The sequence below is a fragment of the Macrotis lagotis genome, chromosome 1 (assembly GCF_037893015.1).
Source record: "Macrotis lagotis isolate mMagLag1 chromosome 1, bilby.v1.9.chrom.fasta, whole genome shotgun sequence".
In the NCBI taxonomy this organism is placed as follows: domain Eukaryota; kingdom Metazoa; phylum Chordata; class Mammalia; order Peramelemorphia; family Peramelidae; genus Macrotis; species Macrotis lagotis.
In genome coordinates, this window is record NC_133658.1 from 453,690,902 (window position 1) to 453,762,990 (window position 72,089).

General features: G+C 34.7%; 1 pseudogene; it reads left to right on the forward strand.

Moving 5' to 3' along the window:
- The first annotated feature begins 26,289 nt into the window (after nt 1–26,289).
- Nucleotides 26,290–27,196, forward strand: LOC141519252 (ADP-ribosylation factor-like protein 10 pseudogene; annotated as a pseudogene).
- Nucleotides 27,197–72,089: the final 44,893 nt, after the last annotated feature.

The following is a 72,089-nucleotide window of genomic DNA, read 5'->3' on the forward strand; positions in this document are numbered from 1 at the left end:
ATCCACATATTCTTCTCTTAAAACTCTTTCTACCTTTTCTATCCATTTCTTAATATGCTATAACTTCCTTTAATAAATATCTGTTTTCTTTCCAAAACCTGCATTCCTGAGTATGAGTCGTGATTCTTTGTGGGGCAGAACTGAACCCAAGAAATAAATCAGTGGCTACATATCTGGTACTGTGCTAAAATTATTTTGGGTAATTATTTTTCCTTTTTGCAGCCAGTCTGTTATTTCATTACTTTAAAGACTTAGTGAGTAAACCCACTCTACAAATGCCTATCAGAATGTGTGCTGAAATTTATAGTCTCAGAAGCTAACTCTGAGTTCTGAATCATGTCAACTGCAGGATAATTCCAAGGACTATTTGTTGCATGTTATACCACTGTTAACTGGCATATATTTTTTGATATGAAATAAATTAAATTGTACAAATCTTTCAATTCCTATGAGAATATAAAGTAATTGAAGAGATCTGATTTTTGTGTTGTTGGTTTTAATTTTTCCAACAACTTTATTGCAGACAGAAAGCACTTTTAAGTGTTTGTTGAAATGAATAGGTGCGTACTGTCTTCCATTGAGTTTTGAAATTCTAAAGCAAAGTGTGTAGGTACTTGATAAATGTAAATATTCCTGTGAGTATGGATATATATATATATATATATATATGTATATATATATATATAATATGCATATAAAAAGCATATAAAAGACAATGAAAATAATTGGAGAGGCTGAGAGCAATAACAGTTTGGGGATCAGAAAGAAAAAAATGAACTCCATTAGTCTTAGTAACTGGAGCTAAAAGAGTAAAGACTGGTCTGGCTAAAAAGAATCTTAGAGGTTATGGCAGAGAAAAGTAAAGTTTTCTTTTATGGATACCCTTACCCTGTCTGATATCTGTCTGCTTTAGCATTTTGTTTATTAACTTTGTAAACTTTTCACAGGGGGCTGAGCTCTATCATACAAGATCTACAAAGCAGGAATCAAAACCATTGCTTGAGGAGTCAGTTTCCAGTGAGATGTCTCCTGAACAATTTCTGTTTAAGCTGGTCTCTAAAGTTGTTAACTCTGATTATTTGGACCCAGCTTATGGGAGAATGGAGTACCAAGATGTGAAATTTCCCAATCAGGTCACTAGATCTAACTTTCTAATTGTATGTAGAGATCAATGGGTTTATCCAAGGTCATACAGTTTACAAGTACTAAAACTCAGATGTGAAACTCGATCCTCTTTCAATCTGGGGCTTTTTTTCCTTATTCTTAAATGTTCCCCTTAGAGAATAGCTAGTCCAACTGCCTCATCTTACAGATGGAAACAATCCAGTTCAGAAAGGAAAGTTCAGGATCAAGCAAAAAAAAAATGATGACAGAAGCTGAATTTGAACACAGTTGTGTTTAAATACGTCACTATACAGTGGTTGTGTAGGACCCACCGAGGATAAAAAGAGGATGTCAAGCCTTTCACTGGACCTGAAAGAAGATACTTCTTAGGATCTGTTCCAAATGACATTTTCAGTGTTGAGTCCAGGCTGAAATTTCTCATCAACTTTGATATTTCTCTATGTAAAGCTCTGAGCTTGTTCTGGAAAAAGAAAATGTTTCATAAACCTGTCACTGGGGATCTTATGGATACTTGTGAAATTTCCTAGTCTAATCAATTTTTTTGCCAATTTTCTTTGCAATAGGATCATTAGTACTTAAATTTTTATAGTACACTCCCTCTCTCATCTTGTAGATTTTAAAAGATCTTTATAAAAAAAACCTTAGATTGTGTTTTAGATTAATAATATTTCCTCACTCATTTATACTCTGACCATGAAATTATAGTTTCTGGGACTCATAGACAAGTAAAAGATAAAAAATAATTAATAGCTGACATTGAAATGAAAGGTTTGGTCTTGATGACCTTGAAGGTTGCTGTACTATTACTATTATTATTATGGTTGTTGTTGTTTATTTTATTTTGGCTTTATTTCTAGCTCTAATATTGCATTCAGGTATGAGAATGTAGCCTTTCTGTAGACTGATTGGTATAGTGCCACATCTCTAAGTTTTCTAGAATCATATTTTCCCCATTAAAACTTTAACAAACACTTATTAATGTCTACTATATATAGAACTTGAGCTGAAGATATAAATATGAAAAATATAAATTTTGCATTCAAGGAGTTCAAAATCTAATAGGAGGTGATAAATATGAATGTAAAAGAATATAATGTGATAAGGGCAAATGAATACAACACAGATTCAAAGTAGCAAAGCATTTTGAAATTTCTCCCACTAATTTATAATTCATAAACTTTATTCATTTTACAGATTTTAGAATTTGGGGAAGTCTTATTGATTAGTGACCTTTAAAAAGGTATTATCATGATATATTAAATCAATACAGCTAGCTAATTTTAGTAGTAGTGGGCATGGTAATTTCCCATGAGGGGGCTTTAATAATTCATTATTATTTACTCATAGATTTACAGAATCTCTCAATTAAAATGATCTTTGCAGCATTATTGTCTAAAGTGTACTTTAGACTTCTGGCCAAGATGGTGGAGAGAAGCCAGGCCCAGTGCCAAGGTCTCCTGATCTTCCCTCATATATAATATGAAACAAACCTCTTAATAGAAATCTGGTGGACAAAACCCAGAAAGAGAAGGGAAAACAACACCTACCACAAGGTTTGTCTTCAGGGATTGTGGGTGTGCCAAGCACAGAGAGCAGGCAGCCAGTGGGGGCAGGGTGAGAGCCAGACTAGCCCCAGAGGCTTTCGCTGTAGGAACTGCTCTGCTCCCAGAAACAACTAGAGAGTGGAGGTGACTTATGAGACTTACTGGGGACTAGAGGGGATGTTCCAACCTCTGGAACTCCCCTGCTGGCCGGGAGGAGATATTACACTCAATGAGCAAAGCCTCTAGCACTTCCTACTGGCCATCCGGGGATATTACATTCAGTGAGCAAAGCCTCTAGCACCCCCTGACAGCATCAACATTAAGGATTTGAAGGGCCTGGAATGCAATATTCTGAAAAGCAAGGGAGCTTGGAATGCAGCCAAGAATCCATTATCCAGCAAAACTGAGCCTTCTCATACAGGACAAAAGATGGAACATTTAATGAAATAAGAGACTTCCAAATTTTCCTGATGAAAAGACCAGAGCTTAACAGAAAATTTAGACTTCAAACAGGAGACTCAAGAGACACATAAAAAGGTAAAAAAAAAATGGGGGATGGAAGGAAAAAACCCGTTATCAAATAAGATGAAACTGTCTATATCCCTGCCTGGGAGAAAGAGTTTAATAGCTCGAAAGAATTGTAACTCTATTAGAGAGAATTTATTTAGCCAAAAGTGATGGACACTCATGATTTAATAAAGAAACTACTATCCAATAAGATGAAACTGGCTATATCCTTGCCTGAGAGAAGGACTCTAATAACTCTCAATAGCTGTAATTCTAGTATAGAGAATAAATATACTCAGACAGAAGTGATGGACACTCATGACCTTTCTGTGACTCAGATAGAATGATTTAAAAACAATAGATTCGGACTTCCCGCCAAGATGGCGGAGAGAAGACAGGCACAGTTCTAACTTCTCCTGATCTCTTCCCCATCTATCACATGAAACAAACCTCTTAAAAGAAATCTGAAACAAGAAACCCAGAAAGAAAAGCCAGGAGAGGAAAATCTACCTCAGGATTTGTCTCCCGCAGCAGTCTTGGCTGAGTACTGGCAGGTGAGTCTGAGCTCTGAGGGAAGATCAGCCCAGGATCAGTCAGATCAACAGCTGAATTGGAACCGGGAGTCTGAGGGCCCGAGAGCAGGACCTGCTAGATCAGCAGTGGGGCTGGACCAAGGGGGCTTGGGTCCGCAGGGAAGCAGAGGCACTGGTGTTGGTGCTGTCCCCCTGGAGCTTGGGGAAGGGGCTGCAGGGAGAGGTCTGGTGCAGGAGAGCTGTGGATGCCATCCCTGGGCTCCTCAGGTCTGAGAAACTCTGAGCCCACGCCTCCATTGCACTGAAGCCTCCTCCCAAACAAATGCACATTACTTCTGCCTCAGGCCCAGGTATGTGAGCAAAAGAACCAGCCCAGCTGAGGAATGACCTCAGCCCAGGTAAAGCCCACCATTGATTGAAGGCAAAAGAATTCAATAGCTCCAATTCCCTCCCTCAAGCAAAGGGAGAAGGCCTCACAACTAAGGTCACAGACACTCCAGAGAGGGCAACAGCACCTCCTACTGGCCAGACCGAGAAACTGCACTCAGTAAAGTCTTTAGAGATCCCAAGCCCAGGTGAACCAGCCCCACCCAACTCAAGGTCTTAGCATAATGAAGAAGGGTGAGTGGAAAGGTGGATCCATAGAAAAATTCCTGGAAGGGAAAGACCCCAACCCAGAAAGACCTGGAAAATCTGAGGAGAATATAATCTGGTCTACAGCACTTAAAGTCTTCCTTGAAGAAATAAGGAAGGAGTTTAAAAATCAACTGGAAAATTTGGGGGAGACAATTAATACCTTGCAACAAGAAAACAAAACCTTAGAAAGGAGAATTGGACAATTACAAAATGAGAACAATTCTCTCAGATCCCACAAATGAGCAAATGCCAAAAGAAATTAATTCTCTCAAAACCTCAATTGTCAAATGGAAAGCTCTTTCAAGAGTAGAATTGACCAATTGGAAAAGGTTAATGAAGAAAACTCCTCCCCCCCAAAAAATGGAGTCTACAGAAACTAATGACTCCATGAGACAGCAAGAGTCAGTTAAACAAAATCAAAAAATAGAAAAAATAGAAGCAAATGTGAAATACCTCATCAACAAAACCACTGACCTCGAGAATAGATCAAGGAGGTGCAACCTGAAAATTATAGGACTTCCTGAAAACATCGAAGAGAAAAAAAAACCTGGACTTAATATTACAGGATCTAGTGATGGAAAACTGCCCTGACATCATCAAATCAGAGGGCAAAGTAGTTATTGAAAGAGTACATCGATCCCCACCAGAAAAAGATTTTAAAATGATAATACAGAGGAATGTTGTGGCCAAACTCCAGAACTATCAGATAAAAGAGAAAATCCTGCAAGCAGCCAGAAAGAAACAATTTAAATATCAGGGAGCCACAGTAAGTATCACGCAGCATCTGGCTGCATCAACTTTAAGGGACTGAAGGGCCTGGAATGAGATATTTCGAAGAGCATGGGAGCTTGGAATACAGCCAAGAATCTACTTTCCTGCAAAGCTGAGCCTTCTCTTCCAGGGAAAAAGATGGACATTTAATGAAATGGAAGAATTCCAAAATTTTCTGATGAAAAGACCAGAGCTAAACAGAAAATTTGGATATCAAACAGGAGGTTCAAGAGACAAATGAAAATGTAAAAAAAGGGAGGGGGGGGTGGGCGGTAAAAGGAAAAAAATGCAATCCAGCAAGTTGAAACTGGCTATATCCCAGCATGGCGGGGGGAGGGGGTAGAGACTCTCATAAGTCCTGAGAAATGTAACTCTAACAGAGAGAATATACCTAGCCAGAAATTATGGACATCCATGACCTATCCATGAGACTGATATCTAAGGGGATGTAACTGGCTTTAACTCCACTGGGGAGAAAGACTCTAATAACTCTCAGAAATTTTGACTCTATTCAACAGAATATACTGAACTAGAAGGGACAGACATTCAGAATTTTCTATGATTTAGATAGAATGATCTAAAAAAAATACACTACGTCCCTAAAAAGGGGGACAGGAAAGAGACAAGAGGAGGGAGGGGATTGAATGGGGCAAATCTCATTACACTAAGACTTACAAAAAACCTATGGTAATAGAGGGGAAGAAGGGAGTAGAGGAGAAACACCTGAATCTTCTTCTCATCAGACTTGGCTTAAAGTCAACCTACACATACTCAGTTAACTTATAAAACATCTAACCTTTCAAGAATTAAAAGGGGAAAAGGGGAGGGGGACAGAGAAAGGGAAGGGGAGTGGAGGAAATAAGGGGAAATAACAAAAGGAAGGGAAGGTAACAGGGAAAGGGGAAAGAAAGGGGAGGGTGTGATATAGGAAGGCAAACACACTGAAGGGGGTGGTATTCAAAAACAAAATACTGGGGAATATGGATAAAAGGGGGGGGAAGGGGGAAAAATACAATCAGAGGGAAGATAGCACAGCGGGCAATAAAGAATTAGTAATCATAACCTTGAATGTGAATGGGATGAACTCTCCCTTAAAACATAAGCAAATTGAAGAGTGGATTAAAAACCAGAATCCTAAAATATGCTGCTTACAAGAAACTCTTTTGAAGCAGAGAGATACATATAGAATAAAGGTAAAAGGTTGGAGCAAAATATATTTTGCTTCAGCTGAAGTAAAAAAAGCAGGGGTAGCAATCCTTATCTCAGACAAAGCAGCAGCAAAAATAGATAGCCTTAAAAGAGATAAGGAAGGAAACCTTATCCTCCTAAAAGGTACCATAGACAATAAAGTTATTTCAATATTGAATATATATGCACCCAGTGGGACAGCACCCAAATTCTTAGAGGAGAAGCTGAAAGAATTACAGGAAGACATAGACAGCAAAACTCTCCTAGTAGGAGACCTCAACCTCCTGCTATCAGATCTAGATAAATCAAATCATAAAAGAAACAAGAAAGAAATTAGGGAGGTAAATAGATTGTTAGAAAAATTAGATATGGTAGACTTATGGAGGAAACTGAATGGGAATAGGAAGGAATATACCTTTTTATCTGCAGTACATGGAACTTATACAAAAATTGACCATGCACTAGGACATAAAAACCTAATGATCAACTGCAGAAAGGCAGAAATAGTGAATAAATCTTTCTCAGATCAAAATGCAATAAAAGTCAGGCAATACTGGGCCAAGGAGATATAGACTCAGAGCAAAATGGAAACTGAATAACCTCATCTTAAAAATGAGTGGAACAAAAAACAAATTATAGAAAGAATTAACCATTTTATACTAGATAATGATAATAATGAAACAACATACCAAAACCTATGGGATTCATTCAAAGCAAGTCTCAGGAGAAGTATTATAGCTCTAAATGCTTACATGAATAAATTGGAGAATGAGGAAATCAATGAACTAAACATGCAACTAAAAAAAATTAGAGAAACAACAAATCAAAAATCCCCCATTAAGTACCAAATTAGAAATTCTAAAAATTAAAGGAGAAATTAATAAAATTGAAAAAAAAACTATTGAATTAATAAATGAAACCAAAAGTTGGTATTGTGAAAAAAACAATAAAATTGATAAAACTCTGGTCAATTTGATTAAAAAAAGAAAGAAGAAAACCAAATTGCTAGTATCATAAATGAAAAAGGTGAACTCACCACCAATGAGGAGGAAATTAAAGTAATAATTTGAAATTATTTTGCCCAACTCTATGCCAATAAATTTGATAATCTAAGTGAAATGGATGAATATTTACAAAAATATAAGTTGCCCAGGTTAAATGAAGAAGAGATTAAATACCTAAACAACCCTATCTCAGAAAAAGAAATTCAACAAGCCATTACTGAACTCCCTAAAAGAATATCTCCAGGGCCTGATGGATTCACAAGTGAATTCTACCAAACATTTAAGGAACAATTGGTTCCAATCCTATATAAAATCTTTGGAAAAATAGCGAAAGATGGAACTCTGCCTAACTCTTTCTATGAAACCAATATGGAACTGTTACCTAAACCAGGAAGAGTTAAAACAGACAAAGAAAATTATAGACCTATCTCCCTGATGACTATATATGGAAAAATCCTAAATAAAATCTTAGCAAAATGATTACAACAAGTCATCATTAGGATAATACATTATGATCAAGTAGGATTTATTCCAGGAATGCAGGGTTGGTTCAATATTAGGAAAACTGTTAAATACTCAATTATATAAACAACAAACCTATCAGAAATCAATCATATGATCATATCAATAGATGCTGAAGAAGCTTTTGACAAAATACAGCATCCATTCCTATTACAAACACTAGAGAGTGTAGGAATAAATGGACTGTTCCTTAAAATAATTAGCAGTATCTATTGGAAACCATCAACAAGCATTATACTCAATGGGGAGAGGCTAGAGTCATTCCCAATAAGATCAGGGTTTAAACAAGGGTGCCCATTATCACCACTACTATTCAATATTGTATTAGAAATGTTAGCATCAGGAATTGGAGAAGAAAAAGAAATTGAAGGAATTAGAACTGGGAAGGAAGAGACAAAACTCTCACTATTCGCAGATGATATGATGGTCTACCTAGAGAATCCCAAGAAATCATCTAAAAAACTACTGGAAACAATTAGCAATTTTAGCAAAGTTGCAGATTATAAAATAAACCCCCATAAATCCTCAACTTTCCTATATATGACTAGCAAGAAACAGCAGGAAGAGCTAGAAAGAGAAATCCCATTCAAAGTAACCTCAGACAGTGTAAGATACTTGGGAGTGTATTTGCCAAGACAGACGCAGAATCTTTTCGAAAACAATTATAAAACACTTCTCACATAAATTAAATCAGATTTAAATAACTGGGCAAATATCAACAGCTCATGGATAGGGAGAGCTAATATAATAAAAAATGACAATTTTACCAAAACTAAACTATCTGTTTAGTACCCTACCAACCAAAATTCCAAAAAATTAATTTATGAGTTAGAAAAATTGTAAGTAAATTCATATGGAGAAATAAAAAGTCAAGAATTGCCAGGAGCTTAATGAAAAAAATGCAAATGAAGGTGGCTTAGCACTACCTGATCTAAACTTATATTTTAAAGCATCAGCCCTCAGAACTGTTTGGTATTGGCTAAGAAATAAAGTGGTGGACCAGTGGAATAGACTAGGTGTAAAAGCAGGAGAGGATTATAGTAATTTGCTGTTTGATAAACCCAAAGAGTCCAGCCCCTGGGATAAAAACTCCCACTTTGATAAAAACTGCTGGGATAATTGGTAGTTAGTATGGAAGAAACTGAGATTAGACCAACATCTCACACCCTTTACCAAGATAAGATCCAAATGGTTACAGGACATAGACATAAAAAACAATACTATAAGCAAATTAGAAGATCAAGGACTAGTCTACCTGTCTGATCTATGGAAAGGGGAACAGTTTATCACTAAGGAAGAGTTGGAGAACATCACTAAAAACCAATTAGATGATTTTGATTACATTAATTTAAAAAGCTTTTGCACAGATAAAACCAATGTAATCAAGATTAAAAGAAATTAGTAAATTGGGAAACAAACTTTACAACTAATGATTCTGACAAAGGACTCATTTCTAAAATATACAGAGAACTGAGTCATATTTTTAAAACAAAAAGCCATTCCCCAATTGACAAATGGTCAAAGGATATGCAAAGGCAATTTACAGATGAGGAGATCAAAGCAATCCATAGCCATTTGAAAAAATGCTCTAAATCATTAATTATTAGAGAAATGCAAATTAAAGCTTCTCTGAGGTACCACCTCATACCTCTCAGATTGGCCAGTAAGACCAGAAAGAGCAATGATCATTGTTGGAAGAGTTGTGGGAAATCTGGGACACTATTACACTGTTGGTGGAGCTGTCAACTCATCCAACCCTTCTGGAGAACTCTTTGGAACTATGCCCAAAGGGCAACAAAAATGTGCATACCCTTTTACCCAGCAATACCACTACTGGGTCTATACCCTGAAGAGATGAGGAAAAAGGGTAAAAACATTACTTGTACAAAAATACTTATAGCAGCCCTGTTTGTGGTGGCAAAAAATTGAAAATCCAGTAAATGTCCTTCAATTGGGGAATGTTTTAGTAAACTGTGGTATATGTATGTCATGGAATACTATTGTTCTATTAGAAACCAGGAGGGACGGGATTTCAGGGAAACCTGGAGGGATTTACATGAACTGATGCTGAGTGACATGAGCCGAACCAGAAAAACACTGTACACCCTAACAGCAACATGGGACTGATGTTCAACCTTGAAGGACTTGCTCATTCCACCAGCGCAACAATTGGGAACAATTTTTGGCTGTCTGCAAAGGAGAGTACCATCTGTATCCAGATAAGGAGCTGTGGAGTTTCAACAAAGTACAAGGACTATTCCCTTTAATTCGGAAAAAAAAACCCAGATGTCTTATTGTTTGATCTGGTTACCTCTGAGAATTCTGTTCTCTTTAAGGATATGATTTCTCTCTCATCACACCCAATTTGGGTCAAGGTACAACAGGGAAGCAAAGACTGACGGAGTGCTATCTGTGGGGTGGGGGTGGGGGAGGGAAGCAAAATTGGGGGAAAATTGTAAAGCTCAAATAATATCTTTAAGAAAAATAAAAAAAATAAAAAAATAAAAAATGAAAACAATAGATCCTTTAAAAGGAACATACTGAAGAGATGGGAGGATGAAGGAGACTGATTGGTGTAAATCTAAGTTACATTAAGAGACACAAAGGACTTATTACAATAGAGGGGAAGAAGTGGGGAGGAGATTGGCTTAAAATAGACATACATACACTCAGTGTTAAGTTGAGAAACTTATCTTACCTTTAAAGTGTTAAAAGGGGAAAAGAGGAGGGGGAGGAAAGGAGAATCCAACAGAAGGAAGGGAAAGAAGGGGCAAAGGGAAAAGATAAAATAAAGAGAGGGGGGGTTGGATATAGGAAGGAAAACATACTGAAGGTGGTGGTATTAAGAAACAAAATGCCAGGAAATATGGATAGAGGGAAGATAACATAGAGGGCAATAAATAGTAATTCTAACTTTGAATTGGAATGGGATGAACTCTGCATTATAATGTAAATGAATATATGAGTGGATTAAAAACCAGAAGCATACAATATGTTACTTACAAGAAACTCATCTGAAACAGAGAGATAAATACAGTACAGAGTAAAGATAAAATGTTGGAGCAAAATATACTTTGTTTCAACTGAAGTGGAAAAAAAAGCAGGGGTAGCAATCCTTATCTCAGAGAAAGCAGCTGCAAAAATAGATTTCATTAAAAGAGATAAGGAAGGCAACTATAGTCTCCTAAAAGGTATCATAAGCAGTAAAGTAATGGCAAATGAAATATGTAGGCACCAAGTGGTATAACATCCAAACTCTTAAAGGAGAAGTTGAAGGAGTTAGAGAAAGTCACAGACAGCAAAACTCCACTAGTGGGAAACCTCAAACTCCTGGTCTCAGATTTGGATAAATCTAACCATAAAATAAACAAGAAGGAAGTTAAGGAGGTAAATACATTGTTAGAAAACCTAGCCATGATAGACCTATGGAGGAAAGTGAGTGGGGATAGAAAGGAATACAACTTTTTCTCTACAGTATGTGGCACTTACACAAAAGCTGACCATGCTAGGGCACAAAAACCTAATAATCAATTGCAGAAAGGCAGAAATAGTGAATACAACTTCCTACTTCGTCAGATCATAATTCAATAACAATTATATGCAATATTGGCCCAAGGAAATATAGACTCAGAACTAATTGGAAACTAAATAAACTCATTTTAAAGAATGAGTGGATCAAACAAAAAATTATGGAAAAAAAATAATTATTTTAACCTAGATAATGACAATAATGAAACAACATATCAAAACCTATGGGATACACCAAAGGCATCTGTTAGGGGGATATATTATATCTTTAAATGATTAATATGAATAAATTAGAGAAAGAGAAAATCAATGAACTAAATATGCATCAAAAAAATTAGAGAAAGAACAAATAAGAAAGCCACAATTAAATAGCAAATTAGAAATTCTAAAAATTAAAAGAGAAATCAATCAAATTGAATGTAAGAAAACTACTGAACTGAAGAGTTGGTTTTATGAAAAACCAATAAAACTTATAAACTTCTGGTCAATTTGATTTAAAAAAAGAAAGAAGAAAAACAAAGTATTAGTATCATAAATGAAAAAGGTGAACTCATCACCATTGAGGAAGAAATTAAAGTAACAATTCAGAATTATTTTGCCCACTTCTGCCAATAAATTTGACAATCTAAGTGAAATGGATGATTATTTACAAAAATAAAAGTTGCCCAGATTAAATGAAGAGGAAATTACAAACCTAAATAACCCTATCTCAGAAAAAGAAGTTCAACAAATCATTTTTGAACTCCCCAAGAAAAAATCTCCTGGGTTAGATGGATTCATAAGTAAATTCTATCAAACTTTTAAGGAACAATTGGTTCCAATTATGTATAAACTCTTTGGAAAAACATAGGAAGATGGAACTGTCTAACTCTTTCTCTCTTTTTTTAAATTTAAAAAAATATTTTTATTATAAAGATTTTTTTTATTTTGAGTTTTACAATTTTCCCCCTAATCTTACTTCCCTCCACCTATCCTCCACAGAAGACAATTTACTAGTCTTTATATTTTTTCCATGGCATACATTGATCCAAATTGAATGTGATGAGAGAGAAATTATACCCTTAAGGAAGAAAACAGTTTTTTTAAAGCTAAATTATAGGTAATAGTCGTTGGTCTTTGTTCAAACTCCACAGTTCTTATTCTGGGTACAGATGATATTCTCCACTGCAGGTAACCCAAACTGTCCCAGATTGTTGCACTGATGGAATGAGCAAATCCATCAAGGTTGATCACCATCCCCATATTGCTGTTAGGGTGTACAGTGTTATTCTTGTTCTGCTCATCTCACTCAGCATCAGTTCATGCAAATCCCTCCAAGCTTCCCTGAACTCCCATCCCTCCTGGTTTCTAATAGAACAATAGTGTTCCATGATAGACATATACCACAGTTTTCTAAGACACTCCTCAGTTGAAGGACATTTACTTGATTTCTAATTATTTGCCACCACAAACAGGGCTGCTGTGAATATTTTTGTACAAGTGATGCTTTTACCCTTTTTCATCATGTCTTCAGGGTATAGACCCAGTAGTGGTATTGCTGGATCAAAGGGTATGCACATTTTTGTTGCCTTTTTTGGGCATAGTTCCAAATTTCATTCCAGAAGGGTTGGATGAGTTCACAGCTCTACCAGCAATGAAATAGTGTCCCAAATTTCCCACAACTCTTCCAACAATGATCATTGTCCTTTCTGGTCTTATTGGCCAATCTTAGAGGTATGAAGTGATATCTCAGAGAGTCTTTAATGTGTATTTCTCTAATAAGTAATGATTTTAGAGTAATTTCTCATATGGCAGAATTTCTTTGATCTCCTCATCTGTAAGTTACCTTTGAATATCGTTTGACTTTTGTCATTTGGGGAATGACTTTTTTTAAAAAATTGAGTCAGTTCTCGGTATATTTTAGAAATGAGTCCTTTGTCAGAAATAGTAGTTGCAAAGAATGTTTCCCAGTTTACTACATTTCTTTTGATCTTGGTTACATTGATTTTGTCTGTGCAAAAACATTTTTATTTAATGTAATCAAAATCATCTGGTTTATTTTTAAGTGATGTTCTCCATCTCTTCCTTAGTTATAAATTGATTCCATTTCCATAGATCTGACAGGGAAACTACACCTTGATCTTCTAATTTGCTTATAGTATTGTGTTTTATTTCTAAATCCTGCATTCATTTTGATCTTATCTTGGTATAGGGTGTGAGCTGTTAGTCTAATCTAAGTTTCTGCCATTCTTTCTATGACACCAGTATGGTGCTGATACCTAAACCAGGAAGAGTTAAAACAGAGAAAAAAAAATATAGACTTATCTCCCTGATGAATTTAGATGCAAAAATCTTAAATAAAATCTTAGCAAAACAATTACAACAAGTTATCACTAGGATAATACATTGTGACCAGTAGGATTTATCTCAGGAATGCAAGGTTGTTTCAATATTAGGAGAACTGTCATTATAATTAATTATACGAATAACAAACCTATAAGAAATCATATAATTATAGATACAGATGCTGAAAAAGCTTTTGACAAAACAGCACAAATTGCTACTAAAAACACTAGAGAGCATAGGAATAAATTGATTGTTCCTTAGAATAAGCAGTATCTATCTGAAACCATCAACAAGCATTATATATGCAATGAGGATAGGCTAGAGACATTCCTAATAAGATCAAGGGTAAAACAAGGATGCCCATTATTACCACTATTATCCTATACTGTATTTGAAATGTTAGCTTCAGCAATAACAGAAGAAAAAGAAATCAAATGAATTAGAACTGGGAAGGAAGATACAAAATTCTCAGTCTTTGTAGATGACATGATGGTACACCTAGAGAATCCCAAAAAAATGTAAAAAAACTACTAGAAATAATTAGCAACTTTAGCAAGGTCACAAGATATAAAATAAAGTCTCATAAATCCTCAACATTTATATATATACATATATACATATATACATATATACATATATACATATACATATACATATACATATACATATATATATGTGTATATATATATATATATATATATATACATATATATAGCAAGATGCAGCAGAAAGAGGTATAAAGAAAATTCTCATACAAATTAACTTCAGGCAATAGAAAATATCTGGGTGTGTACCTGTCAAGTCAGAATTAGAAACTTTTTAAAAACAATTACAAAACACTTCTCACATAAATAAAATCATATTTAAATAACTGGGCAAATATCAACTGTTCATGGATAGGCCAAGCAAATATAATAAAAATGACAATTCGACCAAAACTAAACTACTTATTTAGTGTCCTACCAATCAAAAATCCAAAAACATTACTAAAATGAGTTAGAAAAAATTGTAAGTAGATTCATAACAGAAATAAAAAGTTGAGAATCTCTAGGAAGTTAATGAAAAAAGGTGCAAAAGAAGGTGGCTTAGCCCTACCAGATCTAAAATAATTTTATAAAACATCAGTCATTAAAACTGCCTGATACTGGCTAAGAAATAGAGTGGTGGATCAGTGGAATAGACTAGGTGCAATAGCATGATATGATTATAGTAATCTGCTGTTTGTTAAAGCCAGAAAGTCCAGTTATTGGGATAAAAACTCTCTCTTCAGCAAGAACTGTTGGGAAAATTGGAAGTTAGTATGACAGAGGCTTGGATTAGACCAACACCTCACACCCTATACCAAGGTAAGATCAAAATGAATACAGGATGTAGATATAAAAGTGTTATAAGTAAGCTAGGACATCAAGGAATAGTTTACTTGTCAGATTTATGGAAAGGGAAGCAGTTTATAACCAAGAAAGAGATGGATAACAGAATTAAAAATAACTAAGACAATTTGGATTACATTAAATTAAAAATCTTTTGCACAGACAAAAGCACCGTGACCAAGATCAAAAGAAATGTAGTAAATTGGGAAACAATTTTTATGATTAATAATTCCAACAAAGGACTCATTTCTAAAATATACAGCAAACTGAGTCAAATTAAAAAAAATAGAAGACAAGCCATTACCCAACTGACAAATGGGCAAAGGATATGCAAAGGCAATTTACAGCTGAGGAAATCAAAGCAATCCATAGTCATATGAAAAATTGCTCTAAACCACTATTCAGAGAAATGCAAATTAAAGCATATCTGAGGTACCACCTCTCCCCTCTCAGACTGGTCAACATGACCAGAAATGGCAATGATCAAACATTGGAAGGGATGTGGGAAATCTGGGACACTAATACATTGTTGGTGGAACTGTGAACTCATCCAAAATTTCTTGAGAGCAATTTGGAATTATTCCCAAAAGGCAACAAAAATGTACATACCCTTTGATCCAGCAATACCACTACTGGGTATATACCCTGAAGAAATTATGAAAAAGTCTAAAGACATCATCTGTACAAAACTATTCATAGCAGCTCTGTTTATGGTGGCAAAGAACTGGAAATTGAGTGAATATCCATCAATTGGGGAATGGCTTAATAAACTATGGTAAATGTATGTGATGGAATACTATTGTTCTATTGGAACCCAGGAGGGATGGGAATTTAGGGAAGCCTAGAAGGATTTACATGAACTGATGCTGAGCAAGATGAGCAAGACCAGAAGAACATTGTATACCATAACAGCAACATTGGATTGATGATCAACCTTAATGGACTTGCCCATACCAACAGGGCAATATTCAGGCACAATTTTGGGATATCTGTGATGGAGAATGCCTTCTGTATCCTGAGGAAGGAATTGTGGAGTTTGAATAAGTACCAAAGACTATTTCATTTCTTTTTAAAAAATGTTATCTTACTCTGTGATTCTGCTATATCTTATAATTTGTTTCTTCCCTAAGGATATGTTTTCTCTCTCATCACAGCCTACTTAAATCAATGCATAACATGGAAACAGTATAAAGACTAGCAACTACTGTGAGGGGGTGGGAGGAGGTAAGCAATATTGGGGAAAATTGTAAAATTCAAAATAAATTAAATCTTTAAAAATAGTGTACTTTGCTTTTCAATAGAAAGATGTATATACACTTAATTTGGTATAGAAATCTATCTAATATAGGAAAATTGGACAAGAGAGGGAGGAAAGAGAATATAATAAACGTGGGGAGAATTAGGATGAAAGGAAATACAGTTAGCGTATTAACAATAAAAAAAATTTGAAGCAAAGTTTTAAAGATCTCATTGTGTAATCATGGAGAAATTAGTCAAATTTGTGTAAAACAAAACAAAAAGAGACCACAAAAAATGAGCCATTCTTCAACTAAAAAACTATCAAAAGATATGAGCAATTCACAGATGAAGTAATCAAAACTATCCATAGCCATATTTTTAACAAATTCTAGGGAATTCTAGGGTAGAACCTAGATGGGGACTCATAGCTAAGAAACTCCTAGTGCTTTTTCTGAAAAACTTTGAATAAAGCCTTTAAAGAGATTCTTAATACACAAAACCCACCAAAAAACTGAACCATCTTTTCAGAGATATATCTTGGAAGAAAGTAAAGTTCTAAACCATGGGCAAAAGGAGAAAATAGCCTAGTGTAATCAGGAGAGTTGGGAAGTCCCTTTAACCACAATGCATCTCAGGTCCTGATTCAGCTCTCCTAGCAGTGAGAATCCCAACCTCTGCTCAGAGAGCAAGGTTTCATGACCTGGGAAGCTGATGCAGTGTTGGGCTACACTAGCACAGGGAGAAAACACAACCTCAGCCTTCAGCAAACAAGCAGAACAAAACTTAGTACTATATACCCTATACCACAGGAACAAAGTTCAACTGACAAAATGACCAGACAAGCAAAAAAGTGCTAATAGTAGACAGTTACTATTCTGATAAAAGTGATAAAACACCAGCTCAGAAGAGGAAAGAGTGACAAAATGTCTACGTGAAACCTCAAAGGGTTTCATTTCCAAAAACTGGAAGATCTGAAAGATGATTTTAAAAACCAAGGACGGGAGGAAGGAGAAAAAAGGAGAAAAGAAATGAGGATCATGCAGAAGAATAATGAAAAATAATGGAAGAAAACAATAATTTAAAAAAATTAAAATGACCAACTGGAAAATAAAATTAATGAAGTGCAAAGGGAAACAAAAATGATAACTGAAGAAAATAAAAACCTAAATATTAGAATTGGACAAATAGAAATAGCAAAATTCCATCAAACAAAACCAAAAGGCTGAAAAAATTGAAAATGGAAAAAACATTTAACATACCTCAGAAAAAACTAGTCCAAAAAAGAATCTGGACAATATCATGTAGGAAATTTTCATGAACAATTGCCCCAATGTCCTAGAAAAATAAGCTAAAATAGTTCTTGAATGAATCAAATTTCATAGCATAGTCAAATTTCAAATTTTCAGTTAAAGTAGAAAATACTGCAAGCAAACAAAAAGAAGCAATTTACATAGCAGGGAACCACAGAATTTTGGGAATGTGGGAAACTACATACGATTATGCAGGACTTCTTAACTTCAACATTAAATTATCGATGGGCCTCGAATATAATTTTCTGCAGGGCAAGGGAGTGTGGATTACAAAAATTAATCAACTACCTTGCAAAATTTTACATATTCTTTCAAAGGAAAAGATGAGTTTTCAATGAAGTAGAGAAGTTTCAAACTTACCGGAAGAATAGAGTAGAACTGAACATAAAAGTTGATCTTCGAATGTAAGATTCAAGAGATGCATAAAAATGTAAATAGAAGGGAGGGAAAATATTAACTCTTGAGAACTGTATTTGTCTTAGGCAAGAGTATAGGTATAAATTTGTTGTGGATCAAAATTTAGCTCTTCAGATATTTTACTTTACATGATACTTTAGCTCATGAGAATTATATTTTTCTAGAGGATATTTGGAGAGTGAGGTTTATATTAAATTACAATTTGATGCTATTTATGGCTCTTGAGAATTGTATTGCTAAAGGGAGAGTTGGGGAGAGTGTACTTGGACATAGATTGTGGGAATGAAGTTGCTTATAAATCAATCATCAATAATCAATAAACCTTTGAAAATTGTGCCTTTATCAGAACAGATAAAAAGAGTATATCTTGTTGGAGGTTGTGGTTACAAGACAGGTTTAAAGCAATCAAGTCAAGAAAAGAAGGATTATATTAGGAGAAAGTAACACATTAGAGGATAAATAATGCCATATGAGGAGACACAAAGATCTATTAAAGTAGAGGGACAGAAGGAAGAGTGAGCACTGAAAAATCTTGCTCTCAGCCTTGACCCAAAAAGAAAATAGCATACATTCCCAATTGAGTTTAAAATTTTATTCTACCCTACAGGGAAATGGGATGGAGGGAGAAGGGGAAAGCAAAGGGAAGAAGAGATTGCACAAAGGGAGGACTAAAGTGAAAATAAAGGGAAAGTAAAGTAAAAGGTAAAAAAAGGGGGGAAAGAGCAGTAAAGGCAAAAGAACCTATAGAAGGGTTGATCAAGAGGCAGAAAACAGATGCAAAACAATAGTAAGCAGAGGTAAGGAGAAAGGAAAGAGAAAAAGTATAAATGAAGATAGATAGCAGGGATGGAAATACAGAGTTAGTAATCATAACTGTAAATGTGAATGGGATATTTTTCTTTTCTTTCTCATGATTTTCCTCTTAGTTTTAATTCCTGTTTTACAATAAGACTAAGACAGCAATATATTAAAAATGAGTACACATGGACAATTTTTACCAGATTGTTCCTTGCTGTGGTGAGGGGGGAGGGACAGGAACGTGGTAGAAAAATTTGGAACTCATAAACTTGCAAATGCATGAATGCTGAAAGCTACCTTTTCATGTAATTGGAAAAATAAAATCAAATTTAAAAAAATCATGAGGGATGGGACTTCAGAAATGCCTAGAAAGACTTGCATGAACTGAGGCTGAGTGAAATGAGCAGAAGCAGAATACTGTACACAGTAAAAGAAGCATTGTGTGATTATCTACTTTTATGAACTTGCTCCAAGTAATACAATAATCAAAGACAATTGTAAAGGAATTACAAAAAGGAAAATACCATTCACATCCACAGAAGGAACTCTGGAGTCTGAATGCTGACCAAAGCTTACTATTTTGAATATTTAAAATTTGTTTTCCCCCCTCTCTTCCCCCCACCCTTTTGGCTTTGATTCTACATTCACAATATGATTTATATGGATATATGTGTAACATAGTTATACATGTGTAATCTATATTAGTTTATTTTCTATCAGGGGGAGGGGGGATGAAAGGGAGGGAGGGAGAAAACCAGTGCACCACAAAAACTTACCAAAAATGATTGTTGAAAACCATCTTTACATGTAGTTGAAAAATAAATAAATAAAATATTTTAAAAACACGCTCACTATTGAGTGGTGAAATGCAAATTAAAACAATACTGAGGTATTATTTACAACTCTTAGATTTGCTAATTGAAGCAAAAAGAAAATGGCAAATATTGGAGGAGATATGGGAAAAATGATCTGAATTGTTGTTGTAACTGTAAATTACTTCAAGCATTCTGTAAAGCAATGTGGAATTATGCCCAAAGTTGAACTTGCAATATCTCTATTAGGGCTGTATCACAAAGAGATATTTTTAAAGGGAAATAATTTATATGCACAAAAATATTTATAGGTTCTCTTTTCTAGTGGCCAAGAATTGGAAATGGGGGGGATCCCCATCAATTAGGGAATGCATGTGATTATAATACAATACTATTGTACTATAAGAAATGGTGATCAGAGAAAAATATAAATGGAGAAAGACAGCATGAAGGGCAATACAGAATTAGGAATCTTAACTGAAAATGTGAATGGGATGAGCTGTCCCATAAAACATAAGCAGATAGTGAGATGAATTTAAAATCAGAATCCTACAACATGTTGTTTACAAGAAACACATTTGAAGCAGAGAGATAGACAGAGTGCAAAGGTAAAAAGATGGGGCAAAATATATTATGCCTCAGCTGAAGTAGCAATCCTGATCTCAGATAAAGTAAAAGTAGAAATTGATCTCATTAAAAAGGATAAGTAAGGAAACTACATCTTCTTAAAAAGATTCTATTGATAATGAAGCTATATAATTACTAAACAAGTAGGCACCTAATGGAATAGCATCCAGATTCCAAGAGGAAATGTTGAGTGAATTACTAGGAGACATTGACAGTAAAACTTTAATAAAATGAGGGATCTCAGTCTCTCTCAGAACTAGATAAATCTAATCACACACAAAATAAAGAAGGAAGTTAAGATGGTGAATAAAATCATAAAAATATGATAGACCACTGGATAAAACTCAATAGGGATAGGAAAAAATATACCTTTTTTTCTCAGAAGAATATGGTACCTATAGCAAAACTGGCAATGTGCTAAGGCACAAAAGTCTTATAATCAAATATAGAGAAGCAGAAATAATAAATACACACTTATCAGACCAGGATGCAACAAAAATTACATGTAATAAAGGGTCATGGAAAGATAAACCAAAAACTAATTGGTAACTAAATAGCATTCTAAAATAATGGGTGGATCAAATAGTAAATAATAGAAATGAACAGTACTTATCTCAAAGACAATGATACTGATGTGATATCATACCAAAATTTATGGGATGTAGTCAAGGAAGTTTTGAGGGTAAAATTTATATCTTTAAGTGCATATATGACTAAAACAGAGAAAGAGGAGCTCAATGAATTGGGTATGAAGCTAAAAAAGCTAGAAAAAGAACAAATTAAAGCTCACCAATTAAATTCCAAATTAGAAACTCTGAAAATCAAGAGAGGAATTAATAAAATTGTATACAAGAGAACCACTGACCTCATAAATAAAAATAAGAGTTGGCTTTATGAAAAAGCATATAAAATAGACAAACCTTTTATTAATTTGATTACAAAGAAAGATAACCAAATTACCAGTACCAGAAACAAAAAGGGTGAACTAATGCCAATGATGAGGAATTTAAAGAGATAATTTGGAGCTACTTTGCCATTCTGTATGCCAACAAATTTGATAACCCAAGTGAAATGGAATAATATTTACAGAAATACAAACTGCCCAAATTAAGAGAAGAGGAAATAAATTACTTAAATAACCTCATTTCAGAAAAAGAAATTGAATAAACAATCAATAAACTACCTAAAAAAAAGTCTTCAGGTCCAGATGGATTTACAAGTGAATTCTGTCAAACACAAAAGAAACAATTAATTCATATTCTATTTAAACTACATTAAAAAAATAGAAGAAAGAGTTCTGTCAAATTCCTTTTATGACATCAACATGGTGCTAATAACTCAAACTTGGAAGAACCAAAACAGACAAAGAAAATTATAGACCAACTCCTTAATGAATATTGATGCAAAAATCTTAAATAAAATTTTAACAATGAGACTACAGCAAGTTATTACTAGCTGATCAGGTAGGATTTATACCAGGTGGGCAGGTATGGTTCAATATTAGGAAAACACTGAAAATAATTGAAATTGTCACTAGCCAAACCAACAAAAATAAAATCATCTAAATAGATGCTGAAAAAGCCTTTGATAAAATACATCAGCCATTCATATTAAAACACTAGAAAGTTTAGAAGTAAATAGGGTTGTCCTTAAAATACTAAATAGTATCTCTCTAAAACCATCAACAAATATTATATTTATTGGCAATAAAATAGGATCATTTCTAATAAAATCAGGGTGAAATAAGGATTTCCAGTATCACCATAACTACTGAATAGTATTAGAAATGTTAACTATTGCAATTAAAGAAGAAAAAGAAATAGAAGGAATCAGAATTGTCAATGAGGAAGCAAAGCTTTCACTCTGCAGACTTATGAGCCATCAAGAATTAGAGTACATTTTAAACTGTAAAATGTATGATTTTTACTATATTAAATTTGGCAAAAACTAGGCAAAGACCCCTATGCCAAAATAAGGTAAAAATGGTACAGGATTTAGAAATAAAGGGTGAAACCATAGATAAATTAATTAGCCAAGAAATCCTCTATCTATTGGATATACAGAAAGGGGATAAATATATGACCAAACCAGAATTAAAGTACATTATAAACTGCAAAATGAATGATTTTGACTATATTAATTTTAAAAGGGTTTGCACCAATAAAATCAATGCTAACAAAATGAGAAGGAAAACAGAAAACTGGGAAACAATCTTCACAATTAGGACTTCTGATAAAGGTCTCATTTCTAAAATATATAAGAGAATTGCTTCAAATTTTTAAGGTTACAAGTCATCCCCCAGTTGATAAAGCATGAAAGGATATGAATAGACAGTTTTCAAATGAAGAAATTAAAGCTATATATAATCATGTGAGAAAATGTTCCAGATCATTTTTGACTAGAGAGAAGCCAATTAAAAGAACTATGAGGGACCACCTCACACCTATTAGATTGACTAAGATGAGAAAAAGAGGAAATGATGAACGTTGCAGTGGTTGTAGGAGGATTTGTTCATTGATGCATTACTGGTGGAGTTGTGAATGAATCCAGTCATTCTAGAAAGCAATATGGAACTATGCCCAAAGAGCAATAAAAATGTTAATAAGCTTTGAACCAGCAATTCCAGTTCTAAGCCTGTATCCAAGAAGAAATCACAAAAATGGGGAAAAGTCTCACATGTTCCAAAATAATCATAGCAGCTCTTTTTGTAGTGACAAAGAATTGGAAATTGAGGAAATACTCGTCAATTGGGAAATGGCCAAACCACATGAATACTATGGAATATTATGATTCTATAAGAAACCATAAATATTAAGACTCTAGAGAAGCATGAAATGAATTACAGCATCTGATGCTAAGCAAAGGGAGCAGAACCAGGAGAACAAGGGGGGAAATTTTTACCTGATGCCCAAAGGATTCATAGGAGAATTCTATAAAATGTTTAAAGAACAATTACCCATACATCAAAAATTATTCTCAAATATTGAAAAAAGCACTGCCAAATCCTATTACAAAACAAATATAATACTAATATTTGTATCAGAGAAAGAAAAAAATCTCAGAAGGGAAACTATGTGTGAATGTAAAAAATGAGCATGCATTTAAAAGTTTTAAACAAAATCCTGTCAAACAACATTAATTCATCTAAAAAAATCCATATCATGACCAAGGGGTTTTATATACTTGGTGTACAAGGGTAGAGCAGCAGCAATCAATCATATTAAAATACAAAACTGCATGCTTGTCATGGTCAACATTCTTTTATGCTAAAACCCTAAAAAGATAGTCACAAAGTAATCTTTTTCAAAAAAATCATCACAAGAAGTCATCTATTTAAACCAAAAGCAAGCATTACATGCAATTGAAATGCTCAAGAACTTTGTTCAAAAAGTACTGAAGTTAAGCAAGGATGCTTCTTGTCTTACCCAATATTTTTGACATATTTTTGAAATTCCTAAAAACAGCAATATTATGATAAGAAAATCTCAATATCCCTATTTTCTTATGATTTGATAATATATTTGGAAAATTTTAAAGAATCTGAAAATAATGAGATAACTTTAACATATTTGAAAGATAGAAAATAAACCTTTAGAAACAATAGCATTTCTTTTTATTGTTTACAAAATAGAAAAAAGTAATACTATAAAGAAAAATCTTATTCCAAATAATTATAAAATGCATAAAATATCTAGAGATTTACCTGCCAAATCACACAAAAATGGAGTCATTTATGAAGTATACCCTTTTTTCTTTAGTTTTTGCAAGACAATGTGGTTAAGCGGCTTGACCAAGGTCACACCACTAAGTAATTATTAAGTGTCTGAGGTCAGATTTGAACTCAGGTTCTCCTGACTCCAGGGCCAGTGCTCTATCCACTGCACCACCTAGCTGCCCCTATGAAGTATTCCTTAAGGAAATAAAGAAAAACTTAAATAGCTAAAAGATATTCAGTGCTTTTTGGTTAGGTCATGCCAAAATAATAAAAATCTTACTTCTACCAAATTAATTTGTATTTTTAATATTAAACCAAGGAGATACTATACAGAACTTGATAAAATAATAACACAATATATTTGGAAAATGTATAAGATCTATAATATCAAGGGAAATAATAAAAAAGTAGGAACAGAGGAGAAGAAGACTTCTATTTTCAAATTGTACTTAAAGGAACATCATATCTGTCTAGTATTGGTTATAAAAAGAGAGATAGATTAATGGAACAGACTAGAAAAGGAAGAATTGGGAAAAACAACTCAAAAATCCTATTTTTGATAAAATGGGAAATATAAATTACTTGGAAAAGACTTTAATTGATAAAAATTACCGCTAAGAGAACTGCAAAGCAGACAAGCAGAAATAAGTCTTACACTATACTACATAATACATTCTAAATAGATGCATGATATTAAATATTAAATATTATACTAAGGGCAGTTAGGAAACACAGTGGATAGAGTATTAGCCCTGGAGTGAGGAAGACCTCAGATCAAATATAACTTCAGATATTTGACATTTACTGGTTCTTGACTCTGAACAAATAACTTACTTATCTCTGATTCTTAAAAAAGGAAAAAAAAATTAAGAACAACAGATCTTAGAATCTCACAACAATTATGAGTAGGAGATATACTCTTCAATAAATAATAAAGAAGAAAATATACAAAGTAAAATAGTTAACTTTATTTATATGTATGTGTAAACTTCCATACAGACGAATTAATGTACTGAGGAGAAGTAAGGAAGTGATCAAATGGGGGAAAATATACCAAATTTGTCTCAGATATATTGATGGAATATATAGTTCTCAATAAATGCTTTTGCATGAGAGGTATTGAAAGTTATTGAGAACCATTGTTCCCAGGCATACTTATAAATCAGTGTTGGGGGAGTTTTTGTTGAGGGTTGCTCTATTGGAAGAAGCATCACTCAGTCTGTAGTTTTTATATTGCCATTTATAAATCATGTTGCAAAGCTTGTTAGCCCTCACATACCGGTAATTGTGGAGATGCTATGCTCAGATCAATGACCCATCTCCTTCTACTGATCTGAACTTTAGGAGTGGGTTATCAAGTTTCAAGGATAATTGGTGTCATTTGGTAATTATCACTGTAACATTTTGGTCTTTTGTTTCATAGCATTTATACTTTCTGAGTTTTCTTAAGTGACTATGCTGAAATATAAAGCTTCCCTCTAAAATTAGTATATGGTACATTAGTACAAACCTTTAAAAAGGTTTGATCTTTAACTAGTATTGCTTCACACATGGAGTCTATTTAAATAAGGCTTGTCATCTTGAGGTATACATGAAATTATTACTCTGTATACCTATTTGCCTTTATGACATTGTTATAAATATGGGACTAATATTTGTGATACTCATGGCCAAAATACATATATTTCTTGTTGTGATTTTAAATTCCTTACCTGATAATCACTAATTTGGCATAGGCAATAGAAATGAAGATAAATAAAATCAATTATGATGCTGAACGACATATAATTTATTTCTTTGTTCAGCCATTTTCATATATATGGTTAACATCAAATGGGACAATTATAGAAAATTATACTAACTTGGTGACTCATTCCCAGGGCTACATGTAAATCAGGTTGGGGGAAGGCTCTGTTGATGAAGGTTCTGTTGGAGGAGACATCACTCAGTCAACAACTTTTTTATTACCTGCTATACATCATGTATCAGTACCTCTTAACCTTCACATACAGCATTAGGGAGGTACACAGGGGCAATTGCCCATCCTCTCTTGCTCACCTGAATCTGTCTGAGTTGTCTTTATTTGATTACAAAAGTTCTCAATAAAAGTTGCCTCCATTTTGAATTCCTTACTGATCTCCAGTATTGGAGATCCTGTACTACCCTGATATATTTTTAATAAATTCCTTTCAATTCCCTTTGCTCTGAGTTTTATTTCATTAATTAGGGCAAAAGATATAATGACTAATTTTATTTTTATTAGAAATTAGTTAAAGGGAGCTGCGGCACGGCCGGGGCGGCGGCCCGGGGGGCTCCTCATGGCCCCGCGGCCGCCGGGCCGCGTTCTGCAGCTGCTGGGCGCCGTGGCCGCGCTGGGCTCCGTCCACTTCTTTGTATGGAAGGCCTACTTCAGCGACCTGGGCGGCCGGCGGCGGCGGCCCTGGTGGGAAGCGGAGCTGAGCCCCTACGCGGGCGAGCTGGATCCGGACGAGCCGCAGGTTCTGGTGCTGGGTCTGGATGGGGCTGGAAAAAGCTCCATCCTCCACTGCCTCTCCGGCCACAAAGCCAAAGAGCGAATGGCTCCCACCTAGGGTTTCAATTCTGTACGGCTCCCCACTGAGAGCTTCCAGATGCATTTGCTAGAGGTTGGTGGTAGCCAGAATCTTCGGTTTTACTGGAAGGAATTCTTAAGCCAGGAAGATGTATTGGTGTTTGTGGTAGACTCTGCTGACCGGCTACGTTTACCCTGTGCTCGTCAGGAGCTGCCTATGTTACTGGCAGAAGATCCAGACTTGCCTGTGGTTGTAGTAGCTAATAAACAGGACAAAAGTGATGCTTTGAGTGTGGCTCAGTTGCAGCAGGAACTGGACCTGCAAGCCTTTGACCAACGTGAATTCTTCTTGCTGCCAGCCAGCATTCCTCCAGCTGGGCCAGGCTCTTCACCTCCAAGCATTCACCATATCTGGACACTGCTGTTGGACCTCCTCTCCCAAGCTTGACTGGAAATATGTCTCCTGGGGTTGGGCTCCCCAATCACCTTCCTACTCAGTCCAGTCCTCCAACCGAAGTTAACTGGTAATCTTCAGATTGGAGAGGTGCTTTTCTGAGGATCACTGAAAGCCCTGGATTTGGAGTCAAGACCTTGCTAGTTAATACAAGTTACTTTAGGGAAGTCTCTTCACTGTGGGCCTGTGTCCTCATCTGTAAGATAAAGAGGTTGATCAAAAGTGGTTCTTTTCAGGTCTAAAATCCTGAACCCTAAAATTATAATCCTGGTGCTCAGTGGAAAAAAATTTTACAAGCCCTGGATTAGTTTAATAGATACTGTTGCCTTCCTTCTTTTTCTTAAGACTCCTGGGTTAATCTGGGTTACCAGGAATGAAATCCATGGAGAGAACCTTTCCTTCTCTGCCTACCATATCTGCAGTGTTCCTCTTCCAGGGAACCCCATAGTGAGCAGTCTTTTTACCCTCTGCCTCTCAAGTCACAAAGTGGCCCTTTGGATAACCTGCCTACAGTGCCAAATCATCTCTTACAGGAAGTAGCTTATTAATGATACTATAGTATAATGGAAAAGAACACTGGAATCAAATTTAACTATTACTTATGATCCAAGCAAACAAATTGCTTTCCTTCCTTGAGCCTGTTTCTTCAACTCTTCCTAACACAGGGGCAAAAGTATACCCCTATCTCTCAGGGCCATCCATGGTAAGGCTCAGAGAACTTGGCACTATTGATCTCACAGGGCTGTGAGCACAGTATTTTGTGAACCATAAAACAACACAAATATAAGCTATTATTTTGATTACAACTGAGGAAGCATGGTATTCAGGTAGTCCCAAAGACAAGAACTCGTGGGTTCAAGTGTCACTTTTAACTGATCCTGGCTATGTGATCTCAGTTATGTTACTTTGCATTTCTTGGACTATAAATTACAGAACAGTTGCTTGTTTTGGTAGAACAAGTTAACTGACTGGCAGTTTCTTACACTACTGAAATCACAGGTCAGGGTTAATACCCCAATTATTTTTAAAAAAAGAAATTAGTTAAAGGGAAGAATCAACTAAAACCAGGGTTGTGAATATGGAAGACCAAGGAAAAGTTGTTACGTTAGACAGAAATAATGAAGTCAGGTAGGATCCTTAAAGTATTAAGTTTTGTTTTCAAATTATTAAATAATTAAGAGGAAAATACACACACACACACACACATGAAGTCACTCCAAACAAAGAGATCAGCAAGATAGAACAATAAACTTTTTCATAATTAAAAAAGTGAAAAGAGAAAGGACAATGTTCATTTGATCCTATGAGCTCTAATCCTTTCATTTTTGAAAGGGGTTAAATAATATTTGTGCTATCTTCCAGGACATAGGTATATAACTAGGAGTCATCTCCTCAAAGGGTATAAGCAAAAGTCAAAATTAGAGAGAGATGAAGAGGTGTGTGTGTCTGTGTCTGTGTGTCTGTGTGTGTGAGTGTGTGTGTGTGTGTGTGTGTGTGTGTGTGTGTGAGAGAGAGAGAGAGAGAGAGAGAGAGAGAGAGAGAATCATTAGTGTTGAAAAATAACAAAGAGATCATCAGGTTCAATTCCCTCACTTTCCAGGTGTTCAGAGAAGTAAAAGTAATTTATTTGCAGAGGTCCAGGTTGTAAATAACTGATAGGGTCAGGATTTGGTTCTAGATTCTCTCTCTCTCTAGAACCACTGAAATCTATATTTACACACACACACACACACACACACACACACACACACAGGCACACACATATATACACATTTATATTAACTTCTTTGTAAACTTTTTTGGAATAACCTTGGATTTGCAAGAAATTACCTAAGAAAAATTTGGAAAGAAGAGAGGAAAATTATAACATAAAAAGATGTCTTAAGAATTTAGAATTTTGAAGGAGAGAAGAAATAAATCAATATTTTCTAATGTCACATTTGAGACTGATCTATGCTTATTTTGCTTTTTTTGCTCCTCTAGATTGCAAGGGTAGGGGGTAGATAGGAGAAATCAAACCTTTTAAGGAAGAGGAGCAAGGAAGTTTTGATGTCTTTCATATTTCTTTTTGCAAAAGTCTTTGTTGATAAATAGCAAACAGTTATCAAGTGCTCTATTTTTAATCAGCTAAAATCCTTTTATATTTCCCAGTTTTTTCAGTGTGGGGTCTGCAGACCTGCTGATTCACATCAGGACTTGCTGATATCTTGAATTCAAATGGGAAAAATTACTCCTGCTCATTTTTCAACAATGAATGGCTCAGTAGGAAGAAGCCTCAGCCTCGGGGAAGGGAATTTAGGTATGTTTATACTCTTATGGGAAGATGGAATCACAATCCAAGTACAGTCTTTATTTAAGCCTAAAATGAATGTGCAGTTTTCAGCGAATCAATTTCTTAGTCCTGAAATCTCCCAATCCATTTTTAGACAGCTTTTGTCATATATCCTGGTGGGTTTCTTTTTCTTTTATGTTCTGTTTGAAAAGAGGAAACAGTTTTTTTCTTTGGTTCTATTTTCCTTTTATTGAGGAATGATTATATTTCTTTTCTCTTCATTCTTTCTTCTCATTATACTTATTGAGTTCAACACCAGTGACTACCTGCTTACTGAATGTCCCTTCTAGAATGGCTAGCTTGACAATGTTCAGATTTTAAAGGTACTCCAAGTGTTGTATTCTTGTTGAATTGTTAGAGCTGAAAAGGACCTTAGTGATCAACTAGTCCAACCTTTTCATTAGAGATGAGAATGATGAAAAGAGAATTGGATTTGTAGTGCATAAACTATGAGTTCAGTTCCAGATTCTTAATGGGAAAATTTTTCTTTTTAGTTTGTTTTTAGTACAGAAAGTAGTCATGATATAAAACAAAGGATATTAACAAAATTTATTTAAAAGCAAAAAGGATAGAAGGAAGAAAAGGAAAGGGGGAAGGAACAAAGGAAGAAAGAAAGGGGGAAAGGAAGGGAGAGAGGGCAGGAGGAAGAGAGAGAAGGTGGTCTCTGGAAACTACTCTAGGTTTAAGATTGGGGCAACAAGGTGGCTCTGTGGATAGAGCACTGGCCTTGGAGTCAGGAGGACTTGAGTTTAAATCCAGCATCATACATTTACTCTCTGTATGTCTTTGGGCAAGTCACTTAACACTGATTGTCTCACATCCAGGGCCATCTCTAATTGTCCTTATCCATATTTGGTCATTGGACCTAGATGGTTCCAGAGGAGAAAGTGAGTCTCATGACTTAACACAACTCCCCATCATTCAAATCCAATTTATATGACTGTCATGATATCACCTTCCTGATGTCATGGTCTTCTTCAAGAATGAAGGTCAAATAATGTTATTACATTTGTTTTAAGATCATAGATTTAAACTGGAGGATTGAAGCCTTAAGCAGTCAAAATCAATATCACTTTACAGTTGGAAAGGAACTCAAAGATATATAGTCAAACTCTGTCATACAGAGTAGGAAATTGAGGTTTTAAAAAATTAAGTTACTTGCCCAAGAAGTAGCAAAGTTGGGATTTGAATTCTAATCTTGACACCAAGGTCTAAGTTCTTTCTACATGTATAAACTTATCTCATTGGGCTTAGATATTTAAGGAATCCTTCATCTTACCATCTCATTTTAAAAATGAGAAAATCAATTCTCAGAAAGGTAAAAATATTTATTTAATGTCATAAAGGAAATAAATGACAGATTAGAGCCCAGGTCTTCAGACATAGTGTATTCTTTTTTACTACATCACTTTATTTTCCACCTCAAAATTTCTCCTACATAAATCTGCTTGGACAGGTGCAATCTTTCTTTGTTAATAGGAAGGCAATATTTTGGAAAGAATAAAGTAATACATAGGTTAGGTATTGTATTGTTATTATCATATAGTTGAGCACCTTTCACATCATTCTATATACTTTTTATTCAGATGGAGTTGGACTTGTGGCTAACTGTAAAGATGCTGAGAATATTAATTGACATTAATAAGGTTTACAAAGAAGTTTACATGGGTTCTTTCATTTCATTTTCACAATAAGTCTGTGAGGAGGTCCTTAAAGGTGTTATAATTCCCTTATTACAGGTAAGAAACAGAGGCTCAGAGTCATTATGACTTGTCTATTTTCACAGAAGCGGAGTTCAAAGCAGTTATCTCCTGATTTCAAGTCAAGAGCTTATTCTTCTACAATTCTACCCATATTTTTAAAAAATTCTGTTGCTAGAATAATCCTGAACCTAGATAGCATTAGCTTAATTCAAATCCTACTCCAAATCATTATATTTTTAATCATTCTGTGAAGCACATTAGTCAGGAAGATAAATATATAAATTTTTCATTTTCAGAAAGACAAAACACCTCCTCTCAAAGATAAATAATAGTATTTGTAATATTTTGGGGCACTTAATATAGGAGTGTCCTAAGAGCTGCTACAATACTTAATATTTCTTCTTATATGAAAGGATTGTGAGCTTTCTTCTTGGCTAAAAAAGAATCAGCAAATATAGCCTGTAAATTAATATTAAATATTTGAAGGAAACACAAGTTTAGAAATGTCACACTGCAGGTATTAAATGATGGAAACTTGAAAGAGTCATGGCTATTCCCCATCACCTTTTTCATGGAGCTCTTCTCTTGTGGAATTGCTCTATCATGGAACTGTAACAGGAAATATTATATCTGGAAAAAAAGGAGCATAAAGTGAAAAAATAATGAAAATGACAATGACAAGTTGTAGCAACATAATAAAAACTTTAGAAACAAAAGAACAAAACAGGACCCTCCTCACTCCAGAGCGGTGTACCATTTATTAAGATGTCTTATAAAAAGTCATTTTAATCACTGTGAAAAAAAGAAGAAAATAAGAATTACAAAAAAAGTACATGAATGAAGAACAGGAGAGAGAAAACAACAGTTTCTAAACTATAGCAAAATGGGAATTGGTAAGTAAAGGGGTGCTAAGGGCCTAGTGAAAACCTTCAAACACTATTAGAATATACTGCTTTCCATGGAATTTAAGAAATGTCCATGCTTAATTATCAAAAGAAAAAAAATTAAGTTTCAAAAATTACTTGAGTTTTTGAAAGGATACCTGTTAGAAGCAGCCCTAAGACTTGAACTCTGATAGCTCAAGCAAGAAGCCAACAAGTCATTGATCAGTTAACATAAGGATATGTAGCCTGCCCTAACACAAAAAGATCATGCAACAAACACTATGGCTCTTAACTTCTAAGAACATGTCATTGCTACCCAGCAATGACATGTTCTGAGAAGTTAAGAGCCATAGTGTTTGTTTCATGGTCCGACTCTTCATGACCTCATTTGGGATTTTCTTGACAAAGACACTGAAGTTCCATTTTCTTCTCCAACTCATTTTACATGTAAGGAACTGAGGCAAGAAGGTGAAGTGATTTTTCCCAGGGTCACACAGTAACTACTAAGTATTGAGGACAGATTTGAACTTAAGAAGAGGCTTCCTGATTCCAGGACCAGCACTCTATTCATCAAATCACCTAACTAACCTGGTTGCCTTTTAGGGAAAAAAAAAACATACACAAAATTAACAAATTACTGAGGCAGAAATTAGGGTTCCTGCATAGCTTCCTTAACTTTATCTTCTGGCTATGGATGCCAGGGGACATGATCACGTAATCTAAAGTGAAATAGTGAAAAGCACATTGGACTTGGGATGGGAATATTGGCAACAGTTTTTCCGAGAAAAATCTAGAGTTTATAGTGGACTCCAAGCTCAATAGGAGTTGTAGGTGATGGGGCAGTCAAAAAGGTGAGTGAGATCTTAGGCTTCATCAAATGTGGCATAGTTTCTAAGTTCAGGGAGATTATAGTTCTCATATATTCATCATGTGGTCTAACTACATTTAGAAAGTTTTATTCACCCCGGTCAATATTTTTGAGGAAGAACTAATAAGTTGAAGATTGTTCAGAAGATGAAGATAAGGCCTCAATTTCAAACCATGTATAAATCAGTTAAAAATAAAAATTATAAAAAATAAACTTGGCATATTTAACCTGAATGAGAAAATAATTGGAAGTGGGAAGAAGATAGGTCTTTCCCTAACACCAACTTTAAGTATTTGAAGATTTAACGTATGGAAATATACCTGAACTTTACCCCAGAGTGTAGAAACAATAACAATAGGAAGAGATTATAAAGAATTGGGTTTAGAGTTTATGTAAGGAATTGGTTTTTAATAATTATGCTCATTCCTTACCACCCCCTACATACACAGACATTTCCTTCTTTTAATCCAATTCAGATGCTCAGAAAATGCATGCTCCGAATATAAACTATTGAATCCTATTTCCCCAAACCTGACTTACTTTAGTTTGTATTAAATAAGCATTGTCATTATTAACTACAGAACTTATAAAGGGCATGGAGATTTACTGAAACAGAGAATCAAAAAGAGTAAATGTCAGGGAGGAAGAGAAGACTATGATTGCTACCATAGACATCAAAAGGTACCTGTGAAACAAAAGAGGATCCCATATCATTTGCAAAGTCAAAATCTTAAATGGTAGGTATTTTCTAGAATGACTTTTGTTTCACATGTATATGAAAGGTACAAGATTATATTTGTTACCATTGTCCCTAATCATTCTTTGTGGAATTCAAATAAAAAATATAGTATACAAATTCTGACACCAGGATTACTTTTCATTAAATTCATAATATTCTAATGTGTCACTCTAAAGCAAAACCACCCCAATAATTTACCCAGCCTCCTTGAAAAATTCACAGATCTTCTCAGCCAGAAATCATGGCCGTCTTCTTCCTGGCAGATGCAAAACTCTATGACTGAGCAATAAATTGATAAACATTTATTAAACTTAGAAATATTATGGTTCTAAAAATGCTTTCTCTATTCCAGGTAGTGTGTTAAATGCTGGAAATACAAGACAAAAGATAATCCTAGTTCTCAAAACTCAGAGTCTATTGGGGGGGGAGGATAATATGTTAACAATTATGGTCAAATAATATGTAGAGGATAAATTAGAGGTAATCAATAAATGGACTAACATAAAGAGCTTATGTTTGGCTTAAGTTCTTTTTCTCTTAATTTTTCTCTGTGTATGTCTCATCTTTTTAATAGACTGCAATGCTCAAGATTTGTGATAAGCTTTTTTTGCCCTACCTTTGGCAGTTAATTTTTCACACTAAAAGTGCCCAATAAGTATTTGTTAAATTAATAATAATAATAATATTTTATATTTACTTACGTCATTCAGGATTGCAAAAGTTTATAGCATCTTATTGGATCCTCAGAACTATGTTGGGAGCCAAATGCTATTACTGCATCCACTTTACAGATGAGGAAACTGAGATAGCAGTTAAGAGATTTTTGCAAGATCACACAGCTAGTAAATGAATGAAATAGAATTTTTCTTCAGATCTTCCTTACAGTACAGGTCCCTGTTTACCATACTCATAGTTACTTACGAATTAAATTTTTCTTCCCTCCTTTTTTTCCCCTTTCTAAGGATGATCAATTGACTTAGATGGCAGTAGCAAGAGTAAAGTCAATTGTGAGATAAAAATTATCCAAATATAGATACTGCTACCAATCATACTTATCAACAGAGACATTTTATTATCTGGATCATTATATGTTCAGCATAATCCCATAGTACATCAAAAACTAGTGGATCCTAGGCAAACAATTTGAGTAACCTTATATAGGTATAAGTTAAGTCACAAGAATTGATATAATGGAATTTTATAGAGAGCAAAAGAGGAAGATAAAAACAGAAAAGAAATATGTGCATCAGTAAAAATCACAAACTAGTCAGTAAGTCCTTGGAATAAAGATGAAATTTTCAAATGAACTGTGAATATTAGAACTAAATATATATATATATATATATATATATTTAGTTCTAATATATATATTAGTATATATATTAGTATAGTATATATAATATACATAAAGAAAGGAAATTCTCATCTTAAGTAAATAGAGGCAATAAAGTTAAGCCAGAAATTCTTCTATCAATAAATAATTAAAAATCTGAGTAAAACTTTCAAATCTTATCTAAATAGAAAAAGCTAAATTTCATATGACTATGGGATCTGCTTTCAAAAGGAAATGGAAGTAAAGCCAATAAAGAAAAAAAGTCATAACAAGTATATGATTTCTATGTGTGCAGATTTGATTACTCTCTCTTCTATTGACCCAGACCTCACCTTCTCATGTTTTGAATTATATTCTTCATTCAACACACTCTTTCTAGCTTTAAATTTTGATTGATGTCATTTGCTTTTATAACACTTTTGTTTCCAAATCTCCCTTTCTATCCTTCTAAGAGAGGAAGAAGAAAAAAGAAGGAAAAGAAGCAATTCAGCAAAATTAACAAATTTATCAAGTCAGTCTTATTTTACTTTTCAAGTTTTATATTAGCTGCTCATCTAGCTAATGGATAATACATTTCTATTATCTGTTTAAGTTTGACAATTATAATTATGTTAAATTTTTGATTTTGTTGTTCTTTTTGGTTGGCGTCACTTTGTGCCATTCATTTGATGTTATGATCTTTTTCATTATGATGTAAACGATAACCAGCCATTATGTATGTATGTATGTATATGTATATATACCTTTTTTGTGGTTCTTCTTACTTCAATGTATCAAATCAGATACATGCATCTCTGACTTCTGCTTAGTCATTATAATATTCTTTTTAATACTCATGTACCTCAATTTCAGAATTTTTTTTCATCAAGGACCAGTTTCTGCTCGTATTATATCATACAACAATAAATTCTTTTTTTCTTTCATTTATTTACACATTAATTTACACACTAAAATATTCTTGTTTAAAAGTAAACAAAATAACCCCTCCCCTACAAAAATATATAACCTCATAAGAAATAAAATGAAAGAAAGAGACAAAAAAATGTGTTTCAGTCTGTGTCATGATTTCATCAGCTCTGTCTCAAGTGGATCACATTTTTTTTATCATAAATCCATCATACAAGTTATTTCCATATTTTTCTGCAGTTGCTGTTGCGCTTTGTATTTCCATCCATCCGTTTCTCTCCACTACCATCTTTTATATTTTCTCTCTCCTTTCACTCAGTCCCTCTTAAAAAAAATGTGCTGTGAGGCATCTGAGTGGCACAGGGGACAGAACACCAGCCTTGGAGCCAAGAGTCACCAAGCCTACCATCCACCCCAGAGACCCAGCAACCACCAGGCCCCGTGATCCTGGATAGGCCCCCCAATCTTACCACCTTGCAAAAAGTGAAAAAGAAAATATGTTATAGCTAATTAATCTCTCCTTTGATCTACCCTCTCCTCTATCAACCACATCCTACCCATCCCCATTCTTTCCTATTTATTCTAGATTTCTATACCATATAGAGTGTGTATGCTGTTTCCCCAAGCCATTTCCAATGAGAATGAAGGCTCCTTTATTTCCCTTCACTTTACCCCCTTCTATACCATTGCAATAACTACATGAAATACCTTAACCTATTCTGCTGTCCCTTCCCTTACTCCCAGTACATTTCCCTTTCACCCATTGACTCCATTTTTACAATATATATCTTCAAATTTAGTTCTCCCCTGTGCCTCATCTATAAAAGATCCTTCTTCTTACTCTATTAAATGAGAAGGTTCATATCAGTATTATCAGTATCATTTTTTCCATGCAGTAATACACGCAGTTCATCATCTTTAAGTCATCATAATTTACCCTTCTTGTCTACTCTCCCCATGCTTCACCTGAGTCCTGTACTTGAAGGTCAAACTTTCTTTTCAGCTCTGGACATTTCAACAGGAACATTTGAAATCCCCCTGTTTCATTGAAAGTCCATCTTTTCCCCTGGAAGAGGATATTCAGCTTTGCTGGGTAGTTGATTCTTGGTAGCTTTCCGAGCTCTTTTAACTTCTGGAATATTATATTCCAAGGCCTACAAGCCATTAATGTGAATGCTCCTAAGTCCTGGGTAATCCTTACTGCAGCTCCACAATATTTGAATTGTGTCCTTCTGACTTCTTGTAATATTTTCTCTTTGACTTGGTAGTTCTGGAACTAAGACATAATATTCCTGGCGGTTAATTTTTTTGGATCTCTTTCAGTAGGAGATTGGTGGATTCTCTCAATTTCTATTTCGCCCTCTGCTTCTAAGATATCAGGGCAATTTTCCTGTAGAAATTCTTTTAAAATGAGGTCAAGGCTCTTTTCTTGATCATGACTTTCAGGTAGCCCAGTAATTTTATAATTATCTTTTCTGGATCTGTTTTCCAGGTCAGTTGTTTTAATGTGATATTTCACATTTTGTTCTAGTTTTTCATTCTTTTGGTGTTGAATTATTGTATCTTGATTACTCACAAAATCATAAGCTTCCTTTAGCTCCATTTCTCCATCTAAAGGATTTGTTTTCCTCATAGAGCTTTCTTATCTAGTTTCCCATCTGGCCAATTATGCTTTTTAAAGCATTCTTCTCCTCAATAACTTTTTGAACTGTTTTATACATTTGTCCTATACTGTATCTCCTTGACTAAGCTGCTGACTTTGTTTTCATGGGGTTTTTTTGCATCTCATTTCTTTTCCCAATTTTTCTTCTACCTCCCTTATTTGATTTTCAAAATCTTTTGTGAACTTTGTCTTAGTCTGAGCCAAACTTCTTGGAGTCTTTGAATGCAGAAGCTTGGACTTTATCCTCTTCAGATTGTGTACTTTGGTCCTCCATGGGACCAAAGTAATTATCTGTGATCAGGTTCCTTTTTTTCTGTTTACTCATTTCTCCACGCTATGCCTGGTTTAGGAGTGCTTCCCGAACTTTTGATTATTACTGGAACACCTCCATAAGGACCTCAGTATGGGAGGTTCTGACTGCTCTCCTGGTCTGCTGAATGGTCACAAGTTCACCCCTCTGGGGTCCCAGACTGTGACCAGAGTCTGGTCAAAGCCACAGAGCCCTGTCCCAGGGACAGAGGACAGACCTCGACACTCTCACTCCACTCCCTTTTCTTCCGTGGGCTGAGCAATCAGGGAGCAGCTGCTGGGTGGCTCCCTGCTGGGTGACTTCACAGGCCTTCTTCCATTTCTTTGGATCTGTGCTGCACTGGGGGCCATGGCCAAAGTGAAGAGAGGCACACTGGCCTCACCTTTGTGCTTGCTCTAGCAGAGGTAACACCCTGATGATGTTATAAGTTGTGCTTAGTGCTCCCTGGGGTGACAGGTCAGCAAAGTGCTTCTGCTGCCAGGAGCCCTGGGGCCACTCCCAAAAAGCTGAAGGCCCTTCACTCACTGCCACTCCTTGAACCCCATGGAACAGAGGCTTCCCACTATTTTCTAGGTTACCTTGGGCAGGAGAATTACCTCATTGGATCTTTCTGTGGGTTCTGTCTCTCAAAATTTTGGAGTCATAATTTTAAGGTTTTTGAAATATTTTGGAGAGAGCACCTAAGAGAGGATGTTCTGCCACCATCTTGGCTCTGCCTCCAGGAATTATTTATTAAACATTTATAATATCTGATTCATTATGCCAAATGATGGGTGTAATACAAAGATGAAATTAAAAATAATCTCTTCCCTCAGGGGAATAAATGGGAATTTAATAAGGCATATTTCCAGAAAAAAGAACATTATAGATCAAAATATGATGTGCATAAAAGTTCAAAGAATAGAAGATTTATAAGAGTAGATAAGTGAAAAGTCACTGTGAAATAGTAAATTTAAGGAAATATTTGTGAAAGAGATATTGAACTGAGCAATTTAAATTGAAACAAGTCAAACATACCAAAGATATCAGCAGACAGAGAGTGGGTTTGGTATGGTAGAGAGGGGAGCATTCCAGACATAGGAAATAGTAAAATCATATCTCTGAAAATGTTTGATATGACATAATGCATTGAATAATTAGAAATAATATGCATTAAGGAGAAAAACAAAAAAGAAGAAAATGAGCTAATATAAGCTGCTTAATAATAATAAAAAGTCTAGTTCATATCCTAATCCATTATGAATAGACCACTAGAATAATCTTCCAAAAAGGTTATTTTTTATGACCCTTCCCTGCTCAAGAATATTCAGTGCCTCCCCACTGTCTTTGGAATGAAGCAAACCTAATCTCATCATCTTGATAGTAAAGATCTCTCTACTCTGTTGCTCATTGTCTTTCAGATATAGGCTGAGTATTTCTTACAACTTCCATACTTCCTAATCTGTATATATGTTAATTTCTTCTAAGAATGCCATTATCCCATCTCTCTGACTTTCAGCATCTTATCCATTGTCTCAAGATTTAGCTTCAGTTCTATTTCCATGAGGATCTTTCCCTGCTCACCCCAGCAATCAGGGGTATAGTATAAACTAATAGTGCTTATTGTTGGAATCCTTCTTTTTGAGGAATATCATCCATTGCCCTGTGAAATTTCCCTAACTCACCTAGGGATGCCTGTGGCATTCAGAGAGGATTAGTACCTCTGAAGTTCAATGTTTCTGAGTCTTTTTCAGGACTTGCTTATCCACATTGGAAATCCACTTTCACTCAGCTTTTACCTATGTTTTCAATGTGTAGTATGTTTCTATATGTACCATGTGTAGTAACCACACTCTGATAAAAACATCTTAGCATATAGGGTAATAACCAACAAGATGGCAATGATGTAGAAATCACTAAATAAATGCTTGTTAATTCATGGACAGACTGATAGCCTGAGCAATCAGCTCGGTTTTGGTGAAGTATAAGCATAAAAGACAAATAATCAGAGCTGAAAAGAAAAATAATCAACTAAAGATCTTAAAATTAAGGAGAAAAATCAACAATTAAATAGAAGAGATCATAGGCCTTTGGGTCTTCTAAGTAAGTCCAGAAATTTCTTTATAAACATTGCATGACAAAAGAAAAATAATCAACACCTGAAGAGGCAGGCAACATTATGGATTCTCAAGAGAATATTGATGTTCTCACCTGGTTCAGGATAGAAATAAAATCATGAAAGCAGAATTTGTGAACTGACAAAAGAAAAAAATTGTCAGAATAGAAAAAAAATTAAATTCATGTGGGCAATCTCTCTTGAGCACTTAAAGGATGGACAAGTGATTGGGAATATACATGCATATACATACGTACATATATGTATGCATATAGACATATACACACACGTGTGTGTATATATATGTATGTATGTATGTATGTATGTATGTATGTATGTATACGTGTATACATAAGTGAAGGAAAATTTGGAATTAGTGACCCCAAAAGCAATAATGTTTAAAGTATATATGTCCTCTATATGAGGAAAATATGTTAATCTTGAAGATTAGAGATAAGTGGAGATAAGATGAACTTCATAACATAAGAAAAAATACAAGAAAAATACTCAGAACTCCTGAGTATATAATATAAAGTACCAATTTATAGAAACTATATGGGGAGGATGGGGTGGACAATGCTGAGAACCCTAAGGAGTATGATGGTAAATTTAACAATTCAAGTGTCTAATACCATTTTCTACAAGTGACTGAGAGAAAGATTTTCAAATATGAAGGAAAGAAAATTATAAGACTTTTCATCTCTGCCTAGAAAGCACATAAAGAAGGATCTCAAGATGTGACTCAAGGTGATATATTCTAAAAACATGAGCCTAAAATTAATGAAAAAATTTAAATTCAATTAAAAAGTACATTTAAAATATGCTATTAAAATGTGATAGATTATTTATTTTTATAACTATCCCAGTAAGGCAAAAGATGTTAATATATGACGAATGAGGGACAAAATAAATTATACCCAGAAATAAAAACAAAAATTAAAGAGATACCCAATCAAGGCAATGGTAAACAATGAAGGGGGAAAAAACTCCTGATGTAGAAAGAAAGAATATAGGAAAAAAGAAGGAGGTGGCTAAGGGAAGGATTGACAGAAAGGGAAAGAAAAGGGAAATCTCAATTTAGTGATTTAAGAAAGGGGAGTCCAACTGAAGAACATCCTTTTTGAGAGAAAGAGGTTTTCCTGTGAAGGGAAATAATCTTATAATGAGTACAATTTGAACAAATTTAGTGCTCATAGAAAAGATTACCACTGAGAGTACTGTTCTTCCATGGACAGCATCCTGCCATAGGAAAAGTCTGATCTATGTGGATAGCAAGTATATAGCAAGGTTGGAGGAACCGGGGAATGTCAAATGTTCCTGTTGGAATGGCCAGAGCTGAACAAAAGGTTTGATCTTCAAATACAAGACTCAGGTGAAGCATAGAGAGTGGAGGAGAAGGGGAAAATATGAAGGACTTGATGATGAACTGCATGTATTTCTGTATAGAAAAATGACACTGATAATACTCATATGAACCTTCTCAATTAACAGAGCAGGTAGAAGGAGCTTTTATAGATGAAGCACAGGAGAAAACTGAATTTGAAGATATAATGTGGTATAAAATGGAATCAGTAGATAAAAGGGAAATGTAATGGGAGAAAGAAAAAGGAGAGGAGGAATAGGCTAAGATTTTTCATATAATAAGATTTTTCTTTATTACAATGAGATATTGCAATCATATGGAAGGGGGGAAGGCAAGGTGAATGAGGAAATCTTTAGTCTCATCAGAGGTGGTTAGGAGAGGAAATAGCATATATACTCAATGTGGTATAGACATCTGGAGTGAGAAGGAGAGAACGGGGATGGGGGAAGGTGGGGGATGTGAATGATGGAGGAGAGGATGGACCATGGGGGTAGAGTGGTCAGATATAACACATTTTTTACTTCTTGCAAGGGGCTAGGAGTGGATGGCCTGTCTGGGACCATAGGGCCGGGTGAATGCTGGGCCTAAGGGGTGGTAAGGGGGCTCAGGGCCTCTTGGCCACAGGGCCAGGGATCTGTCTGCTGCACCACTCAGCTACCCTACAGCAGAGACAGAGTGAAAGGAGAGAGAAAATATAGTACATGGTAGTGGAGAAATACTAAAGGAGAGAGTTGCAATCAGCAATGGCAATGGTGGAAAAATATGGAAGTAACTTTTGTGATGGACTTATCATAAAGAATGTGACCCACCCACAACAAAGTTGGTGATGTTGGAACACAGACTGAAGCACATTTTTAAATTATTATTATTATTATAATTATTATTATTATTATTATTATTTGGGGGGTGCAGGGCAAATGGGGCTGGGTGTCCTGCCTGGGGCCACATAGCAGGGTGACCATTGGATGTCTGAGGCTGGATTTGGACCCAGGTGCTCTGGGCTCAATGGCCAGTGCTCTGTCCGCCACCCAACTTCCCTTACTATTATTACTATTTTATTTTATTTGGTGTCTTTTTTTGGTTTTTGCAGGGCAGTGGGGTTGGGGTGGCTTGCATGTCACACAGCTGGGTGATTGTTGGGTGTACGGGGTCGGATATGAGCTCGTATGCTCCTGGCTCCAGGGCTGGTGCTCTGTCCACTGTGCAACCTGGCCATACCTACAATTATTACTATTATTTTTTAATTTTAATTTTTTTATCTCCCCTTTACTTTATTGCTCAAGCAAGCTTATATTTTTTGGAAAGAGGGGGTATTTTGTTTACTCTTAAACAAGAATATTTTATTAATGTAAAAAAACATTATTTGTACAAAATGAGAATAAATAAATATTTTTAAAAAGGAAATAAATCTATATGACAAATTGAAATAAAAGTGATTGTAGTGAAGGAAAAAGAAAAGGGATATAGGAAAGTTTGTACCAAAGGACAATATTTCTATTCTTTTGATCTTTGGAAGCAATTGACACTTTAAAAAGTGAAAACAGGGATAAGACTTACAAGGTAGGTAACAAAGAAATTGTTTAAAGATTTAATTGTTAACATTTCAATTCCATGAGGAACACAGATTAGGAATTAATAAGAATAAGAACCAGCAATGTCAGAAAAAGTTTAGAAAAGAAAATTAATAAACATATTTAGAAAAAAGATTTTAGGAAAAGAGAATTTGTAAAGAGAATGAGGCAAAGAATTTGTTTATCTAAAAATGCATTAAAATAAGTAGGAAAAAATCCTAACAACAAAAGAAGTTGAAGGGGAGAAGAGGAATTTTAATTAACTGCTTATCTGAAAGGAAAAAAGGGAATTTATAATTAGATGACTTTATAAAAGGAAGAAAGAAGAAAAGGAATATAAAGTTCAGTAAGACTGAAATTAGGGAAAGGTGTTATAAATGGGAGAGCAGTTGAGAGTGAGATTAAGAGAGTCTGTGAGAATAGGGTGTCTCTAAAGGACATTGAGTAAAAATCAAGTAATGGCAAGAACTGTTAAAGAGAAAGGTTAGGAAGATCCTAATTCAGGGGGAAATAACTAACCCAGTATTAGAAACAAATGAAGAAAAATAGAAATCTAATGCTAATAGCTAGACATGATTGAACGAATGGATGGTCCAGGGTATAAAGAGTTGGACCCAAAGTAAAGAAAACCTGAATTCAAATATGGCTTCAGACATTAGTTGTGTTACTTCGGATAACAAAAGAACCTGGCAATTAGTAGGAGCTATACAAATCCTAGTTATTACTGCTGTGTTGATTTAGTAATAGAAATATTTAATAATAAAATGAAAGAGATTGATATATCAGATACAATGGGAGGGTATACCTATACCCTATAGCTTACATGAAACTTACCAAAAAAAGAAAGGCATACACAGAATGAACAAGACAGACTTTTTATGCAGTATATTAATCCAAAAAAATAGAAGTTTCAATCTGGCTATTAGAGAAAGCAAAAATAAAAATTCAAAATAAAAAAAACAAACAAGAGAATTATATTATGCTTAAATAAACCAGACATGAAAACAATAACAATATCAAATTTATATACTCCAAATAGTTTAGCATGTCAACTCATAAATAAAAATTATATTAATTGCAAAAGAATAACATAATATAATAATAGCAGGAGGGTTTTCTTTCTTTCTCAGGTTAAGGAAAATCTAAAAGAAAGATAAACAAAAGAGGAAATATATAATTGGACACATTCTTAGAAAAGGAAAGATATATTATGACATTTTCTAAATGAGGATGCTAATGAATAAATACATTTCTCAGAGGCACATGGAACTTTAACAAAATTTGGACCAGACTCTCTTTCATATAGGGCACTACACTAGACAAAGAACTGAATATTAAACCTGGGTTCAGTTCCAGCTAGTTGTGTCCCCTTGGGGCAGGGGGTTTCAGCTAAGACTTACTTTCTTCTCTTGTGAAATTATTAAACCTTCTCTGCTTGCCTCACAGAGTTGTTAAGAAAAATCCAACTATATGCATGGGAAAGTACTTTCAAAATTGTAAGCCATAATTAGAATCTTTGGAATTAACATGTGTATCTTGCTTTATAATGCTGGACACCTATGTTGCCTTAGTGTACAACAAAATGTTTCTGACTTTATTTATATTTGATTCTCTGAAGAATAATCATTCCCATTATAAATCCCATCAAAATTTGTTATTGATGTGTACTTCAATGGCATATATAGGGTGTTCAGTCTAATAACACTTTAAGGCATTATATAGAAACTACACTTGGAATAAGGTATACTTGGATTTGAATCCCACTTCTGATACTATTGGGCTGAATGACACTAAGCAAGTCATTTATTCTTTATCAGTTTTAGTTTCCTTATGCATAAAATGAGAAGAATAATAGCACCTAAACCACATAATTGTTATGAGAATGAAACCAAATAATATCTATAAAGATCTTTTCAAACTGTTATAATTTATAGTTGTTAGCTATCTTTATTAATGTCTACTATGTGCCAAGCATTGTTCTAGCTATGAGAATAGAGACAAAAAAATATGGGGTGAGTGAGTAATGATAAATAGTAAAGGTAAAGAATTAGTAGATATTACTTTTATATTTCAAATTGTGGGGAATTTTCAATTCCCAGATCATAGAATATTCTAATATTATGAAATGTTGGTCAGGAAGGATAGAAAGCTCTTTTAAGTTAGAATATTGAGAAGTTAGAATTGCACTGATAAAGATGAGAAGAATTTGCAAACTTTTTAGGCTTTGAAAAGAATATGATTTAAGACTAATTTGAACATGACTTTTGAAATTTAAGAAAAGTATAAAGAGATTTTTTTTTAGTAATTGATCTTAAGAATTCTTTGTATTGTAAAGTTTTAGGAAAGGGAACATTTATGTAATTGAAATATGCTATGTATAATAAGTAAATTTTGTATAAGAACAGTTTAAGGCACACTTTTTGAGATTTTAAAATTGTTTTTAATAACAAAGTATGAATGAATTGAAGTTTCATCTATCACATTTGTAAAGATTTGTTATGAGAAAAATTAGAGTATACTTTACCAACAGGTTATATCTCTCAAGGTCTTTTTGATGCAGAGAATATGTGAAAGTCTTTGTTTTCACCTCATGTTTATAAAAGGGAATATTGATATGTAAGATCAATGTAGCTTATTTATTATCTGTTAAAAGGAAGAAATTATACATGCAACTATAACAGTGGCATGGTAATAAGTGTATGTTGGATTTTTGAAATTATTGTGTAAAACTAAAATTTGTAGATTATTCTTTGAAAATAAGAGTATATTTGAACAACAGTATAATAAGCTTATAAAACACATATTAAAGAAATTTATATGCAAAAGATAGTCAGTTCTTAGGGTAACTTTTAGAGAACTTATTTCAAATAGGTTAAGAGTTAAATGTTCAATTTTAAAGAAGCAAAGTAGTAAACTCAGAAGAAGACAATATAAGATGTTGAAAAGTTATTTAATAGTTTTGTCAATATAAGCTACTTTACTGTTATGATGCCAAAGCCTGGGTGCTGGAATTTAGGGGATGGAAGTATTTTTTGTACCAGAAGCATTATCGAGCAAATGGGTACAGAATAAGGAGGAGATCTTAGCCCCTGGATTCCCAAACTCCTTCCCCCCACTCCTGTCACCTGGTCCGGTCAATTCCCCCTCAGAAGATTCCTTCACTAGATCAAAAGGGGGCAATGCAAGGGCAGGGAGAGTGATGAACATTTCTAGACAGAAAAAAATTCTATTCTGTCTCCCCTTTCCCCTGAACCTGCCTATTTCCCCCTTGGAAGATTCCTTCACTGAATAAAAAAGGGAGAAGACAGCAAGAGGATGGAGGAGAATTGGCAGAAAAACTCTTATCTCAGAAACAGTAGAGAGACAGTAAAATGCCTGCATGAAACCACCAGCAGCAGGTTTTGAGTATCTCTTGGTCTTTGTTGACACATTTTCAGAATGGGTAGAAGCAAACAAAACAGCCCTGGAGGTAGTTAAAAAATTTTTTTGAGCTCCTCCCCTATTTGACCTCCTGCTAAGGAATTAGGTCAGATAATGGATTTAACTTAAAAACTAAAAATCTCTCAAGGAATAACAGAGGAGCTAGGATATGAGTGGAAGCTATATGGTGTATATAGGCCCCAGAGTTCTGGCCCAGTTGAATAAACTAATAGAACCTTAAGGGCTGAGGATTAATCCATCCTTAATTAAGTTCTTGCAAGGGCTTCAGAAGATGCAGATAAGGTCCAGAGATCTGTTCCAGAGATTTGACTATCCCATCATCTGAGCTCATACTTTCTTCCCAGCCAGAGATTCAGTCCTGGTTAAGAAATTCATGGCAGGAGTGGCTAAGTGGTGCAGTGGATAGAGCACCAGCCTTGGAATAAGGAGTACCTGGGTTCAAATCCAACCTCAGACACTTAATAATTACCTAGCCATGTGGCCTTGTGCAAGTCACTTAACCCCACTGCCTTGAAAAATCTTTAAAAAAAAAAAAGAAATTCATGGCATCTGGACTTGAACCTATTTGGAAGGGACCCTACATTGTCATCCTGACCACCCCAACAGCTATAAAGGTAGACTCTATTCCAACATGGTTGCATCACACTCAGGTGAAGCTAAGCACACCTGACCAATGGAGGGTGGAACCTAGCACTGAACTACTAAAACTTATTCAGCTGTCTTCTTGATGTTCTGTTGTGCCTCCATCTTTTCTAGACCCCATGCCCTCAGAGAAAAGAACACATGAACTATTAAAAAAGGTTAACAAGTATTATAGACCTTTGGAGCTGAAGAGAGTTCTTGGACAGAGGCTCAAGGCCTCAATGATGAATGTTTTTTTCTGGCTATGTTTAGATTATCTCTTCCTTTGGTATGCCCCTGATTCTGACATACTGGCATGCCTGAATGAGGGGGAAGCTGGGTGCTCCTTTTCCTGCCTCAAGTGTCAGTATGGCACGGTGTTCCACATGTCCTCCAGGCCTTATAGGTGTATAGGCATGGGGGCCCCAGGTATCCATGGTGGGTCTAACCTTAACATCAGAGTCCAGAAGTCCCTTAACCACCCAACCATCTTGTTCCTGTCTGTCCTGCAACACTCTATCCCCTTTTGGCATACCTGTCACAAGTGGGAAATAAAATTAGATGAAGGGAGTTCAATAACTAATGCTGTCATTTTGAACCCACCGCTTTTATTGACCCTTCTATCCACACATCACCAAATGCTGAATGATACCCAGCCCAACCTAGGTCAGGATTACTAACTCTGTGTTGAACCCCAGCTATCCTATCTTGTTGGTCTGGCTCTCTTGGTTCCTTTTTCTGGGTCCTCCAGCCCCTCAGCATGTTCCTGAGAACTGAAAGTCACTCTCAGGCTCAGGCTCCTGCTTTGTAACCCCTTCCATCTCTAGGGCTAGCCCTCTCCTCTTATCCTGCAGCAGAGTCATCTCTGCTCCTGAGTCTGACCTGTATTGGTTCATTGCCCCAGAAGGTAACTGGTTTGCCTGCTTGGATGGGCTCACAAAATGTATCTCAGCTCAGGTTCTCCTGTCCCAGGATGATGCCTGTGAATCTTGGTCTCGATTCTCCCCTGAGTGTCTTTACTCCCAAGACCTGACAGCTAGGGATATTTCTTCATACCTTTGGGGCCCTCTAGTCTGCAGAAGCGAGCTGTACCTGTCCTGATCTCTCTACTGGTAGGACTAGGACTGGTGGGTTCCACCACAGTGGGCACTGCTATCCTCATTAGGGGAGAATTCAGTTTTAAAGAATTGAGTGCTCAGATGTTAAACACATTGAGAGCTCCATCTCTTAGCTCAAGAAGCAAGTCATAGACTGGGGAAATGAACAAGCAACAGAAGGAAAAAAACTGACTATAGTCAGAAAAAGGTAACAAAGTCAAAATTTCTACATACGAAAGCCTCCAAGAAAAATATGAAATGGTCTTGGGTCATGAAAGAGTTCAAAAAGAGGCTGAAAATCAAATAGAGGAAAAATTTGGAAGAGAAATGTGAAAGATGTCAGAAAATAATGAAAACTGAGTCTACAGCTTAGTAAAGGAGATCCCAAAATATACTGAAGAAAATAGCATCTTAAAAACTGGATTGGATCAAATAGAAAAAGAACTACAAAAAAGTCAATGAGGAGACAAATTCCTTTAAAAACTGAATTAATTAAATGGAAAAGGAGATACAAAAGTTCACTGAAAAAAGGTTGCTTAAAATATTGGATGGAACAAAGGGAAGCCAATGGCTTTGTGACAAATTAAGACAAATTAAAACAAAACCAAAAGAATGAAAAACTGGAAGACAATGTAAAATACTTCACTGAAGAAAGAACTGACCTGGAAAACAGATTGATGAGAGATGATTTAAAAATTATTGGATTACCTGAAAGTAAATAAAAGAGCCTAGACATCATTTTTCAAGAAATTATTAAGTAAAACTTCCCTAATATTCTACAAACAAGAGGTAAAACATGTATTGAAAAATTCCACCTATCACATCATGAAAGAGATACCAAAATGAAAACTCCTAGAAATATTACAGTCAAATTTCATAGCTGTCAAGTAAAGGAGAAAATATTGCAAGTAGCAAGAAAGAAACTTTTCAAATATCAATGCCACAATCAGGAAAGCACAAAATTTAGCAACTTTTATAATTAAGGAGTTGTACAGTTTGGAGCATGATATTCTGAAAGGCAAAAGAGTTTGCTTTATAACCAAGAATCAACTATCCAACAAAGTTGAACATACTTTCAGAGGAAAAGATGGACATTCAATGAAATAGGTACTTTCCAATTTTCCTGATGAAAAGGAATTGAACAGAAAATTTGTTCTTCAAATGCAAGTGAGCTATACAAAGGGAAAGAGAAAGGGAAATCATAACAGTCTTGATAATGCTGAAGTGTGCATATTCCTGAATAGAAAGATGATACTGATGAACTCAAGGTTTCAAAAATGAATGTTGAAACTTGTTTTTGCCTGTAACTGGAGAAAAGTAAAATAAAATTTTAAAACACAGGGATGGTAATCCTTATCTCAGACAAAGCAGAAGTAACTATAGACCTAATTAAAATAAGGAAGGAGACTGTATGTTCCTAAAAGGTACCCAGACAATGAAGTAATATCAATAATAAACATATATGCACCAAATGGTATAGCAACTAAATTCTTACAGAAGTTAAATGAGATAAAGGAAGACATAGAAAGCAAAACTATACCATGGGGAGGGCAAGGCACAGAATTCAACCTCCTCCACTCAGAACTAGATAAATCAAATTATAAAATAAACAAGAGAGAAGTTAAGGATAAGAATGGAAACTTTGATGAGTTAGATATGATAGGCCTCTGGAGAAAACTGAACTACGATAGGAAAAAAATTATCTTTTCCTCAGGGTAAATGGTACCCACAGAAAAATGGAGCATGTATTAGGGCAGAAAAACTTCCCAATAAAATGCTGAATGGCAGGTGTATTGAATGTATCATTTTCTGATCATGAAGGGGGAAAAGCTTCACAGATTTTGAAAGGCCATCCTAAAATACACTTAAAATTAACTAGAAATTCAAATAATCTAATTTTGCAAATGATTGAATCAAATACCAAGCCATAGAAAACATAAACAATTTCATCCAATACAATGAGAATAATGAGATAACATTCCAAAACATATGGAATGCAACCAAAGCAGTCATTAGGGGAAATTTTCTATCTCTAAATGCTTACTTAAATAAAATAGAGAAAGAGGAAATGAATGAATTGGCATGCAACTTAAAAAGCTAGAAAAGAACAAATTAAAAATCTCAAATAAATACCAAATTAGACATTCTGAAAATCAAAGGAGAGATTAACAATTGAAAATAATAAATCTATTGAACTAATAAAATTAAATGCCATTTCTTTGAAAAAATAAATAAACCTTTGGTTAATTGATTTTTAAAAAAGAAGAAAAGCAAATTATCAGTATCAAAAATGAAAATGGTGAATTTACCATCAATGAGGGCTAAATTAATTGATTAAATTAAATGAGGGATAAAATCAAGAGCAGCTTCACCCAACTGTAGGACAATAAATCTGACAATCTATGTGATATGGATAAATAATTGCAAAATATAAATTATCCATGTTAGCAAAAGAGTGAATGAAAACCTACATAATGCCATTTCTGAAAAACAAATTAATCATCAATGAACTCCAAATTAAAAAATGTCCAGGGTAAGATGTACTCACTAGTGAATTCTAGCAAATATTTAAAAACAATTAAGTCCAATCCTATATCAGTTCTGTGAAAAAATAAGTGGAGCTCTGTGAAATTCTTCTATGACAAATAAAATACTGATACCTAAACCAGGAAGAGTCCAAACAGAGATAGAAAATTATAGACCAATTTCATTACTGAATATTGATGAAAAAATTTAAATAAAAATATTATCACTGATTTAACAGTAAGTTATCACTAGGATAGAAGACTATGATCAGGTAGGATTTTTAACAGGAATAGAGGGGGGATCTCAATATTAGGAAAGCAATCGGCATAACTGACTGTATCGACAATGAAACAGAAATAATATGATTATAAAAATAGATGCTGAAAAATTTTTTGATGAAATACAGCACCAATGTCTATTAAAAGCACTAGAAAGAGGGAAAAATGGAACTTTCCTTAAAAATAAGTAATATCTATCTAAAACCATTAGCAAGCATTAAGTGGAATAGATTTAAGCTAGAAGCATTCCCAATATGCTCATGGGTGAAACAAGGATGACCATTATCACCAATATTATTCAATAATTAAAATGTAGCTTTAGCAATAAGAAATGATAAAGACATTGAAGGAACTAGAATAGGTAGTGAGGAAACTGAATTCTACCTCTTTGCAAATGATATGATAGCATACATAAAGAATCTTAAATCAACTAAAAACTATTTTAAAACAATAAACAACTTTAGCAAAGTTGCAGGACACAAAATAAATCCACATTAATCATCAGTATTCTATATATGAACAACAAATCCCAGCCATATGAGATAGAAAGAGAAATTCCATTTAAAGTAGCTATAGATGATGGAAAATATTTTGGAATCTACCTACCAAGACAAACCCAGAAACTGAATGAACACAATTACAAAACACTTTTTACACAAAGACCGATTTAAACAATTTGAAAAAAATGTCAATTGTTCGTGGTTAGGGTGATCTAACATAATAAAATAAAAATACCATACCAAGCAAACTACCAAAAATCTATTCTATATAGCTAGGAAAAATAGTAACAAAATTCATTTAGAAGAACAAAAGTTCAAGAATATCAACAGTATTAATGAAAAAAATGGAATTTTTTGTGACCTAATTATACAAGATTTAAAATTATTTTATAAAGTGACAGTCATAATAACTATTTGGTACTGAGTAAGAAATAGACTGGTGGTTTAGTGCAATAGATCAAGTATAAAAGAAATAGCAACAATTTTTTATACTAATCTCTATTTGATAAACCAAAAGACTCCAACTTTAGGGATAACAACTCACTATTTGCTGTGAAAACTAGAAAATAGTATCGCAGAAGCTAGGCATAGACCAACATCTCACACCCTAAACAAATACGAGGTAAGAATGGGTACACAGTTTAGACATAAATGGTAATACCATAAGCCAATTAGGTGAACAAAGAATAATTTATCTATCAGTTCTATGGAGAAGGGAGGAGTTAATGAGCAAATGAGACATAGAGAACTTACTAAATCAAAAATGAATAATTTTAACTACATTAAATTAATGTTTTGCACAAATGAAACCAATGACACCTAGATTAGAAGAGAAGAAAGTTCAGAAACAATTTTCACAGTTAGTATTTCTGATGAAAGATTCATTTCTAAAATATATAGAGGTGAGTCAAATTTATAAGAATAATAGTCATTTATCAATTGATTATTGCTTAAGGCATATGAACAGGCAGTTTTCAGATAAAGAATTTAAAGCTATCTATAGTCATTTGAAAAATATATTCAAAATCATTATCTACTAGAGAAATGAAAATTTAAGTGTTTCTGAGACATCACCCTCACATTTATCAGATTGGCTAAAATGACAAAAAAGGAAATTGATCAATGTTGGAAGATATGTGAGAAAACTAGGGCACTGATTCTCTGTTAGAGGAGTTCTGAACTGATTAAGCCATTCTGAAGAACTATTTGGAAGTAGGCCCAAAGGGCTATAGAATTATGTATACCATACTAGAGTTTATATATATATATATGCTATTAGGTCTGTATACCATAGAGATTAAAAAAAGGAAAAAAGACCCACATGTACAAAATTTATTTCTTGCAGCTCCTTTTTGCTTTAACAAAGAACTGTAAATTAAGAGCATGCTCATACAATGGAAAGGATAAGACAAATTACATCATATGAATGTGATGGAGTATGATTTTTCTATAAGAAATTGTAAAAGGATGGACTTCAGAAAAACCTGGAAATACTTGCATAAATTGATGCTGAGTGAAATGAGCAGGAACCAGGAAACTGTATACATTAATAAACATTTTGATAGGATCAACTATGATCAACTATGATGGAATTAACACCTGTCAGCAGTTCAATGATCAAGGACAATTCTAAAAGATTTGCCTTGGAAAATGTTTCACATTCAGAGAAACAACTAGGGAGTTTGAATGAAGAGCAAAGCATACTATTTTCATTTTTAAAAATTTGTTTTACATTTTTTCTTTCTTATGGTTTTTCCCCCTTTGGTTCTGATTCTTCTTTCACAACATGACTAATATTAAAATATGTTAAACATGATTGTACATATACTACTTATGTCAGATGTCATGGAGATGGGAGAAGAACTGAGGGAGGGAAACAAATATTGAACTGAAAATCTTACAAAAAGATAAATGCTGAAAATTTTCTTTGCCTATAATTAGAAAAAAACATTAAAAAAATGAAAACCTTTCAAGAAAAAATACTGAAAGTGGCAAATTATTTGCATTTTGAATTTGTAGAGGGAGCTTCCTTCCTAGGAGAGGGAGAGAGAGAGAGAGAGAGAGAGAGAGAGAGAGAGAGAGAGAGAGAGAGAGAGAGAGAGATGGAGATGAAAAAAGTGAAAAAGGAGAGGGGAGGCAGAGAGAGAAGAGATACATACTGACAAAGAATCAGAGAAAACTTGGAGGTGATAAGAAATGGAAATAGGGTCAAGTGAAAGTTGTCAAGTTGAGTTGAGTGATCTAAGCATAACCATTTGAGAAGAAAAGATAAAAAAGTAGCAGGAGGAAAATGGATAAGTGCTGGTATGAATAATGTCCAAAAGGAGGAAAGGGGGGGGGGATAAGATCAAGTATAAAGAAGGGGAATTCAGCCTTGGCAAAAAAAGGTATCTCTTTCTCTGGGACTGGCAAGGATGAGAAAAATAGACAGAGAATGAGATAAATTTAAGTGAATTTAAGAGGAAAACCATGAAGTCATGCCAAATCACCACATTCCATCTAGTGAAAGACCAAAAGTAAAAAAAAAAAAGTGAGGTGAGATTAGGTGGGACCTTGATAGTAAGAAAGTCCAAAATGCCATAACTGCAAAAGGTGTGATCCTGGAAGTATGTTGGGGAGGAACAGATTTTACTGGATTAAGGGTAATATATTATTAAGCACCAATTTTCTATTGACTTAAATTTTGTGATCAATCTCTTCCTCCAAAAACACTCAGAAATCTGGGAACACAAGATAATATAGTAGACAATAAAATTTGTCCTTCAGTGAGTTTAGATAGTAAAAGGTCAAAGTTGAAGATAGTGGAGAAGAAAGTTATGAAGTAGTTGAATCTGGGCCAAAGATAGCAATTGAATCAGATGAAATCAGGAGGTGGCTAATTATCTTCCTAAACTAAGACAAACTGAATGAGCACAGTTTCAGGTAGAATAGAGAGAAAAGTCAGTGAGTGTAAGGGAATGAGAGAGGGTAAAAGAAAAAAAACTTCAGATAAAAAAGGAAACCACTGAATTAGCAATTTTGTAAATGGAGCAATGCCCTATGATACCCATAACTTTTACAAATTATAATAGTATGTTATATATTGTACATTATATCAACCTTAGTATTTTTGTTTTATGCTCATCATAAAAACTGACTAAAAGGGAGAGCATTGTTTAATTCTAAAATAATAAGAAAATCCTAACATAGACAATTATCTAATAAGCATTTATCAAAAACTTATTAGATGCCAGGAACTGTAAATAATTTTGTGGAAATCAATACATGCAAAAAATGACAATTCTTTCATTCAAGTAGTTTACATTCTAATGGGGAAGACAGCATATGATTTATACAGAGCAGAGGATTGAAGTTGAATCTTGAAAGAAGCAAGAAAAGTTAAAAAAGAGAGTTAAGAAAGTAGTCTTCCAGGAATGAGTAATAGCTGCTGCAAAAGAACTAGACAACTGCGTAACATGTTGGTTGAAATATAAGTAGACCAGGGACTCTGAAATGTAGAGTATGTAGAGATTACGGTGTAAGAAGACTGTCATGGACATTCATGTTTCAGAAAAACAGAAAAATTACAGAATCACAAAATCTAAGATTTGAAATGAACCAGAGAGAACATCTAATCTAACTTCTTCTTGAGTAGTAATTCCTTCTTACAACAGTAGTATCAAACTTAAATAGAATTGGGGGCCACTAAAACATTCATAAAGGTTCACATGGGCTGCATATTGACCTAGAAAAACCACATATTCATATAATCTATATTCCCAAATATATTTTAATCTGGTTCTGTGTCTACCAGAGGAGTGTGGTTTATGTATTTCTATGGAGCATACATTTAATACCTTTGCTATACAATATCCTTAATAATTGATCACTTTGAAAACTGTCTAGGATGAGAAACCTTCTAAAGTGGCTTTCTAAGGTGGTTCCTTCTAAAGTGGTCCTCTAAGATGGCCCATCCCACTTTGGGATAACTCTAATTGAAAGAAAAATTTGAATTATAATAAACCTGAGACTGATCCTGCAATTTCTCATTGCTCCTAGTTCTTTTCAATACAGAGAAAATATAAATCCTTTCCTCTCATGACAGCCCTTCAAATACTTCAAGACATGTGGGAACACAGGCTATTCTAACGGCCATGACACAAATCATTTCCAAATAAACTGCCACCTGGACTCAGTCTCAGGAGCTGGAATGCCACCCTGAGAGATAAGAGCTGGTCTTTCTACCCCACAACCCAAGGGCACAGACCACCGCTGTGTTTTATCACCTCCTCCCTAACATACTCCCTTATCCTGTAATGCAAGATGCTGTACATAGACTGCTTGTGTACCCCCCCATTCCCTCATTTTCTTTGTTCCACCCTGGAAGACCCAACAGTATATATGTAGAAGCTAAGCAGTAATAAAACTGAGCTGGAGGCATAAGGCAGTGTGGCTTGCCTCCTTATTTTCAGCTCTCCTCCAGGAGGGAGGTCATCGCTGATAGGTGATGCTTCACCCAAAGGTGAAGCAAACCGCAACAAAGACAGCTATCATATTTTATCTCTTTTAAGTCTTCTCTTTTTTAGACTAACCTTCTTCTCTTCATTCAACTTGTCCTTGCATGAACTGGTTTCAAGTTGATCACTATTCATAAAACTCTCTTTTGCAAGACCTCCAACTTGACACTTTCCCTGTTAAAACACAGAATTGAATAATGGAGCCATCCAGATATTGTCTGAAAATGGTAGAACACAACAGAATTATCATGTATCACATTCTTTTTTTCCATAATATAGCCTAAGATGGCAGACTCTTAATTGCTTATAAGGCTGAATTATCAGAATCCAGAATCTGGGGAATTACTTTATTAGGTAGAGATGAGCACTGCCTGAATCATTTTTTAAATAGAAGAATAAACCTGTAGAAATGATAATTCACACTGCCCTCAAAATAGCAAAAATGGGATGAATGTTTAAATTTGAGAAACGAGGATAAAGACATGTAACTTAAAGTAAGAGGTAGCCATAATATAGTGAAGAACTGGCTTTTGATTCAGGAAGACCTGGGTGACTGTCTCTGACACTGTTTCTGACTCTGGGTAAGTCACAACCTCTCAGAAATCTTGTTAATTCACTAAGACTGTAACTTGTAGAGAAAAGTTCAAATTGAATTGTGAGATACTTGTTTCATTATTGTTCCTATATCAGTGAAATCATATATCCAGTCCCTATCCCTATCTATCTGTTTCATGAGGGCCATGAAGGAATAGATATAAAATATATAATATTTTTCCTTTTAAAAACAATAATAGATCATGGAATTATAAAATTTAGAGTTTGAAGGGAACTAAAAATCTTATGTCTTAAAATATGTCTCTTAAAAAATGTCTTTGATTTTACAGATAAAGAAAATGAGACCCTAAAGAGACCTAAGGCACAATGTATTAAAAAACAGAGCTGGGATTCCAACTCAGGTAAATAATTTAGTATAACTTATTTGTTTTGCTAGTCAACAAAATATTGCTAGAACATGATTTGGCATTCTTCTTGTTCCTCATAACCACTTCTGTACCTCTGCTATCATCACTTAACTGAAAAAAAAAGGAAGGTCTGTGAGTTTTCTCTTCTCCCCTACTCTACACTGCAAATTCCTTGATATCATCTCAAATTCTCTCCTTATTTACCATAGACTTTGATGAAGAAGTGGCCTTTATCTTTACCAACCCTTCTAATGCCAACTCATCAAGAATTTATTAAATGCCTATTGTATGCCAGACATTGGACATAAAAACAAAAAGAATTGAAAGGATTATTTCTCACAAGAGCCTGCATTCTACTGGAGGACACAGCAAGTAGACAAAAATATATGAAATATATATATGAATACTCAAAAAATATGAAGTATAAACATGGTTTTAATCAAAGTTTCAGTTTATTCCTATTTACTAGCTTCTCTTTTATACCCTATAAGCTTGTCCAGGTTTCCCTTATCAAAAGAAAAATAGTTGTTTCTATATTCTATTTCTATAATCTTGTAATCATCTTGCTGTACATCTTTCCATTCAAAAATTTCAAAAACAAACTGTAGATGATTGTTATAAGCACATGTTCTTCTCTCACTTATTTCTCAGTTCTTTAATATCTAAATTCAATAGTTAACTGAAACTACTTTCTCTAAAATTATCAGCAGTCTATTTGCTGCCAAATCAAACATTCTTTTCTAAATCTTTGACCTTCTTAATATTCAAGTGTTTACTATACTTGCCTTCTAAATTATTTCACCTTTCTAGATTTCTGTGACATTTCTCTAATCTTGCCTTCAAAAACTTTCTTTACTGAATCATCACTCACTTATCATACTTAACTTTAGACTATGATTTCAGTCTGACACCCTCTTCTATTTCCTCTCAGTACTCTATCTTTATGATCTTGTCAGTTCATATAAATTTAATTATCATCTCTTTGTAGATGATTTCCATCTCTATATATACAAATATAGTCTCAGCAGTTATATTAATGGTCTATGACATTATAAGGAAAAGATTCAGACAGGATGTGAGAATGGTGATGGCAATATATTCACAGATACTGAACTGATCAAAGGTTCATCATGGTGAGAGCTAGCGATAGTGGTATGACACATTCCTACAAGTGGCAATTACATTGCCATGAGTCTGTCATTTACTCCATTTGGTAGGTATTCAGGTTTCTCGACTAAATTAGTTTTGATTGTAAAAGCTATACCAGCTTCATGGTGCTCCCCTTCATTTATTGTCACAATAGAAACACATGTACGTATTTCCAACTTTTGCAAGTTGACCTTCATTTGCCAACCTTGTTTCACTCTTGCTATTTGAATATGATACTTGCTTTTTAGATCTACTGGATTTGTGTTGCCTATAATAATGTGACATCTCATATACCAATGATGAGTGGAATCATCTTTGCAAAATTTTTTTTTTACATTTTTTTTTCATTGCTTGACACAGGGTGGGATCCTTACCTATTGCAGTAAACAGGCCAGGGTTGGTGAAAGAGATAATTTTTAGGGTACCTTTTCTAACTTCTTCCTCACACCAGACAGTGAGCAATGCAGTTCTTAAAAGGCTGCTAAGACAACCAGGGGGCTGCCAAATTCCACTACTGCTTCCAAAACAAAGTTTACCCTATGGCCTGGGCTGCCTATGTGCAGGGTTGTGACTATAGCTCCCAGGGTATGTGCATCTACTGCTTAGTCACTTGCCTGTCACCACAGGACTTTGAAGTTGAAAAAAAAAGAAAATGGTATGGGTGATGTATTTTGATTTGCACATAAATTGGACAGAAGTGAGACAGAACTGGGTGAAGTCACGGGCCTTACTTCCAGCGTCACCAGAGCCTCATAACAAGGCAAAGTCAAGACAAATGGTGATGGCTAAGGATATAGAAGATAACCTTGGTGTCCTTGTTGTCTGACTAAAATCTAAGTACTCTAAATACTGCTTTAGTCACTTCCATGGTCTTTTGGAGCAAAGTGTTCTCTTTTGACCATTCTGCTGATAAAAAATCTTCACATGTTTGAGGTAGAGACCCCTCTAACTCGTTAAAGTTACACCTCAGTTACTCTCAACCAGTTGGGGTGGAGGGAGGGTTAGGGGGGAAAACAGAGGATGGTTAAGGAGTGCACTGTTCATGCTACAGTTCCTTGGAATCACTAGTGAAACTTAGATGAATCAGGTGAACACCAAAGGTGTGCAAAGCAAACCTGAAAAGGGCAAAGCAGCCCTCACATCAGAAGTACTAGTCTTCCCTGAACACATCCTATAATCAGGGTGAACTCTCCTTAAGAGTTCACAAAATAAGTTTAGCAATAAAATGAAATATAGAGACTCTTTCCCATGTTTAGTCCAGTGTTATTTCAACTATTTTCTGCTGGGACTCTTCTAAAGATGTGAAAGGGGTGAGTAATAATAAAGATAACTAAGATTTGTATGTTATTTTCACTTTTGTGTAATAAAATCTATAAATTAGACTATGTAATGATTTTTCCCACAAGAAAATGAAGTAGGAAGATGGATAAGATGACAATTTCTAATTTCTTCCAATGATGATAATTTTAATCATTTTTTATTTTTATTTTTTATTTACATTTTTATTTATTTACTCATTACTAAAATAGTCCTGTTGTAAGAGTAAACATAATCCCCCTACTCGCCCCCCCCCAAAAAAATAAAAATCCTCACTAGAAATAAAGTGAAAGAAAGAGGAATAAATGTGTTTCAGTCTGTGTTCTGATATCATCAGCTTTGTCTCTGGGGTAAATCACATTCTTTACAATGAGTCCATCAGAGAAGTTCCTTCCTTATTTTTCCACAGTTGCTGTTGCTGATTGTAATTCCCTCCATCCATTCCTCCCCACTACCATTTATTCTATTTTCTTTCTCTCCTTTCACTGTTCCTCTTCATTTATATGCTATGGGGTAGCCTAGTGACCCAGCAGATAGAGCACTGGCCCTGGGGCCAGAAGGCTCCAAGCCCACATCCCACCCCAGAGACTCACCAACTACCTAGCCCTGTGGTCCCGGACAGGTCACCCTTTCCTACCACCTTGCAATAGAAAATGTGTTATATCTGACTATCCTCCCCCATGATTCCCCCCTCCCCTCCCCCATTCCCTTTCTAACATTCTCTTTCTATCCTTTTTCTTCTATACCCTATTAAGTATGTATGTTGTTTCCTCTCTGACCCATTTCTGATAATGAAGGTTTTCTCATTTACCCTCACCTTCTCCCCTTCCATACCTTTACAAAAGCTATTTCTTGAATATTTTACCTCAGTCTGCCCTACCTCTCCTTTGCCTTTCTCTCAGTATATTTCATTTTCACCCATTGATTCTATTTTTACAATATATTAAACATTCAATTCAGGTCCCTTCTGTGAGTAATTCTTTTTATTTTATTTTATTTCATTTTTGGTTTTTGCAAGGCAATGGAGTTAAGTGACTTGCCCAAGGTCATACAGCTAGGCCATTATTAAGTGTCTGAGGCCAGATTTGAACTCAGGTACTCCTGACTCCAGGACTGGTGCTCTATCCACTATGCCATCTAACTGCTCCAAGTAATTCTTAATAATTAGCAATTCTTAAGAATAATTTGATCACGAAATTTAGGAATATTCTACTTTTTATGAGAAACCTTTAGTGTTCTCTGTCTCCCTCTCAAATTATCTTATATATGAAATATATATATATATATATATATATATATATATATATATATATGACACATACAAAATTATAAGCACAAAAAACCCTTGCCCTCTGGAAGTGAATTGTAGTGCAAAACCCAATGTGTGTGTGTGTGTATGTATGTATGTATGTATGCACATATATATAATATATTTGTAAAATGTGTATATACATATATAATATAGTCAATAAATCTGTGTATGGAGGTATATGTATGCAAATGTGTATATATATATGTACACAATAGAAACACATGTATCATATTACAACCACAACACATGCACATGCTTGTACAACATACACACATGTGCATGTATGTACAATATATGTATGATATATTCAGAGATGTGCTGGGGTTAGCTTGTATTAGCATATGAGAACCTATAGACAATTTTCAGTGTGATTCTATATACCTTAAAAAATTGGCAAATGCAACTTTCTAAACTTATGAAAAAGTGATGTAGAAAATGTTAGTAATACAATTTAAATTTAAAAATATGTTATACATACTGTTTCCCAGAGACCCAATTACTATTACATCCTTGAAAATATGTATTTTACAGATATTTTTATACAGAAATGTACACATAGTGATTTGATGTTTAAAGTCAAAAGAAATTATGTTAAAAGTAATTTGTAGCAATTCATACATTATACTTTGTATAATATAAATATGCAATCTGAACTCTCTGTTAAATTGTTCTTTGCCTTTATTGATGTTTCCTTTGGAAAACCTCTCCATCTCTCTCTTTCAACCTTTGCATGTTGACTATGAGTAATTGTCACCCCAGTATTGTGTTCTAAGTAATAGCTAATTCATTCTCATCTACCCACTTATTTAATGGGTTGTTTATTTGCTTGTATTCATTATTAATACTAATGTTGTTGAATAAGACTGAACTGAACTTTTGTCCTGGTGCCATCCATCTGGACAGTTTCTTCTGTTCACATTTCATACCCAACTAAAGCTTTTTTTATGTTTGTTGTTTTTTTTTTGTTCCTGGCTAGTTTGAGGTCTATGTGACAATACTCACATCCAACTTTGAATTAATTTTTCAAGAAAGCTTTTCCCAGACAAACATTCACATCTGTTTTCTGGTAAATACCACAAGGCAGGAATCATCAATGGGTGTTCTTGTCTTCATGCCAGCACATTGCATAAATGATTTCAGCATAGTCCTAGTGATTATTGTGTAGTTCCAATTTAATTACATGGTTATTTTGTTCTGAAAATTATATAGGAACAAAGTAATTAGAGGAAATAGAAGAAAAGAGGCAGCAGAATTTGAGTTGAGAAAAAAAATCAAAGAAATAGTCATAGAAATTAACAGAAAAGAAACAAATCAATTTCCCTTTTTTCCCCAAATGTAGTTTCTAATAGACTGAAAATAAAATTTTCCCTTGGAAAAAGAAGTAATAAATCTAAGCTAAAGATCAAGAAGGTAATGCTTGCAGTAATAACCAATACTGCAAAGTGAGATAAAATTATTAAGATCCAGTTCCTAGATTGTTAAGATGAAGTAGGAACACTCACAATGTTTCCTAATACAATAGATCAAAGGTTAAAATCACTTCCAAATAAGCTGAGAAAATGATTGGCTAGCTTCTTTTTTGTTTGTTTGGGTTTTTGTTTTTTACAAGGCAATGGGGTTAAGTGACTTGCCCAAGATCACACACTTAAGAATGCCTTAGATCAGATTTGAACTCAGGTCCTCCTGACTCCACAACCATTACTCTATCCACTATGACACCTAGCTGCCCCCCTGGTTACATTTAAATGGAATATGTGCACCATTCCTTTGCTAAAAGACATGCATGTCCAGCATCACCTGTGGATCATAGTCCTATTGATTGAAAAATTATGTTGAAAATGATTATTGACCAAACTAGAAGAAATGCACTTTTGGTGGCTGATAAAAATAGAAAAATAAAAGTTCCATTTCTCTCCCTTCCTCTTTTTTGTGAAACATTTTGAGTTCACTATCAGCTAACCCTAAAACTTCTAGTGATGGAGTAGCAACGTTGTGGATTTGTGCAGCACTGGAAAAGGGATAGCCAAAAGAAAGGAGAGAAGCCAGAAGAAAACTCCTGAGAACAGGAGAAAAACTGAAAGTAAAAAATAATATAAAATAAAAGAAAAATTTTGGACAAAAAATATTAGTTTCAATCAAATAAATCAGCAGAGAAATTAAAAATACATTAAGATAAATGAGTAAAAAATGAAAGCTGTACCATAATACTAAGCACAAGTGTTACACTATGAAAGAAACAGAAAGAAAAATTTTTAAAAGGAAAAACAGAATTATGAAGATTATTTAGATGTTTATGTAATAATTGCAAGAAAATCCAAAATTGTTTTAAAAGAGAAAGTATACTTTTCAGAAAAGGTGTCAAGATATAAATTCGGTTGGCAATTCATAGGCAAGTTATAAAGTAAAACAAGTTACAAAGATATCTCATCTTGGAAAATCCCTCTAAAGAAGCAGTGCTACAAAAGAAAGAAAAAAAATATCAGTGGAGAAATAGAAGGAAATCTGGTTTAAGTGAAGTAAAAGATAATTCCAAAAAGATTATATGAATTTTATCCAAGTGGCAATAAACTTCCTTGAAAACAAAATGGCATCATAAATATACGAAACTTAACATCAAATATTTCTTTTATAGAACATGCTACAATAAAGATAATAATTAATACAGGGATCATAGGAGATATATTTCTTTGCATATACATACACACACACACACACACACACACACATATATATATATATATATATATATATATATATATATACAGAGAGAGAGAGAGAGAGAGAGAGAGAGAGAGAGAGAGAGAGAGAGAGAGAGGAATGCAGGATAATCATGAAAACCTAATATGAGTTAGGTAGGCACTACAGTAGAACAGAAAGAAATTTGGAAATTAGAACAATTATGTTTTTTTCCATTCCTTAAAAGGACATGTGATCCTACAGAACAAGAAAAATAAATAACTGATTGAAGAAGATAGGACCAAAAGATTTATAGCATCTTCCAAATGAAAGTCTAAGGAAATATCCACATTTTCTGTCATTATATAGTACTTTTACACTAAAAAAAAGACAAAGATTAAGGCAAAGAGAAAACTTTAAATAAATATATAAAAGCTAAAATTAAATATGGCTTTTATGAAATATAATATATAAGAAATAATAATTAGTACAGGGACCATAAGTAAATTAGAAAAATATAGACCAAATATGAAATAGATATAATATGGAAGAGTGAAAAGAAACTTTGGAATCAGAGCAATTATGTTTACCATCATTCTCAATACTGACTTCATGCCAATGCACGAGTCACTTAATCTTCATGAATCTCAATTTCCTCAATAAAATGAGAACATTTGGACTATGAATTCTTCCTTCTAGAGATTCATGATCTTATGTGAATTATGACAATGAGAATGATAATATATGTTAGAAAAGAAATCAGAAATAATAAACATGTGAAAGAGAATAAGAATGAAACAATATACCAACATTTTAAGGATGCTGATAAAAGAGGTTTCAGAGGAAAAAACATATTTCTGAAAATCTATGTAAATAATTTTTAAACAGCTGGAAATGTCTATTTTGTCAAACTTCAAGCATATCCTACATTGCATTCATTCCACCAAGTTCACTTAAAAATTCTCACAAGTGAGGGTGGAGCCAAGATGGCAAAGTGGAGGCCAAAATTCCCAGAAACACTCCCCCAGATCATTCCAAATACCTTAATATTATGACTCTGACCAAATTCTAGAGTGACAGAACCTATAGAAAGACTGAGTGAAACAATTTTCTGGACCAAGACAACTTGGAAGATTTGCAGGTCCACTCCACCAGGCTTCTAAAGGGCCATGTGCAGCCAGGTCACACCAAGCTGAAGCAAACAAACTCCAGCCATCCAGGAATAGCCCCTGGGGTTCCTGGGTCCCTGGAGCCACTTATGTCTGTGGCAGCAGCAGCAGTTTCCAGATGTCTCAACCCAGGAATTGCCAAGGACAACTTGGAAGGTCAGCGGGAAAACTGTCAGAGTGAGCATAGAGCCCTGGTCAATGCAAATCTCAGTGCCACCCCACCCTGGGAGCTAGAAATAGGCCTATGGAGCAACCCAGAAGCTACTTTCAGAATTCTCAGTCCACAGACAGTAAGGGAACTGAGGGAGACTGCAGAGATCTCCTCACTGTCCTTGGATCAGGATTCTATTGCTTTGCCCATGCTCAGATCCGGGTCAACGTCTGGGGCTCCATATTACCATAGGGGAGGAGAGACCCTCCTCACAACTCTGGGGCAGAGGGTAGTGCTTATGGTCATTCACAGACCAGAGCACAGACCAGAAGAGCAGTCAGAGTCTCCCTTAAGATCTTGAAGGAAATGAGGTTCCTGGAAGAGTGTGTTCCCTCCCCGCCAAAAAAAAAACTCAAAAAACTTGGGAAAGGGTGTTCTCCACCTTGGAAGCAGAGCCTCAACTTAACAAAGAGTTAAATCAGGTCATAGGCTGGGGAAACAAGCAAACAGCAGAAGGAAAAGAATCTGACCACAGACAATTACTTTCGTCTCATGGAGGATCCAAACACACACCCAGAAGATGGTATAGTCAAAGCTTCTGTATCCAAAACTTCCAAGAAAAATAGGAATCAATTTGAGGTGATGGAAGAGCTAAAAACAGGTTTTGAAAAGCAAGTAAGGTAGGTACAGTAAAAATTGGAAAGAGAAATGGGAGTGATATGGGAATATAAGGAAAACCAAGGTAGCACTTGGTGAAGGAGATAAAAAAAATTACTGAAGAAAACACAGTGCATCAATGTCTCATTTTCCCTACATCCATTCCAAAATTTATCATTTTCTCTTTCTGTTCTATTAACCTATCAAGTAAGTATAATGTAATTCCTCAGATTATTCCAAACCACATTTCTTTTATCAACAGTGAGGTAGGACATTTTTTAAAAAAATATTTAAATAGATTGCATTGATAACTTCATTCTAAAATTGTTCATATCTCTTGAATCTCTTGATCATTTATGAATTGGATAATAGCTCTTATAAATTTGACTCAGTTCTTTATGTTTGAGAAATTGTTTCAATTTTCCTCCCACAGTTGCTATTGCTGTTTTTCTCTCCATCCTATTCCCCCATTCCCATTTATTCTATTCTCTCTCTCCTTTCACCTTGTCCCTCCTCCTAAGTCTACTGCATCTGACCACCCTCTCCCATGATCTTCCCTTGCTTTTATCACTTAGACTCCCTCTACCCTCCCCCTGTTCCTTTTCTTCCATCCCTTTCCTCTCTTATTTTCCTCTAGGGTATGATAGATTTTCATATCCAATTGAATATGTATGTTATTCACTCTCTGAGTCACTTCCAATGAGATTAAATCTCACTCACTTGTCCTCCTCTTCGTCTTCTACTCCACTGCAAAACTTTTTTCCTTACCTCTTTTATGTGAAATAATGTAACCCATCTACTTCTCCTTCTTCTTTCTCCCAATATATTTCTTTCTCCATTAACCTCATCTGTATAATATATCATACCTTCAAATTCAAAAGCGTGATTTTCTTTAGTTTTTTGTGTTGGACTTCTCCCCACCCCTCATTTCTTTCTTTTACCAACTACATGTAATGGTAGTTTTTAACACTCTTTTTTATTCTTAATTAGTTAATTTATTTTGAATTTTACAAATTTCCCCTAATCTCGCTTCCCTCCCCATCCCCCCACAGAAGGCAGTCTGTTAGTCTTTACATTGTTTAAAAATGATTTTCTAAATATTTTTCTCCTTTCCTCTCTTCCCCTAACCCCTGAAAGAAAGCAAAGTACTATAGACTCTACATGTATAACTATGCTCAACACAGATCCAAATTATTCATTGTTGTGGAAGAAAAATTATATCCAAATGGGAGAAAAAATGGAAAGAAAGAAATGACATAGGACAACTTCTGTTAAAAATGGAAAATAGTAAATGTTGGTCTGTATTTTAACTCCCCATGCCACCAGCCCAGAAGTGCTATGGGCAGTAAAGTTGTTGACCAGTGCCAACTTGTACCCAGTGCCAGGAAAAGGACATTTGTAATCTCCTTCTGATAAGTTGTCTAGTCACCTTATTGTCTATGGACTGAGAGCTCCCTCAGTTCCTGCTGTTGTGGCTCCTTCCATGATCCACCACTATTGTTACTACTATAGAAGAGCCTCAATTCCAATAATGTCTTAGACCTCTCCTATAAACCTATAATGATTTCTCAAGCTGGAAAAATTGTCTCACCTTTAATTGCCTTTGCCACTCCAAAATTTGATTAGAAAAGTGAAAGTTGTTTGGAGGGAAATATTGAGAGACTTTAGTTGGGTTTCTGCTGCTCTTTGCCATTTTAATTCCACCTAAGTAAATTTTTCTACTACAAAATTCTCATAACAAAAAATTCTATATTTTTACATGAACAAGGGTGAATACTTGAGACCCAGTAACCATCATTTTACCTTCAGGAGAATTTGGAAATGCTGGAGGATGAAGGGACAGGGAATGACTACTAATATGACACTAACATGAAATTGTTGACTTTAAACTGATTTTTTTCAGGAAATAGATCCAACTATTAATCCTCATACTTTTCCCATACTCCCAAGCCTGCTCTGTGTGGACCACTTCTCCATACCTTGGCTTTGGAACAATTGTTCCTTAAACCTAATTGTGTCTTTCTTCCTAGTCCCCTGAATAGAACCACAAATTCTGAACTAGAAGAAACCTTAGAGGCCATCATTGATTATACAGGACCTTTACTTTATAGGTTACAGATCAGTTTCATCATTTGTATGTTGAATGGGTTTCATTACATAGAGGTAGAACAAAGGTCCATTTATTTGGATGGAAAAGGTTACATTTTTATGTCTATAAAACTAGTTTCCTTTGTAATACTATATACTTAATTTTATTTGTATTTTTAAAAATCCATTATGAAGGGAGGGTCATGTTTCAAAAAATTATTGAGAACCTGGACCAGATGATTTCTGAGGTAGTTTCCAGTTCCAAATCAGCAATCACATATTTCCTTGCAACTCTAAAACTATTCATCAGAATACAAAAGGACAACTAATGGGATTTGGGAATATAGATTGGAGTTAATCTTCTTTCCAGAATTCAGCATGAAATGTTACAGAAAAGCAGGAGTTTTCTACCTTTGTCCCTCAGAAGGCATTTCTGGTAACTCTCTAGGTTTGTTTGTTTGTCTAATGCAAACAAGGTAATGTTTCTTAGCAAATAGAGAGTGAGAACTAGGATCATCTTAACAGGTTCCATACTACTGAGGCCAATTAGTTTTTCAAAGTGAAATAGGATATAAAATGTTTCTTGGATTTAGACTGTGAGGGAGAAGAAAAATAAAATTAGTAGCTGGTCAGGCTCCTTAGAGATATAGATATAGGATTAGAAGGCTACTGGTTCAAAAAATTATTCCCTTACAACCAAATGATTTTGAAATCTCCTCATATGACTTCATTCTCCAAATTCAAAGGGAAATGAAATTGTAGGTCTCACATCATGCCTATTCTATAGCCCAGGGCTCTCTGGTTAAGAAACTTGGGGGTGGGCAGGTACTTCTAGCATCTTGTATGACCAGAGAAAAAGTCTCCACAGAAATTTTAGTCTGCAATTAAAGAGTAGAATATAAGTAAAAGAGAACTTAGAGGGAAAGAGTTAAGTTGGTTACAGGACTTCCAGCCAAGATGATGGAGAGAAGCCATACACTGTCCTAAGGTCTCCTGGCTTTTCCTCAGAACTAATATGAATCAAGTCTCTTAACAGAATTCAGATCCACAAAATCCAGAAAGAGCAAAGGAGAACATCTACAAACAAGGTCTGTCACAGGGGATCCAGGTGAAGAGAGCAAAGAGCCAATGCAGGGGTTGCACAGTGAGACCTGGGTCTAACTTGAGAACAGCCTCTGAAACTGTGACTTTCTGAGTAGGCAGGAGAGCTCCAGTGAGGTTGGAGGAAGAGTTCCAGCACAGTGGCTAGACATCAATGTGCTCAGCTCTGCTGGTCTGGAAGAAAAGGGCTGCAAGCCCCATATTTTCAGTAGAATCACCATATTTCCATTTGAACACTCCCCCATCCCTGTGGGAGAAAAGGATTTTTCCCAAAACAAATACAGTAACAACTGCTCCCCCCATGTCCACAGGCTCAGGTGTGGGGAACAGATCTCTCTCAGAACTGAGTGAATGATAAGATTAACTATATAGTCTGAAGATCCAGCATACATTCAAGGATAATTCAGATTCCCCCCAACCCCACCCCTCAGACCTGGGGAATGAACCATAAATCAAGATCACAGACACTCCAGAGAAAACCTCTAGCACCACTTAGTGGCCACACAGTTGGAGTTATTAAATCCAATGAGCAAAGCCTCTAGAGTGTTCAAAACCAAAGGTCAGTGAACCAGCCCCTCCCCCAACACAAGATCCTAGGAAAATGAAGAAAAACCAGAGGAAAGGGAGGTCTATTGAAACCTACCTTGTAGACAAAGAAACTAACTCAGAGAGAGCTAGAACTTCTGGGGACAATATAAATTGCTCTCCAGCAAAGAGAGCGTTCTTGGAAGAGATCAGGAAAGAGTTTAAAAATCAATTGGAAAAATTGGAAGAAGAAACCCATGAGAAAGTTAACACCTAGCAAGAGAAAATTAACACCTTGAAATCATTGGAAAATAAATAAAGAAAATTGATTCTCTCAATACCATAAATGAGCAAATGGAAAAGGAGTTGAAAAAGATAAATGAAGAAAATTTTTCGCTAAAAAAAGAATGGAATCTGTGGAAACCAATGACTTCATGAGATAACAAGAATCTATTAAACAAAGCCAATAAATAAAAAAAAAAAGAAAATGTTAAATACCTCATCGACAAAACTACTAACCTAGACAACAGATTCAGGAGAGAAAACTTAAGAATTGTTGGCTTTCCTTAACACATTGAGGATAAAAGAAAGCCTGGACTCAATATTTCAGGACCTTTGGAAGGAAAATTGCCTTGATATCATAGAATCAGAGAGCAAAATAGTTATTGAAAGAATGCACAGAGGGTGGCTAGGTGGCACAGTGGATAAAGCACCAGCCCTGCAGTCAGGAGTACCTGGGTACAAATCTGGTCTCAGATACTTAATAATTACCTAGTTGTGTGACCTTGGACAAGCCACTTAACCCCATTTGCCTTGCAAAAACCAAAAAAAAAAGAATGCATAAAACACCAAGGAATATTGCAGCCAAATTCAGAACTATCAGATAAAAGAGAAAATCCTTTAAGCAGCCAGAAAAGAAATAATTTAGATGCCAAGGATTCAACAGAGCCTGGCTGCATCAGCATTAAGGGACTGAAGGACCTGGAATATGATATTCCAGAGAACAAGGGAGTTTGGAATGCAGCCAAGAATCCACTATCCTGCAAAAACTGAGCCTTCTCTTACAGAGGAAAATATGGACATTTGAAGAAATAGGAGTCTTCCAAGTTTTCCTGATGAAAAGACAAGGGAAAAAATAGAAAATTGGTCTTCAAACAGGAGACTCAAGAGCCACATGAGAAAGTAAAAAGGGGAAAAGAAAAATATTGCTATCCAATAAGATGAAACTGGCTATATCTGTACCTGGGAGGAAGATTCTCATAACTCTTGAGAATTGTAACTCTATTAGAGAGAATACTTAGCCAGAAGTAATGCACATTCCTGACTTGTCCATGACTCTGATAGAATGATTTTAAAACAATATCTCTTTTAAAAGGGGAGACAGTAAAGAGAAAGGAGAATGGGATAAATCACATTACATGAGGGAGTTCAAAGGACCTATTGCAACAGAAGGGAAAAAGGGAGAAGGTGAGAATGGGATAAATCTTAACTTTCCTCAGATTTGGACAAAGAAGGATTGATTAACATACACATACTCAGTTAAGAAACTTATCCTACTTTTCAAATGTTAAAAGGGGAAAGGGGGGAGTGGGAAGAAAAGAAGAACTAAAAGAAGGAAGGGAAGGAAGACAGGGTAAAGAGAAAGGGAAAAGATAGGGTAGATATAAGGGGGCAAACACATTGAAGGAGGTGGTATTCAGTAGCAAAATCCTGGGGAATACAGATAAAGTGAAAAAAGGGGGAATACAAATGGAGGGGAGATAGCATGGATGGCAATAAAGAGCTAGCAATTATAACTTTGAATGTAAATGAGATGAACTCTCTCATAAAATTTAAGTGAATAGCAGAGTGGATTAAAAAAAGAGAATACAACAATATGCTGCTTACAAGAAACTCATTTGAAACAGAGAGGTGCACATAGAGTAAAGGTAAAAGTTAGGAACAGAACATAATTTGCTTTGGCTGAAGTGAAAATGGCAGGTAGCAATCCTTACCTCAGACAAAACAGCTGCTAAAATAGATCTCATTAAAAGAGATAAGGAAGGAAACTATATCCTCTTAAACAGTACCATAGACAATAAAGCAATTTCAATACTAAATATGTATGCACCAAGTATATAGCATCCCGATTCTTTGAGGAGAAACTGAAAGAGTTACAGGAAGACATAGACAGCAAAACTACACTGCGGGGGGGGGGGGGTGCACCTAGGTGGCGCAGTGGATAAAGCACTGGCCCTGGAGTCAGGAGTACCTGGGTTCAAATCTGGTCTCAGACACTTAATAATTACCTAGCTGTGTGGCCTTGGGCACATTTGCCTTGCAAAAAAACCTAAAAAAAAAGAAAAAAAAACTACACATGGGGGGAAACAACCTCCCTCTTTCAGATTTAGATAAAGCTAACCATAAAATAATCAAGCAGGAATTTAAGGAGGTGAATAGAATGTTAGAAAACCTAGACATGATAGAACTTTGGAGAAAATTGAATAGGGATAGAAAGGAATATATTTTTTTTTCTGCAGTACATGACACACAAAAATTTACCATTTACTAGGACATAAAAATCTTATAATCAAATGCAGAAAACAGAAATAGTAATTATGTCCTTCTCAGATCATAATGCAATAAAAATCATGGGCAATAATGAGCCATGGAGAGACAGATCTAAAGTTAATGTAAAACTAAATAACCTCATTTTAAAGAATGAGTGGATCAAACAACAAATTATAGATAGAATTAATGATTTCATCCTAAATAATGACAATATCAAGACAGTATACCAAAATTTATGGGATACAAACAAGAGAGTTATTAGGGATTATATTATAGCTATAATTGCTTACATGAATAAAATGGAGAAAAAGAAAATCAATGAACTAAGCATGCAACTAAAAAAATTAGAGAAAGAACAAATCAAACCCCCCAATTAAATATCAAATTGGAAATTCTAAAAATCAAAGGAAAAATTATTAAAATTGAAAACAAGAAAACTATTGAACTAATAATAAAACCAAGAATTGTTTTTATGTAAAAGTCAATAAAATTGATAAACCTCTGGTCAATTTGATTTAAAAAAAGAAAGAAGAAAACCAAATTTCTAGTATTATAAATAAAAAACATAAATTTACCACCAATAAGGAGAAAATTAAATAATAATTTAGAATCAACTATTTGCCAATAAATTTGATAATCTAAGTGAAATAGATGAATATTTACAAATATATAAATTGCCCAGGTTAAATGAAGAGGTAATTAAATACCTGTATAATCCTATCTCAGAAAA